The 72,089-nt window shown below is 37.1% G+C and overlaps 2 protein-coding genes, 2 long non-coding RNA genes and 1 other non-coding gene across 14 annotated transcripts in view; 2 read left to right on the forward strand and 3 right to left on the reverse strand.

Annotated features, from left to right (window-relative positions):
* Positions 1-1,927: 1,927 nt before the first annotated feature.
* Positions 1,928-2,853, reverse strand: LOC110870959. Its single transcript, XR_002553379.2, has 2 exons — positions 2,701-2,853; positions 1,928-2,205 (listed from the first exon to the last, which is right to left on the reverse strand). It is a non-coding gene; the product is annotated as an uncharacterized LOC110870959 (long non-coding RNA).
* Positions 2,854-25,047: 22,194 nt separating this feature from the next.
* TRNAD-GUC lies at positions 25,048-25,119 on the forward strand. The gene has a single exon. It is a non-coding gene; the product is annotated as a tRNA-Asp (tRNA).
* A 7,824-nt stretch (positions 25,120-32,943) lies between these two features.
* LOC118480929 lies at positions 32,944-33,897 on the reverse strand. Its single transcript, XM_035975931.1, has 2 exons — positions 33,677-33,897; positions 32,944-33,623 (listed from the first exon to the last, which is right to left on the reverse strand). The coding sequence occupies exons 1-2, from the start codon at positions 33,849-33,851 to the stop codon at positions 32,944-32,946; spliced, it is 855 nt and encodes a 284-aa protein (XP_035831824.1). The 5' UTR covers positions 33,852-33,897.
* A 4,342-nt stretch (positions 33,898-38,239) lies between these two features.
* LOC110869755 (zinc finger MYM-type protein 1-like) lies at positions 38,240-56,469 on the forward strand. The gene is made up of 4 exons (XM_035975932.1): positions 38,240-38,370; positions 53,937-54,449; positions 54,702-55,205; positions 55,293-56,469. The coding sequence occupies exons 1-4, from the start codon at positions 38,240-38,242 to the stop codon at positions 56,467-56,469; spliced, it is 2,325 nt and encodes a 774-aa protein (XP_035831825.1).
* Positions 56,470-71,706: 15,237 nt separating this feature from the next.
* LOC110872441 overlaps positions 71,707-72,089 on the reverse strand; it is a 3,979-nt gene continuing 3,596 nt past the window's right edge. For 9 of the 10 annotated variants that reach the window (XR_004864862.1, XR_004864861.1, XR_002554439.2 and 6 more), the window contains one exon: positions 71,707-72,089. This exon is cut by the window's right edge. This is a non-coding gene — a long non-coding RNA (uncharacterized LOC110872441). The other variant, XR_004864860.1, reaches the window with a different exon arrangement.

Here is a 72,089-nt window from a genome sequence, read left to right on the forward strand (position 1 = left end):
AAGCGACTGAAATGTATAATGTGTGTTAAGCATCTATTATAACGTGTGTAAAGACTTCCATAATGGATGAATAAACTCCAATAGTAACTTAATAACAATAGAGTAAACCTGATATAACGTGTGTTAAGCCTCTATTATAACATGTGTTAAGACTTCCAGAATGGATGCATAAACTTCAATAGTAACTGTAACAGTAGAGGTACAAATACGGGCGCCTCCAACAGAAAATGTGTTAAGTCTAGATCGTTTTAACATCGTGTACTAGAGAAAACAAGAAGAGTCTCACATTACATATTGCTAGTAAACAAAAATATATAGCACTAACACGTGTTACGTTGTACATTGGTTTCATGTCACATGTAACACATGCATGTCCTGAAGTTCAAACTATAACACGTGTTAGTTGTGTTGTGCTGTAACATAAACATGGTCATGATCCTTAAGCATCTGATCCACCTTTGACGAAACCAACGGTCCCGAGAATTGGATCTTGTTTCCCTTGTATCCATCACCATCCTAATAACAAAAAGATAAGATAACCGTTAAGTCGTTAACCAGGCATAACTATTAACACATTCATAGCCAGAAAATCTTTTTCTCAAACAACATCACAACTTTTTAGCTAAATTGCAATCTTTTTCTCAAATAACATCACAACACAGCCAAAAATCAGTTCATATGCAAACCAAGCATAACATTTTAACACAAAAATAAAAACCTACAAATTACATAAACATTTACCCCTTTTAGGAACCATTTTAACAAAAAAAAAGTCATGTTTCATCTCTAAAACAGCCATTACACAAAAACCTATTAACAACTAGGTTTTATGAATAATTTTTGATATTTTAAGTATAAAAAATGGAGCCATACGTTGAATATCATCTTATAAAGTCCATACCTATATCATTTTTAAATTCAATATTTTATTGGTTCAATATTTAAGTGTGAATAATAGAACTGTAAATTATAATCATCTTTCAAAAGTTCATACCTACATGCTCAAGTTATCAACTAACATAAACTCCACAAAATCAGAAAAATCCATACGAAATACCCAGAATCAAACATATATGAAAATATATGTTGCATAAAACTAAAAGAGTGTAAAAAACTCACAAATATCAAGATCTGAAACAACATATACAAATCATATTTTATATAAACTAAAAAAGTGAAAAAAAACTCACAAATACCCAGATCTGTAACAACATTATGAAACATGTAGACAAACGAGATCTAAACGGGAATGGAACAAGATCTGGAAGGGGTTTTCACGTGGATCTGACTTCATATATTAACATCTTCATCACAAAACCACGTTCTTCATCAGGGATTGATCGATCTGACATCTTGTGTTGATTCTCGTGGAATAAGTAGTGGGAGTGAAGCTCCATGGTTCTTTAATGGTGGACCTCGTACATGAAGATATTAAGAAGATGAAGAACAAATGAAAATTTTCTTTATTAGTTTATAAAAAGGTAAAAGGAATGGGGGTTGTACAAGTGATGTGAAAAGCAATAAATGATATTGGTCAATTCAAAGTAGAAAAGATCTTTTAGGATAAAATTACACATATATCCTTATATGCTATAAGAGTTAATAGGTTCTTGATGCACACGTGGATGAATCTTGGCCAAGTAATGAGTTTTCAAAGTTTTCTAAAAATAAAGGGTCTCTTGTGTAGCATTGCCCTATATATACATATATATATATATATATATATATATATATATATATATTATTTTTTAAAATTTATTTTGGATTTATTTATTAAAGTATTGTTTATATAAGTGGGTAAAAAGACAAAAGTACCCTTATGTGATTTGATTTAACTAAAAAAGTTAACTGGGTTAGGGCTAAAGGACAAAGCATGTATTATTTTAAAACCTTCAGGAAAAAACTCATCAATTTTAAAGACAAAGGACACCGCTTGAAATTGGGTATAAACATAAAGGACAAAATTTGCAATTCACTCTAAATACAATAACCAACACAAAATATACACAGACCTGATTTTTTTTCCAAATACAATAACCAACACAAAATGTATGTAACAAATTTAATTAAGCGATAATTAACACGTTGTTATCTCCAAATTCCCTTTGTAAGTGAGTTCTTGTAAATTCTCATGTGACCCGAACCTCCTAAAGAGAAAATCCGATCACATCCGTATTATCTGCTCGATATCGTGCCCATAAGTACCTGCACTTCTAAAGCTTAGAAAAATGTAATCTTTTAACCAAGTAAACACCTTCTTTTCTATTATGTGACCAGGGGCGGACCTACCTTGGCCCGTGGGTGGGCGGCCGCACCACTTGAAAAAAAAAATTTAGTGTTATTTTTCGCGAAAAATCCCGATCGCACCCCTTGGAAAATTTCGACCGCACCCCTTGGAAAATTATGACCGCACCCCTTAGAAAAAAATGTTAGGAATTTATATAAAAAAAATTGTGAACACGGATTTAAACCCGACCCAATTATGTAAACAAGTTAGCCCACTAATCTCTTTAAACAAAACTTATATTCCTATAACCTAACATCAAGCCCAATTGAATAAGTTCATTTTAATACCCAACCCAAATAACTAAATCAATTAACCAAAAAATAACTCAAATAAACCCAATCGACCATTCATCTCTCCCGCCCTCCCCTCTCTGCTGCCAGTGACCAAGAATACCAAGAAACAGAAAGATCAACCTGCAGACAGAGTGCTGACCAGGCTTGGATCAATCAGCCACAGCCACAAATCTCGCCGTAGACAGAGTGCAGACCAGGTAGCAGTCGATTTCATTCTTTGAAGAGTTTTGATCAGGTCTTCTTTTGATAAGGTTGCTGTTGTGTTGCGCAAATGGCAATTATAGGATTATTATAGATTTATAGTTTATTTTATTATTAAATATTAAAAAGTGATTGATGTTAAAGCTGTGTTCCATTATCTATTGTTGATTCCATTAAGGAATATTGTTTATTTTATTATTAAATATTATAGATAAGGTTGCTGTTGTGATTAAGAAATTAAAAATTAAGGAATATAGTTTATTTTGTATGTGATAGGCATAAGGGTGTCCGGAGTGGGGGCAGCAAACCCACCCGGCAACGATCGGCAAACCCACGGCAACCAATGCCAAGCCCTTTGCCGCATGAGTGTTTGACGAAATGGGTCACAATTGGTGAAGCATAACCGATTCGGCGTAGGGAGGGAATGGGAGAGAGGGGGGGGGGGGGAGGTGTGGTGGGGTCCATGCCATCTCAACCAATCACACCTTTTTCCTTTTTTTTTATTTAAAAAGTTTACCACTTCACCAAATCTCTAAACCATTGCCAATACTTTTCACAAAAGTTTAAACACTTTTCACTGATTGACTTGGCGCACTCTGATTGGTTGATTTTTTAGTTTGTCACTCTCAAGTGTTTAACCACTCCTAACACCCTAATGAGTAAGGATTATTACGAGTATGATTGCTTCAACGCGGTTCTAGATTTGCAAATTCAAGAATTTGGAAACCGTTTTAACGAGGTAACATCGGAACTACTTTGTATGAGTTGTTTGAGTCCGTGTGATAATTTTAGCGCGTTTGACATTCCAAATATACTAAAGTTAGCCGGAAAGTATCCATATGATTTCTATGAAGCCGAAAAACGAAGGCTTCCGGTTCAACTCGGAAACTACATTGATTTTGTGAAAAAAGATAAACAATTCGCCAACTTGGATGGTTTGTCAAGTCTTGTAAGGTTAATGGTTTCAACAAATATTCACGTAAATTTTACATTGGTATATCGTGTTTATTAAAGCTTGATGTGCGCTAAACAGACTATAAAAATTAACTAAATTAGACTCTCTAAACTAGACACTACAAAGCTTTAATTCTAGACTCGACCTAAGACCAAACAATCGGCAAGTGTACCGATCGATGTAGTATAACCTAGGAAGTCCGGATATCGAACCACAGGACTCTATGTATCACGTAAATTAGACTTTAACAGACGCTGACAAACACGACTTAACTTGTTTAATTGTTTCGGGGGGGCGGGGGTTACGGAAAATCTAGGAAATCTATATTAAACTACTAGATTAACTAAAACTAGACTAAACAAAACGAATTAAGACTGAGGACTTTCCTTATATGAGAACGAGACCACCTAGACAAGAATCCTGGATCATTTTTAGAGATTGCCGATTAAATTAACTGCACGAATTATGGAACCGGGATCATGTGATACTAAACCTATTAAGAACCAACTAAGCCACTCGACCCTTCTCAAGGAGAAACCTGTGGAACTACCTAGGCCGTTAATCCTACCAGTTATTAGACGCCTTCCCAGTTTGTCTAATTATTGTGTAAGTACCCTAATGTTGACCTACTCTTTTCCAATCATAGATCTAGGGTAATTTGGAGTAATTAATTTGACTTGATAGACTAATAAAACCGACAGGTAAACCAAGACATGACCTTTCCCAAGGACTATCTAAAGCAATTCGCCGGGTAAGACCTACCAATAGTGTAACACCACGTGTTTTCGAATGTCAAAGTCAAAGTCAAAGTCCAAGTCAACTTTGACTTTCTTTGACTGTAGATAGTCGATTTTATGTTTTAGTTGTATTATGTGGAGTAAGTGTTGTAATCAGCAAGAATCGAAGTAATCGAATGTGTTTTAACGCGAACCGATCTACGACTGTGAATGATAGGAAGTAACAATGCGATAAAGTTAACTAATCCGTAATCAAACCGATCTAACAATCAATCGAACTCGAGACTCGAATTATGCGAATTGTGGTGTTGTTATACGTGTGTGTGCCTTATGTGTTACTTGTGCGTGTTTACTTTATGTTTGGTGTGGTAATCAAGCAAATCAATCGAAAATCGAATCGAAACTCGAAAGGCAATCGAACTCAATCGAACCGACATCGAAATGTGACTTATAGAAGATTGTATGTTAGATATACTAGTTGGGACTGAAAGTAATTTGACTGGGAACCCTATCGTATTCGTATCATCGTCCATCGAAATCGAAACGTCGAAAATCGTTGCAAAATACCCAAAGTGTGTCGCGGATCGAACAGGAAGGCAACCTGATCGAACAGGCCAGCCGATCGGCTAGCATCTTGCCAGCCGATCGAGCAGCCCACTCGATCGGAGCTCCTGGCCGATCGGCTGCCACTTTCCTCTTTTGGAGCCTATAAATAGGGCTGTCATTGTCATACTTTCCAGTTTTGGAATGCTCTGACCGAACCAGCTATCTTCTTCACCTTTTCTCAGATTTCTCTCAATCCCGGTAAGTTTTCACTCTAATTCTTGTACGTTTTTTATCATTACTTGATTCTACACCTTTCTATCTTTCAAAACTTGGATTCTAACCGTGAAATCACCAAGATCTAAGTGTTCTTGGGTGATGTCATCATGGTGTTCTTGAAGAACATCATGTTTTGGCCTCATTCCACTATGATTAGCTTAGATCTAACCGATTTCCACATAAACAAGTTAAGATCTATCAAAGATCTAAACATCCACAAGTTGTGAAGGATTGAAAGAAGGAATTCCAACTTTCTTTCAACTCTTTTACACTCAATGCCTTCAAATCAATAGGAACGGAGCTTGACCCGGCTAACTAATCATTCAAATAGTTAAAAGGTTCAAGATTCGGGTTCTATGAACAAGGTTCACCGATTTCGGGTTAAACTCTATACCGACATTCCGAACCGTTCACCGGCCGGACTTGGGTGATTCCTGTTCGAGCCAAGGAAACAAGTAGGAACAGAGGTTATCATAGTTCAGCACGTTGTCAAGATACCTTGAAAGAATGACAAATAAACAAACAGCCAAGTGTTAGACGAAAGGCCGACCAAGTCAGAAATGCTGGCCGAACGGCTAGGCTGTTCGAACAGCCCAGCCGATCGGACATGCCAGCCGATCGACCGGGCCAGCCGATCGGCTAGCACATGGTCCCACACCTTCAAAATTTCATGAGGACTAGTATTGACGAAGTAGTGTTCGATCGAACATGGCACTCGATTGGTGAACATTACTGTTCGGATCATGAGATACTATGCTTCAACACTTAATCGTTTTCACAACTCGTTTGTAGTAGGGAATGCCAGCCGATCGAACCGACTGTTCGATCGAGTGACATTCAGTTGGGGACTAACCTTGAAGCTCCTAGCCGATCGAGTGAGCTAGCCGATCGAACGAACCGTTCGATCGATCGACTTGAAAGGTAGGGACACTTCAGTGTTCTCAAATACTGCAACGAAAACTTCAAAAGTTCAAATCCTCTAACACAAACACACCAGAGGAAGAAACAATCCACTCGAATGGTCCAGCCGATCGAGCCTACCGGCCGATCGAACGGAACTGTCCAATCGGATATACCAGCCGATCGAACGGGCCGTTCGATCGAACCTGCCGTTCGATCGACCAGCCCATTCGATCCACCCATACTTGTTTACGTTTTCCGCGTTACTTATCATTATGCTATCGAACTATTCAGGCTAATCTTACTCTCAGCGCTCCCTTCAATCCACAATCAATCAATGTGAGTATACTCGATCCCTTTTTGCTTTTAGCACTTTTGGGTGTTACATACGTTACCTATCAAATCATAATCAAACACAAACTATTTGAACGCTAACCGAATGCATGTGCTATTTGAATAAATTAATGCTGTTTATTATGTTTACACGTGGAGTGCTATCTACCTGCCTTAGCAACATAGTACTATAGTTTGGACTCAGCACCCGTTCACACGGGGGTTGTTAAGGACAATTACTTGCATGGATTACGGTGGTAATCATGTACTGCGAACCGTCTCGGACGGTCAACCCGCAGTCGTTGGTATCGATGGTCCCATGTCGATAATTAACATGCATCGTTTTCCTCTGTGTACGTGCCTGGTTATGCGTAAACTATTCGAACTCTATATGCTATTATCAAAATTGTGTGCTCACCTTTACATTTTATGTATTGACTTTATTTTAACATATGTGACAGGTAATTAGGATGCTTATCTGCTAGGAAAGCGTGGCTAGGATAAAGCTCTAGAGGCCAATGAATAGCTATAGGTAGTGGTATACCTAGGGGTCTCTAGAAGCAAATAAACAATTGCCATGGAGCCGTTGGAGTTGTCCGATCCGGGGTCTATGGCATTAGCTGTCTGTAGATCTTGTCCGGATAGGTCTTAATGACTTCAAGCAATACTTTTATTCATTTAGTTTGTAATAATTAAATCTGAGTTGTCGGAACGGAATTTATTTGCCTAGTTGCTTTCTATGATAACTGGTTTATTTATTTGGGATACGGTATGGGACGTATCATTTAACTGAATTTGTAATAATAGTTGTTGTGGAAACTTCTGGACAATCTGTTTCGCTCAGTACCGCGCCCCGATGATTCCGCCATCGGTTGGGGTGTGACAGATTGGTATCAGAGCCATAACTATAGGGAATTAGGCAGACACGACCTAGTCCGGGTCGCTATCTTAGAGACCTAGACTATAGTTAGGAACCATCAGACCCAATTTATGTGCCTTGTTCTACAATTCTTCACTATCCCTGCACTTAAAATTTTCAACTAAAGTCAGGCGATTCAGTCAGGAATAGGTGTGAAAACCGCAAACTCCCGACTAAATTTCCTGACTTATGGGGATTTTACTCCTCCATCTCGACATTTTTGCCAATAAACAAGGAGAATTATACCGAAACAAGCGTGGGAATGATGCAGCTTACGAGCTGACATGGGAAGAACTGAAGGCAATTATGATCGACGAATTCTGCCCTCCTCATGAACGCCAAAAGCTGGAGGATGAATTTTGGGTCATCAAGCAGAAAGACGGAGACAACGCTGCTCTCACTGCTCGCTTCAAGCAGCTCAGTATTATCTGTCCTGATCAAGTCAAGACCTCAGATCAAGCCATCAAGAAGTACATCCGAGCCCTACCCGACTGTGTAGCCGACTTTGTTCACGCCGCCAAGCCAGCAACGATCGAGGAAACCTACCTACTCGCCGCTGAGATCAACGATAAGCGAGTCAAGTATGGTTTCTGGGATAAGCAAACCAAGTATCTGCACCAAGCCACTGCAACACCCACCGACTCATCTGCTCAATCCTCTAAGTCTTCAAGAAGGAAGAAGAAGAACAACAACAACAGCTCCAGCAACAAGAGTTGTGCTGCCGCAACCACTGCTGCTCCACTCCATGCTGTACCAGCTCAATAGCAGCAGCACCAGCGCTCAGCTCCAGTGATCAATGCACCGCCAGCAAAGCGTGCATACACAGGCCCTCACCCACTCTGCCCGACATGTTCGTATCATCATCCAGTGGGTCTAGCCTGTCGTTTTTGCGCTCACTGCAATCTATACGGTCATTTCACTGCGAACTGTCGCTACGGTCCTCGTCAAGCCCAGTTCAAGCTACTGTCAACCAAGCTCTACTCCCCGCCCCTCAAGGCCAACCAGCAGCTCCAGCACCAGCAGTCAATGCTCGAGTCTGCTTTGCATGTGGTGACCCTAACCACTTTGCAAACAGGTGCCCAAACAGGGTGGTTAAGCAAGAGCCCCAACAGCAACAGCAGCCTCAACAACAGCAGCAAGCAGCCCATGCCCGAACCTTCAACATCAATGCCCGCCAGGCTCAGGCGGATAACAACGTGGTTAATGGTACGTTCCTTGTGAATGGTATTTATGCATCATGTTTGTTTGATACTGGAGCCGATAACCGCTTTGTGTCATTTGAATTCGAGAAGCTCCTTAGTCGTAAGCGTTCTTATCTGTCCTCGTCATTCGAAGTCGAAGTTGCTACAGGAAGAACTATTGCCGTTAATTCAGTACTCCATGATTGTACTCTCGAACTCAACAATCACATCTTCCCAATCGACCTTATTCCGATGCAACTCGGAAGCTTTGATGTCATAATAGGCATGGACTTTCTTCGTGAAAACCATGCTGAAGTTGTGTGCTTTGAAAAGATGATTCGATTCTCGCTCGCAAATGGTGATCTCCTATGTGTATACGGTGAAACAACGTCGAAGGGTCTCAAGCTTATCTCGTGTATTCAAGCCAGCAAATATCTCCACAAGGAATACCGAGCCTTCTTGGCCAACATTGTAGTAGCGGAGAAGGGGAAAGAAAAAGAAAGTTGAAGTCAAAGATGTTCCAGTGGTTCGTGAATTTCCTCAGGTGTTCCCTGACGATCTTCCCGGACTACCACCAAGTCGTGATATCGACTTTCGTATCGACCTCATTCCTGGAGCTAACCCCGTTGCCAAAGCCCCTTATCGACTCGCTCCATCCGAAATGAGGGAACTCTCGAACCAACTCCAGGAATTACTCGAAAAAGGCTTTAATCGCCCAAGCACCTCTCCTTGGGGCGCGCCAGTCCTTTTTGTCAAGAAGAAGGATGGATCGTTCCGGATGTGCATCGACTATCGGGAGTTAAATAAGCTAACCATTAAGAACCGATACCCCTTGCCACGAATTGACGATTTGTTTGATCAGCTACAAGGTGCAGCATGCTTCTCTAAGATCGACCTACGTTCAGGATATCATCAACTACGGATTCAAGAGGAAGACATTCCTAAAACCGCTTTTCGAACCCGTTATGGCCACTACGAATTTGTTGTTATGCCCTTTGGTCTAACCAAGGCACCCGCGGTTTTTATGGACCTCATGAATCCCGTGTGTAAGTCTTATCTTGACCGTTTCGTCATCGTATTCATCGACGATGTCTTGATTTATTCCAAATCGAAAGCCGAACACGCGCAACATCTACGTTTGGTTCTCGAGTTACTTCAGGGAAACCAACTCTATGCCAAGTTCTCCAAGTGCGAATTCTAGTTGGAGGAGGTTCAATTTCTGGGTCACATAGTGAATAGTCGAGGTATCCACGTCGATCCTGCGAAGATTGAAGCTGTCAAAAGCTGGATTACGCCTAAGAACCCGTCTGAAGTTCGTTCTTTTCTCGGACTAGCGGGCTATTATCGACGATTCATCGAAGGATTCTCAAAGATCGCTGTACCGCTTACTGCTCTTACGCATAAGGACAAGCCTTTTGTGTGGGGAAACGCACAAGAGACTGCCTTCCAAACCCTCAAACATATGCTGTGCAACGCACCGATTCTTACGCTGCCCGACGGAATCGACAACTTCATTGTCTACTGTGATGCTTCTAACCTTGGTCTCGGCTGTGTTCTCATGCAGCGAGACAAGGTTATAGCCTACGCATCTCGTCAGCTCAAAATCCACGAGAAGAACTATACAACCCATGACCTCGAGCTAGGCGCGGTTGTCTTTGCATTGAAGATTTGGTGACACTACCTGTATGGCACGAAGTGTACGATCTACACTGATCACAGAAGTTTACAACACATCTTTAATCAGAGAGAGCTTAATATGCGTCAACGCCGATGGGTAGAACTTCTCAATGATTACGACTGTGAGATTCATTATCACCCAGGCAAGGCGAATGTGGTTGTTGACGCGCTCAGCAGAAAGAGTTACGTGCTCAGTACTCGAAACATCCAAGCCCAGCACAACCTCAAAACCCTCATCCGCGAAGCTCAACATGCTTGCTTTAACGAGCGTACATTGAAGGGAGAGAGAATCTATCACGATGGAGCTCAGTTAGTAAGCAAATCAGATGGGATATTCTATTATCTGGACCGAATTTGGATCCCCAAGCGGACCGATTTACGAAAGATTATCATGAACGAAGCCCACAAATCCCGGTATTCTATTCATCCCCGCGTAGACAAGATGTACCAGGATCTTCGTTATAAGTACTGGTGGCCGGGTATGAAACGGGACATCGCTCTGTATGTTGGAAGCTGTTTAACTTGTGCAAGAGTCAAGGCTGAACATCAAAGACCTTCTGGCTTACTCGAACAACCGCCGATACCTATATGGAAATGGGAGAGCATAGCTATGGATTTCATAACGAAACTCCCACCCACGCCATCAGGTCACGACAGTATTTGGGTCATAGTTGATCGTCTCACGAAGTCAGCCCACTTTTTGGCGATACGAGAAGACTACAAGGTGGAACGACTAGCCCAAATCTACACCGACGAGATCATTCGTAATCATGGTACGCCTCGTGATATCATTTCAGATCGTGACGCTCGGTTCACTTCGCGATTGTGGGAAACGTTTCAAGCGGCCCTTGGTACGTCGCTTAATCTGAGTACTGCATTCCACCCTCAAACCGACGGACAAACTGAAAGAACGATCCGTACTCTTGAAGACATGCTCCGAGCGTGTGTCATAGACTTTGGCGGTAGTTGGAACAAACACCTGCCATTGGTCGAATTCTCGTACAATAACAGCTATCATGCCAGCATTCAAATGGCACCTTTCGAGGCTTTGTATGGTAGAAGATGTCGATCGCCTATTGTGTGGCACGAGATCGGTCACTCGCAACTAACCGGTCCCGAGATTCTACAAGAAACGACTGACAAAATCCACCAGATTCGAGACAACTTGGTAAAAGCTTGGAACAGATAGAAAAGTTACGCCGATAAAAGACGCAAGCCCCTGGAATTCGCCATTGGTGACTACGTACTCCTAAAGGTATCACCTTGGAAGGGTGCAGTTCGATTCGGCAAGAAAGGGAAACGAGCGCCTCGATATGTTGGACCTTTTAGGATTCTGGAAAGAATCAGAAAAGTCGCCTACAGACTCGAACTACCGGAGGAACTTAGTAACGTCCACCCGACTTTCCACGTCTCTAACCTCCGAAAATGCCTTGCTGATCATGATCTAATCGTACCGCTCGACGATCTTCAGGTCAACGAAACATTACACTTCGTGGAAAAGCCTGTCGAAATCATGGATCGCCAAACCAAGCAACTCAGGCGCTCTCGCATCCCGATTGTGAAGGTCCGATGGGAAGGCAAACGAGGCGCGGAGTTCACTTGGGAACTCGAAAGCGACATGAAGGCCATGTACCCGCAGCTGTTTAAATAAATAGATCTGAAGCATCAAATTGGTAAATCACGGCGTTGTGTAGCCTTCGAGCCTAATTTCAGGACGAAATTCCCTAAACAAGGGGAGGCTGTAACACCCCGTGTTTTCGAATGTCAAAGTCAAAGTCAAAGTCAAAGTCCAAGTCAACTTTGACTTTCTTTGACTGTAGATAGTCGATTTTATGTTTTAGTTGTATTATGTGGAGTAAGTGTTGTAATCAGCAAGAATCGAAGTAATCGAATGTGTTTTAACGCGAACCGATCTACGACTGTGAATGATAGGAAGTAACAATGCGATAAAGTTAACTAATCCGTAATCAAACCGATCTAACAATCAATCGAACTCGAGACTCGAATTATGCGAATTGTGGTGTTGTTATACGTGTGTGTGTGCCTTATGTGTTACTTGTGCGTGTTTACTTTATATTTGGTGTGGTAATCAAGCAAATCAATCGAAAATCGAATCGAAACTCGAAAGGCAATCGAACTCAATCGAACCGACATTGAAACGTGACTTATAGAAGATTGTATGTTAGATATAGTAGTTGGGACTGAAAGTAATTTGACTAGGAACCCTATCGTATTCGTATCATCGTCCATCGAAATCGAAACGTCGAAAATCGTCGCAAAATACCCAAAGTGTGTCGCGGATCGAATAGGAAGGCAACCTGATCGAACAGGCCAGCCGATCGGCTAGCATCTTGCCAGCCGATCGAGTAGCCCACTCGATCGGAGCTCCTGGCCGATCGACTGCCACTTTCCTCTTTTGGAGCCTATAAATAGGGCTGTCATTGTCATACTTTCCATTTTTGGAAAGCTCTGACCGAACCAGCTATCTTCTTCACCTTTTCTCAGATTTCTCTCAATCCCGGTAAGTTTTCACTCTAATTCTTGTACGTTTTTTTATCATTACTTGATTCTACACCTTTCTATCTTTCAAAACTTGGATTCTATCCGTGAAATCACCAAGATCTAAGTGTTCTTGGGTGATGTCATCATGGTGTTCTTGAAGAACATCATGTTTTGGCCTCATTCCACTATGATTAGCTTAGATCTAACCGATTTCCACATAAACAAGTTAAGATATATCAAAGATCTAAACATCCACAAGTTGTGAAGGATTGAAAGAAGGAATTCCAACTTTCTTTCAACTCTTTTACACTCAATGCCTTCAAATCAATAGGAACGGAGCTTGACCCGGCTAACTAATCATTCAAATAGTTAAAAGGTTCAAGATTCGGTGTTGGTGCATATTTGTGACAACAGCTTAGATTTGGTCTTTGGATATCTTGTAATTAGTTAAACGATAAACGGTTATCGGGTTTAGCTTTGTAATAGTTAGTTGTAATGTTTGGGCTAACTAAACCCAAAGAATTGGGTGATGGGGGGCGAATTGGGCCTGTCCAATTCGCAGCCCATGATGTTTGACCTAGCCCAGTTGTAAACCTTGTGTTATATAAACAAGGTTAGACATTAGGGTTTGAGGTTAATCAGTTAATCAGCCAAAACAGAGTTTGTGAGAATTTCGTGAGAGCATTACTAGCTTGGACGAAATTAGGGTTAGGGATCTTGATTGATTGTAATTCTTGTTTGATAGATAATCAATAAAGATCCGGTTTGAAAGTGATTGCTGTTTCTGTTTCTACACGTTTTCTGCTAATTCTGATCAAGAGGATTCCGCACTCTTGATTGGAAAGACGATTCTGTGAAGATCCATAACATCAATGGGACCTACACTTGGTATCAGAGCGTTAGGCTGTTGATTGCTCGGTTCAGAATTGTTGCTGCAGAAACAGGGAGTAAAATTTTCGATTTTTTGAAACCTGAAAATTAGGGTTTTTAAAATTTTCGAAATTTGTGTGTTTGGTTTGATAAAATTTTCGAATTTTTTGGCTGTTTGATCTTTTGGTTTGTTTGTTTGCTGATTTGCAGGTTTTCAGGATAGTTTCGGATTGACTGTTTGAAGGATTTTGGCTGAAAAGGCTTGAGAATTCGAAGATTGTTCTTCGTGTTCTTCGTTAATTTCATCAAAATTTTCATCAAAAGTTGACTGATTTGCTTGTTTGGTTTTGCAGAATTGTGTTGGAGAATCATCAGAATTTTCGAAAAGATCAAGTTTCCATATTTGCAGGCCAGCGAAATTAGCAAACCCTGCGTAATTAACCTGTCCAGCATATTTACCGGCGAAGTTAAATCCAAAGGCGACTTTGGTAACCGTGTTATTTTCCACAGCGAAATTATCACGGTTTTCGGCGAATTTACTGGTCGTCGTAATAGCGAAGTTGACCAGCGAATTTGTGAACTTGACAGCGAAATAGAGCAGCATAATTACCAGCAAATTTAAGCGACCCAGCAAATTTAACAGCATAACCTAGCGAATTTACCAGTTGACCAGCGAAATTAACATTTAACCAGCGAATTTAGCAGCAAAATTAAGAGGTGGAATTTCAGTTGGCAAGCGTCGGAAAATTTTCAGTGTTTCGCAAATAGAATTTGATCCGTAGCTCGTTTGACAGAACCGTTTGCGCCGTTAGATTCCTTGGATTTTTAGGAAAAAAAAAGACTCTGGAAAATACCGAAATCGGTTTTTGACATTATATATCATTGGATTCGTCTTTTCGAGACGATTCTAAAGGTGTAATTTGGTAACCACTATTTTCGGATATATTTTGTACGGTTTTACCAGTCTGTTACGTTTAAAATGTCGAACATGGCCAACTTGAATGCTCCTAAGATGATGAAGGTGGAGAACTATCTTACTTGGAAAAACAGCTTCAAATCCTTCATTGAATCTCAGGATGCACGCATGTGGATATGTATTGAAGATGGGTACGTAAACCCAGTACATGATTTTGAGGGCAGACTAACATGAAAGCTGATGATAAAAAGACATACGATGCTGAAAAGAGAGCTTTGGCTGCAATAAAGACGTCCTTACCTGATAGCATCAAACATACCTTTACAAAGTACACAAATTCAAAGGATATGTGGGATGCATTACAAAAGAGATATCAGGGAAATGAGAGTGTCACTCAGGCATTCATGGCAGAGATAGTGACAGTTGATGAGGCTGAAACTAGTGTGAGTGATGCTGAATCTCAAGTGGAGAATGCTGAAGCAAAAGTGGATGCTGAAGTAGAGAAAGAGAGTGAAGCTGAACAGGTTGTTGCTGATCAAACCACAGAAGTTCATGAGAGGTACAATCTAATTCTGTGTGTTTGAGGTGTTGTGAACTACAGGGTGAGGTTGACAGATTGTCAGCTCAAAATCAAAGTCTGGTGAGCGAGATGTCTAGCATAAAAGAGTCAAATTTTTTTTGCTAAAAGAAATGAATCTCTATACTTGAAAAAGATAAAAGGTTATGAAAGTGAAATCGAAGCTTTGACATGCAAATTAAACGAAAAACTTCAAGTAATAGACTTAGCTCACGAAATGATGGCTGAGAAAACAAAAGAGAATTCTGAAAAATGCAAAGAGTTGTCAGATGCACAACTCAAAATTATTGAACTTGAACAGAAATTAAGTCAATTCAGAGATTCGTCTTTTGTTATGAAACACATGATGGGTGGGTTAAAGAAGAGTAATGACAAGACCACTGTGGGCTTCCAGGGATTCAATGAAGTCCCACCTCCTCTTAGTCATGACTATTCTTTCCTCCCTGATGAAGATGAGCTAGCAGCCTATATGTCAACTGCACCAAGTAGTTTCGCATCTACATCAAGTCAAGGTGAGGGGTCTGAGAGTGGTGATGCTAAGAAGACCAATAACAGGGAATCTTTGAAAAAGAAAAATTCACCTCCTAAGAGCACAAATCAAACTTTTGTTAAAAAGATTAATTTTGTTCAAGGAAGTGACATGAAAACCGAGACAGCTGTTATTGAAAATGAATCGAACGTAGAGTTTGCTAAAAATAAAAACAAAGAAAAATCTGAAATTAAGCAAACTGAACAAAATTCTTCCAAGGCATCATCACCATCTGATAAAGGATCTACCTCAGAGACTCCTGCTAAGAAGTCTTTGAAAAGGAGATCGTGCTTCAGGTGTCACATAAAGGGACATATAGCTAGCTGCTGTCCTAACAAAAATAGTGAAGCACAAGTGAGTGAAAAACAGAAAGGGAAGTCACCAGAGAAGAGTGGTGATAAGCAGGAGAGAGAGTCAAACTCTCCAAAGAAATCTGCTCCTAAGCAACCAGAGACAGTTGCTGTTGGTGTGGATAAGGCTGAAAAAGGAACTCCACAAGTTTCTCGTTTTCAAAGAAATCAACCTAGATTTCAGCCTAGATCTCTACCAGGCAGATTTGAGAGACCTAGAAGCAGTTCACCAAGAATGAACAATCAAAATACAAATAATTTCAGGAGTCAAGGTCAATATCAAAATCGATACCAAAATTATGGTGGTCGAAATTTTTATAACAATGGCTTTAGAAATTACAACAATAATGCTTCTTGGAATCAAAATTCAAGGTTTCAAAATCAAAATTTCCAAAGGTCAAATAGTCCAAATGTATATAGGAACCCTCAGGACCAGAGACCTTATGGAAATCAAAATCAAATTCCATCAACAGGTCTGAGATCCAAGACTCCAGTTAGGAGTAATGGATATTGGATGGATGTTCCAGTGGTTGGTGAATTTGGACGACCCAAGACCATTAAGGCTTGGGTCCCCCAATCTAACTAATTTTTAAGTTAGTGTGTGCAGGAGCTGCTAAGGAGGATTATCAACTTATGTTGATAGTGGCTGCTCTAGGCACATGGCGGGGGATGTGAGATTGTTGATATGTATATATTTTAAATGATTTAATTTGAAGTTCAAAGTGCTGAGTCGACACAGAAGATAACCTGGCAGATCTTTGTACTAAAGCATTTGACAGGGCTCGCTTTGAACATTTAGTCGAACTCAACGGGATGAGGAATCCTGAATAACTGGTTTTTCATAAGAATTTTTTTTTTTTTTGTAAATAGTTTACTGTTTTTCTTAAAAATCAAAAATAAAAAAAAAATTGAAAAAATCAAAAACATAAAAAAAAATATAGAAAATCAAAAATGAGTTATCACTGTGTGAAAAAGAAGAAATGATAGTACATCAGCAAGTTAGACTGTCACACTGAAACTGAATCATAAATTGCTTAAGTGTGATAGCAGCTTCATTATATGATGTACCAGTAGGCAAAAGCATGAAATAATCAACTTACCAATGTGATATAAACTTAAATGAACTGAATATGAGTGGGGAACATATCAGTGATGTATGGTTTAATGACCTTAATTCTTGCGTTGACAGATTGCCAAAATCTGAAGTTTTGGGTCTTTATACTGTTGTTTCAACTAGGGATATCTTGGCTGTCTGTCTATTAGAACTAAAATTGTACATGACCCCAGGAAAGATAGTCACTTGGAATTAGCTCATTTCTATTTGAATGTCTGTATATTTCCCGATACACACAATTTTGATCTGATTCTGAAATCTTCTCTGAAAAAAGTCGTGTACCTCCTCTGCTGCATCCAGATATATGCTGACCTGGAGGTGCTAGGCAACGACAGCTTCTGCTGCATCCAGATACATGCTGACCTAGCTGTACGTTGTCGCGCTATAGATCTAATACACCCGAAAGAGGCCCTCAAGTGCCCAAAAGAAACCCAAGAAACCTATATCAAACTGAGAAAATCTCATTTGATCTGTATATTATACCATCTCTACTAAAGATCTATTCTGTTCTCTTCTCAACCTATTCCCAGTTAAGATTTCAGAAATCTGGATTGGACTTGTGAAATATGTGGTAGGGAAGATACTTGCATGATAGAGTGTGCTGTTTATATTTCCAGGATTTGATTTGTATTTATTTGGGTGTTCATAGTTAAGCAATCAAAACATGATAAAACAGTTTATATGCAGACCTAGACACAGTCAGGATATCTTAAAGGATGCCGTCAGTATACTCACCTACTACGATGAATCTTTATGCATACCTTGATCGCGGGGGTATATCCTGAAGTGGGACACACTAATATATCAGTAATTAAAATTACCTTAACGTATCATACGGTAATGGTACTTGAAATGTTCATGCATTTTGTTTAAGTGGACAAACATACTGGTAATCGTCTTGAACTGTTTTTCACGAAAAATTAAATAAAGAATTATATGATTGTGTGAAACAGTTTGCTTGTGCTGATATGATCTTCTTACCAGTGATTCTCACAAAAATAGAGTGTTTATTGTTTTTGTTATTTACTTGCTTTCAGAAAAATATAAAAATCCAAAAATAGTGTCTTTTTCTGTTTAAAATTCTTAACGTACGGAAAACTGTTATTCTTAGAGGAATTGTTACCGATAGGGGGAGACGGTGTTAGAAAGTGAGTTTAAAATTTTAAAATCAGGCAGGTTCTTCAGTGTTGGACAAAAAGTTTTGCGTGTTGGTGATAAGTTGAAAAAGCTTAATCTGTGATACAGTTTAACTATCTCTTGAAAAATAATAATTTATTTAACCTTGTTGAAAAATTCTTATGGTTTCTCGAGAGGTTTGTTTTATAGTATACAGATTGAAGCGGTTTGTTGCTGAGAAGTTGCCGTGAAATGTGAAGATGAGAGTTTGATTGGATGCATGGTAGAACCTCCTTTCTATATTGTAGACAAGATTGAAGAGTTTGTAGATTGCTGTGCAAATGCTAAACTGGAGTTTACTCAAGTGCTAACGTGTTGAAGATTTGGTGATTGGATGCATCAGCTTAGGGGGAGTCTGTTGCTAGTGACAGAGGCTATTGAAGCTGAAGCTATCCAAAGACCAAAGACAGTGCAAGATTACTTGAAGATTGCAAGAAGACCGAAGACAAAGTTTTGACTAAAGACAAAGTTTTTATGAAGCTATTGTCAAGGGGGAGTTTGTTGGTGCATATTTGTGACAACAGCTTAGATTTGGTCTTTGGATATCTTGTAATTAGTTAAACGATAAACGGTTAGCGGGTTTAGCTTTGTAATAGTTAGTTGTAATGTTTGGGCTAACTAAACCCAAAGAATTGGGTGATGGGGGGCGAATTGGGCCTGTCCAATTCACAGCCCATGATGTTTGACCTAGCCCAGTTGTAAACCTTGTGTTATATAAACAAGGTTAGACATTAGGGTTTGAGGTTAATCAGTTAATCAGCCAAAACAGAGTTTGTGAGAATTTCGTGAGAGCATTACTAGCTTGGACGAAATTAGGGTTAGGGATCTTGATTGATTGTAATTCTTGTTTGATAGATAATCAATAAAGATCCGGTTTGAAAGTGATTGCTGTTTCTGTTTCTACACGTTTTCTGCTAATTCTGATCAAGAGGATTCCGCACTCTTGATTGGAAAGACGATTCTGTGAAGATCCATAACATCAATGGGACCTACACTTTGAGTAAACTCCAGTTTAGCATTTGCACAGCAATCTTCAAACACTTCAATCTTGTCTGCAATATAGAAAGGAGGTTCTACCATGCATCCAATCAAACTCTCATCTTCACACTGCACAGCCACTTCTCAGCAACAAACCGCTTCAATCTGTATACTATAAAACAAACATCTCGAGAAACCATAAGAATTTTTCAACAAGGTTAAATAAATTATTATTTTTCAAGAGATAGTTAAACTGTATCACAGATTAAGCTTTTTCAACTTATCACCAACACGCAAAACTTTTTGTCCAACACTGAAGAACCTGCCTGATTTTAAAATTTTGAACTCACTTTCTAACACCGTCTCCCCCTATCGGTAACAATTCCTCCAAGAATAACAGTTTTCCGTACGTTAAGAATTTTAAACAGAAAAAGACACTATTTTTGGATTTTTATATTTTTCTGAAAGCAAGTAAATACAAAAGCAATAAACACTCTATTTTTGTGAGAATCACTGGTAAGAAGATCATATCAGCACAATCAAACTGTTTCACACAATCATATAATTCTTTATTTAATTTTTCGTGAAAAGCAGTTCAAGACGATTACCAGTATGTTTGTCCACTTAAACAAAATGCATGAACATTTCAAGTACCATTACCATATGATACGTTAAGTTAATTTTATTTACTGAAATATTAGCGTGTCCCACAACAGGATATACCCCCGCGATCAAGGTATGCACAAAGATTCATCGTAGTAGGTGAGTATACTGAAGTCATCCTTTAAGATATCCTGACTGTATCTAGGTCTGCATATAAACTGTTTTATCATGTTTTGATTGCTTAACTATGAACACCCAAATAAATACAAATCAAATCCTGGAAATATAAACAGCACACTCTATCATGCAAGTATCTTCCCTACCACATATTTCACAAGTCCAATCCAGATTTCTGAAATCTTAACTGGGAATAGGTTGAGAAGAGAACAGAATAGATCTTTAGTAGAGATGGTATAATATACAGATCAAATGAGATTTTATCAGTTTGATATAGGTTTCTTGGGTTTCTTTTGGGCACTTGAGGGCCTCTTTCGGGTGTATTAGATCTATAGTGCGACAACATACAGCTAGGTTAGCATGTATCTGGATGCAGCAGAAGCTGTCGTTGCCTAGCACCTCCAGGTCAGCATATATCTGGATGCAGCAGAGGAGGTACACGACTTTTTTCAGAGAAGATTTCAGAATCAGATCAAAATTGTGTGTATCGGGACACATACAGACATTCAAATAGAAATGAGCTAATTCCAAGTGACTTTCTTTCCTGAGGTCATGTACAATTTTAGTTCTGAACAGACAGACAGCCAAGATATCCCTAGATGAAATAACAGTATAAAGACCCAAAACTTCAGATTTTGGCAATCTATCAACGCAAGAATTAAGGTCATTAAGCCACACACCACTGGCTGGTTAATCAGTTAATCAGCCAAAACAGAGTTTGTGAGAATTTCGTGAGAGCATTACTAGCTTGGACGAAATTAGGGTTAGGGATCTTTATTGATTATATATCAAACAAGAATTACAATCAATCAAGATCCATAACCCTAATTTCGTCCAAGCTAGTAATGCTCTCACGAAATTCTCACAAACTCTGTTTTGGCTGATTAACTGATTAACCTCAAACCCTAATGTCTAACCTTGTTTATATAACACAAGGTTTACAACTGGGCTAGGTCAAACATCATGGGCTGCGAATTGGACAGGCCCAATTCGCCCCCCATCACCCAATTCTTTGGGTTTAGTTAGCCCAAACATTACAACTAACTATTACAAAGCTAAACCCGCTAACCGTTTATCGTTTAACTAATTACAAGATATCCAAAGACCAAATCTAAGCTGTTGTCACAAATATGCACCAACAAACTCCCCCTTGACAATAGCTTCATAAAAACTTTGTCTTGAGTCAAAACTTTGTCTTCGGTCTTCTTGCAATCTTCAAGTAATCTTGCACTATCTTTGGTCTTTGGATAGCTTCAGCTTCAATAGCCTCTGTCAGCAGCAACATTCGGGTTCTATGAACAAGGTTCACCGATTTCGGGTTAAACTCTAAACCGATATTCTGAACCGTTCACCGGCCGGACTTGGGTGATTCCTGTTCGAGCCAAGGAAACAAGTAGGAACGGAGGTTATCATAGTTCAGCACGTTGTCAAGATACCTTGAAAGAATGACAAATAAACAAACAGCCAAGTGTTAGACGAAAGGCCGACCAGGTCAGAAATGCTGGCCGAACGGCTAGGCTGTTCGAACAGCCCAGCCGATCGGACATGCCAGCCGTTCGACCGGGCCAGCCGATCGGCTAGCACATGGTCCCACACCTTCAAAATTTCCTGAGGAACAGTATTGACGAAGTAGTGTTCGATCGAACATGGCACTCGATTGGTGAACATTACTGTTCGGATCATGAGATACTATGCTTCAACACTTAATCGTTTTCACAACTCGTTCGTAGTAGGGAATGCCAGCCGATCGAACAGACTGTTCGACTGAGTGACATTCAGTTGTGGACTAACCTTGAAGCTCCTAGCCGATCGAGTGAGCTAGCCGATCGAGTGAGCTAGCCGATCGAACGAACCGTTCGATCGATTGACTTGAAAGGTAGGAACACTTCAGTGTTCTCAAATACTGCAACGAAAACTTCAAAAGTTCAAATCCTCTAACACAAACACACCAGAGGAAGAAACAATCCACTCGAATGGTCTAGCCGATCGAGCCTACCGGCCGATCGAACGGAACTGTCCAATCGGATATACCAGCTGATCGAACGGGCCGTTCGATCGAACCTGCCGTTCGATCGACCAGCCCATTCGATCCACCCATACTTGTTTACGTTTTCCGCGTTACTTATCGTTATGCTATCGAACTATTCAGGCTAATCTTACTCTCAGCGCTCCCTTCAATCCACAATCAATCACTGTGAGTATACTCGATCCCTTTTTGCTTTTAGCACTTTTGGGTGTTACATACGTTACCTATCAAATCACAATCAAACACAAACTATTTGAACGCTAACCGAATGCATGTGCTATTTGACTAAATGAATGCTGTTTATTATGTTTACACGTGGAGTGCTATCTACCTGCCTTAGCAACATAGTACTATAGTTTGGACTCAGCACCCGTTCACACGGGGGTTGTTAAGGACAATTACTTGCATGGATTACGGTGGTAATCATGTATTGCGAACCGTCTCGGACGGTCAACCCGCAATCGTTGGTATCGATGGTCCCATGTCGATAATTAACATGCATCGTTTTCCTCTGTGTACGTGCCTGGTTATGCGTGAACTATTCGAACTCTATATGCTATTATCAAACTTGTGTGCTCACCTTTACATTTTATGTATTGACTTTATTTTAACGTATGTGATAGGTAATTAGGATGCTTATCTGCTAGGAAAGCGTGGCTAGAATAAAGCTCTAGAGGCCAATGAATAGCTATAGGTAGTGGTATACCTAGGGGTCTCTAGAAGCAAATATACAATTGCCATGGAGCCGTTGGATTTGTCCGATCCGGGGTCTATGGCATTAGCTGTCTGTAGATCTTGTCCGGATAGGTCTTAATGACTTCAAGCAATACTTTTATTCATTTGGTTTGTAATAATTAAATCTGAGTTGTCGGAACGGAATTTATTTGCCTAGTTGCTTTCTATGATAACTGGTTTATTTATTTGGGATACGGTATGGGACGTATCATTTAACTGAATTTGTAATAATAGTTGTTGTGGAAACTTCTGGACAATCTGTTTCGCTCAGTGCCGCGCCCCGATGATTCCGCCATCGGTTGGGGTGTGACAAATAGCCCCTCACTTCCCAGGTATTAGGACTAGTAGAACACTAAGACTTAGCAAATTATTATCAGTTACTTCTAGAGATTACCGGCCGATTCTCCCTAAAGAGTTAAGGTTTTCTAACGTGATATAGACACTCACTGAAATCCTAAACCCTAATATGACTCTATGTTGTGATATAGACCGTCACTAAGAATCATATGAACCAAATAATAACAATAAACCAAATCAAAGCACACGTATACATTAAATCATTAAACCAAACCACTTACTAAACACAATTAATCCATAAAAATCATGCAATTAATAAAACCGGTAAAATCTTCAAGTAAATCCATTCATCAAGTCTAGGTGGCTTAAATGTTTAGCCAAGCATACTAAAACGTGAACACAAAGCAAAGATGTCTAAACAAGAATTCATCATAACAAGTTTCAAGAAAAGAAATCGACAAAACAAGGGATTAGAAAACCCGATATATTTTTCGATTCTTCGCCCTTGACTCGTACCAATGATTCCAAAGCCTTGAGATCTCCGATTGTGAGCCAAGAATGCTCCAAAGTTGCCCAAAGATGTCTAAAATTCGTAATTAGGGTTCTCCTTTGTTTTCTTGGAAAAAATCCTTCAAAAAACCCTAGCAGCAAACAACAGTTCCAGCGACACAAGGGCTAGGCGTGACGCGACGGGGGCTTGGCGTCACGCGGCGCCTCCCTCTCTTGAATATTTTATTATTGTATTATTTCCAGTTTTCCAATTCGCGTTCGAATCCCGTTTTCCTCCAAACTGCTCGTTTTGACTCGTTTTTCATCACTTTAAGCTACGGGACCTGAAATCAAAGCTTAACGTCAGCAGTATCGAAATTCTAACCTAAACTAGACTCAAAATAACCGAAAACTGACCAAAATATACACTATAAACATATGTACTTTGCAGTACATCAAACATCCCCACACTTACTCTTTTTTCGTCCTCGAAAAAGAATTATGCAACGGAATCATAGACAAATAATCACTCGGGTCGAAAATTATAGGTATATTTAATTAAAATCAAGGCTTGCGTTAGCCGTGATTGCGAATATGCTTGTCCCCTTAAACCCGAATCCAATCCTAAGCCCTTATCATGTGAATTTAATTTAAGTGCAGTCAGTCTACCTAGGGTCTCACACTAGAATCAACAGTCCACCTACTCCCGCCTCAAGCTTATAGGACTAAAGGAACGATCACTGGACCAATTCCCAACCGTCTTATATCAAAACCAGGAGAGTTTACAATCAGATTTTTTTTCTCCCTTTTTTTTCATTCGTGAGTCTAGACGATGCTTTCCCTAACCATGAGGCAATCCGGCTGTAGAGTCGCTATCCCCAACCACAGATTACTTAGGTTTCGGTACTTTTTTTTTCTTTGCACGGTCGATTTCACACACCCTAGCGGTAATTCGGTTGTAGAGTCGCTATCCCCAACCCAAACTACATAGGAGTGCATTACTTTCATTTAGTTTCTAGCTCACTTTTTATTCTATTTTGTTTTTCCATGATCACAAACTCTAACAGTTTTAACTTATAACGGTGCCCCTTATACTATTTTTGGCAGTTTTAATTTCCCATATCTCCCAGGCGAAAACCCACTAGCAAACCGACGATTAAGGTATATTAGCTCAAAGGAACTTAAAACCAAACCCGGGCCTATCCACATATCCCTAACTAGACGCAAATTCGATTTATTTTATTCTCTTATTATTATTATTTCAACCCGAGCAAAAATTCATCATTTCTATCATTTTCCGTTTTAATTGCAAACTTCTTTACTCGAAAAACATTTTCTGATATTTCATTTTTTTTTGGATTTTTTTCAATATTTTAATTTTTTTCAAAATTTTTTTTTGGGCGGTCGTTGTAGTATAGTGGTAAGTATTCCCGCCTGTCACGCGGGTGACCCGGGTTCGATCCCCGGCAACGGCGCCAAAAACTTGATGTGTGCTAAACAGACTATAAAAATTAACTATATTAGACTCTCTAAACTAGACACTACAAAGCTTTAATTCTAGACTCGACCTAAGACCACACAATCGGCAAGTGTACCGATCAATGTAGTATAACCTAGGAAGTCCGGATATCGAACCACAGGACTCTATGTATCACGTAAATTAGACTTTAACAGACGCTGACAGACACGACTAAACTTGTTTAATTGTTTTTTTTTTTTGGGGGGGGGGGTTACGGGAAATCTAGGAAATCTATATTAAACTACTAGATTAACTAAAACTAGACTAAAAAAAATGAATTAAGACTGAGGACTTTCCTTATATGAGAACGAGACCACCTAGACAAGAATCCTGGATCATTTTTAAGAGATTACCGATTAAATTAACTGCACGAATTATGGAACCGGGATCATGTGATACTAAACCTAATAAGAACCAACTAAGCCCCTCGACCCTTCTCAAGGAGAAACCTGTGGAACTACCTAGGCCGTTAATCCTACCGGTTATTAGACCCCTTCCCAGTTTGTCTAATTATTGTGTAAGTACCCTAATGTTGACCTACTCTTTTCCAATCATAGATCTAGGGTAGTTTGGAGTAATTAATTTGACTTGATAGACTAATAAAACCGACAGGTAAACCAAGACATGACCTTTCCCAAGGACTATCTAAAGCAATTCGCCGGGTAAGACCTACCAATAGCCCCTCACTTCCCAGGTATTAGGACTAGTAGAACAATAAGACTTAGCAAATTATTATCAATTACTTCTAGAGATTACCGGCCGATTCTCCCTAAAGAGTTAAGGTTTTCTAACGTGATATAGACACTCACTGAAATCCTAAACCCTAATATGACTCTATGTTGTGATATAGACCGTCACTAAGAATCATATGAAGCAAATAATAACAATAAACCAAATCAAAGCACGCGTATACATCAAATCATTAAACCAAACCTCTTACTAAACACAATTAATCCATAAAAATCATGCAATTAATAAAACCGGTAAAATCTTCAAGTTAATCCATTCATCAAGTCTAGGTGGCTTAAATGTTTAGCCAAGTATACTAAAACGTGAAAACAAAGCAAAGATGTCTAAACAAGAATTCATCATAACAAGTTTCAAGAAAAGAAATCGACAAAACAAGGGATTAGAAAACCCGATATATTCTTCGATTCTTCGCCCTTGACTCGTACCAATGATTCCAAAGCCTTGAGATCTCCGATTGTGCGCCAAGAATGCTCCAAAGTTGCCCAAAGATGTCTTAAATTCGTAATTAGGGTTCTCCTTTGTTTTCTTGGAAAAAATCCTTCAAAAAACCCTAGCAGCAAACAACAGTTCCAGCGACACAAGGGCTAGGCGTGACGCGAGAGGGGCTTGGCGTCACGCGGCGCCTCCCTCTCTTGAATATTTTATAATTTTATTATTTCCAGCTTTCCAATTCGCGTTCGAATCCCGTTTTTCCTCCAAACTGCTCGTTTTGACTCGTTTTTCATCACTTTAAGCTACGGGACCTGAAATCAAAGCTTAACGTCAGCAGTATCGAAATTCTAACCTAAACTAGACTCAAAATAACCGAAAACTGACCAAAATATACACTATAAACATATGTACTTTGCAGTACATCAAAGCTTGTTCTCGTATTACCCGTCGCAACCGCAACCGTTGAAAGATGTTTTTCGGCAATGAAGAATGTGAAGACCGACTTGCGTAATCGGATTTGCGATGAGAATTTAAGTGATAGTTGTATATGTTATATAGAGAAAGACTTGCTTAAGAAATTACCTCTAGATGATATTTTGGATAGATTTCAAAAAATGAAAACCCATAGAGCGACATTTTAAATATGTTTGTAACAATGTTTGACGTGTTTTTGATGATTATATAAATTTAAGTTTGATGTTCTTTTTTTACATGACCCGACCCGAACCGATTTTTTATGTATATATCTAGACGCCTAAAATTTTAAAAAAATTTCTGCACTACCATAAAAAAATTCCTGGGTCCGCCACTGTATGTGACTATTGAAAACACCAGACATGAACATTGTGTATTTATTATATAAACATAGGATTTTGGGTTGAAAACACAAAAAATGAAAGTGGTGTATTTATAGGCTGAAAAATTAATATTTGCAAAGGTTAAAATAGTATAACCTACCAAAAAGTTACAAAAAAATGAAAAAAAAATGTAAATTGCAAAGGATGCGTCTTTGCCAACACAAGCCAAAAAGACTCCGAGCCGTTTAAGCCGTCCATATAGCCGCAACCGCGCCTCCTAAAGCAATGGAGCCAGACGTAACAATCGGAAATTTGAATGGGATGCTCTGGCGGCTACTTCATCCCAACAAATATGACACACGTCAATTATATACTGAAGGACGCATTAGGAAGGTGATGCCCCGCTCCACCGACACGTGAGCTGACCATTTTGGAAAGTAATGTTGGTCAATGGCCATTTTGATAATTTTCCCATTATTTTTAATTTAATAAATGGCAACCTAAGAAATCAATGATATTAGTACTTAATCTTAGATATTTTAGTGTAATCGGGATTGATTTGGCGATCAAAGTGAATAATAATACACATCAAGCAAGTTAGGAGGTGCGGGAGTGCACGCTTGTTTGAGTTATTATAATTCGAAGTGTACGGGCGGAGCCCGTACTCTACGGGGGTTCCAAGGGGGCAACGCCCCCTTGGTGGGGGTCCGGGGGCAGCGCCCCTGGGAGCAGGGTCCAAGGGGCAGAGCCCCTGCCTGGGGTCGAGCTGTCAGGTCAGCTTAGAAAAATTTTATTTTGATTAAATTGTTTTAATAAAACTGCATTAGAAAATTTTATTTTCTGGAAATTGCCACAATTTCGAAATATAAAAAATTGGTAGTTTGGTGGCAGTTTTTTGTCTTAAAATTGAGATAATTGCCATTAGGCAGTTAATCACCTCCAACCCCAAATTTTGTAGACAGTTCTTTTATCACAATTCCCTGGTTCAGACGAATTCTCCGCACACATACCCCGTTCAATTTCTCGAAAATCAGAGTTGTATCCTATTAAATTATTCGGGTGAACCACTGAAATAATTTGATCTAAGAATGATTACACGCCTCTCTGATCATCCGGTTTTCTGAAAATTCCCCAACACTTAAAACAATATCCCACCGTATGTGTATGTACACAAAATAACTTGTACTAAATTTAACGAGATCAACTTAGAAAATCATACCAAAATTAATTTTATTTAAAAACTCCATTGGGTTCAACTAAACGAGCATGGAGGCATGTCCCTGTGTTCATAGCATAGTAGCATCAATAATGGATCTAATAATATCAATTACTCAATTAGAGTCAATAAAGTAAATTATTATCAGTAATCTTTAGTTCTTGCTTTCAAGTGCTGCTGCTGTGTCATTGATAATGATAGGCACAAACGACTTATAAATTCTTTCCAAATTTACAAGCTAAACACCATTCATTATAAACAAGTATAAAATATACACAGTATATGTAATAATCTCGTTGGGCTGTTACAGTGTAATTCTATATATCTAAACATATTAACTATTGACTTTTCTATAAACTTTCGCATACATGCTCAGTTATAATATTGTAGCGTATGTATGCGGACATATAATATTTAGACATTCTTTGGTACAACTGAGCTAGCTTATGGTTTAGGTTCAGTGGTCGAACATCCGCCAAGAGTTTGGTAATTTATATATCGGCTAGGACCAGAATTGTGATGAATTCCTTTAGGCAAGCAACCATCGACGCCTTGTCCTTGACTTGTCGCGCTTGTTTTAGGCTTGTACATAACATATTCTTCACCTTTTTCTTCCAACAGCCTCACCGCGGCAACACCATAGAATATGGTACTACCACCGTCACGTATGGTTGCCGGAGGAGATAGGAGATCTAGTAGAAGAAGCATTGCCATAATGAAGAAAGTAAATCTAGCCATTTAGTTTGTGCGTTTGAAGTTGGCAAACGACTAAGTTCTCTTAAATAGGGTGGTAAGGATACCAGCTCATAGCTTACAATGCAAAAGTGCAAAGTTTCCCTCGTGATTCTTTTTAATGTGTCCTAAGTTTCTTGGTCAACAAAACGAACTCCCCCTCTTTTCTTATCTTCATTTTATACGTAAAAATAACATTAAGACACGTAATAAACTAAAGGCAAATTAGATTTTAACAATCTAAACTATTATCTGTTGGTCGACAATGATCCATACTAACAAGCTAACCAATGACTTCTAACTTTCACTTTGGTTGCTACTTGCTAGGGTAGTCTTAGTCTAACGATAATGTAACTTTGTTTGTGTTAATGGACAATTAATTGATTTTATTCTAATCAGAATGTTGTACATTGTGTGGAACTGATATTAACTAGTGATTTTCCCCGTGCTTCGCGACTGAAATTCGGTTGGTATATGTTCGGTGCATTATGGTACCGGCACTCGTTATAGTAATCAAAAGAGAAAACCTTACATTGATTGGAACAATAAAAACAAATATCAATACTGGTACCAATGTTGTTCAGTTGTTATCGGTTAGATTGATTTGCATTCTATATTTATTTTTTTCAACATTGCCATACAAACTTTATTGAAAACGGCTATTGTGCCGCTATCGTACCGAATCAAAACCGACTAAATACCATTTGTATCGGTACCGGCATGTTGTTTTTATTGTTTTTGCTTTCGATAAACTAATCTTGTATCGCTACCATATCGTACTAACGCTCCCTATAGCGACCAAAAGAGAATACCAAAAAAAAGTTTTTATATACCCTAAAAGATATCAACATGTTTTTACATCGACAAAAACCATAAAAGCAAATATCGGTACAAGCTTCGATATTCGATGTTGGTGCCGATGTTGTTTGGTTGGAATTGGTTCGGTTAGTCATAATACTGGTACGACATTAAAAGATATCGACACACTTTTAACATCGGTAAAGACCATAAAAACAAATACCGGTACAGCTTCGATATTCGATGTCGGTGCCGATATTGTTCGGTTGCAATTGGTTTGGTTCGATACAATATCCGTACGGCACCAACACTTGCTACAACTTACGATACCTAAAAAGTAGTTCATTGGTATTAAGAAAAATTTAAATCTAGACGTAGATTAAAATAACCATATCGTAACAACACAGGAAAACAAAATATAATAAAAATATTTATATAATACAATATCATAACAATAGTATAATATAATAAATAAAATTTTGAATTTTACTATTCATGATGAGTTATAAATCATATGTATAAATATAAATTAAAGTTAGGGGTAAATGGATATTGGCTTTTAATGAAATCACAAGTTATGTTGATCACATTACAAATAAATTGTTATTAGTCAATAAATCATAGTTTTTATTATTAATTAATATCCAGTTTGTCTAAAATAAAAAAAAAATCAAAAGAGAAACATAAATGAAAGGAACCAACTTTATATCAAATTATCAAGAGTAAACAGTTAAAATGGTTCCTGAGGTTTGGTCACTTTTCCCACTTTAGTCCAAAACTTAAACATTTTGAATCTAGGTCCCTGTGCTTTCAATTTTGTTGCTATTTTCACCCAAAATCAAAATCTGGTCAGATTTTTCAGTTAGTATCTATTTTTTTTTGTTTTTTTCCTCTCTTTTAATGAAGGGAAAAATGGTCTTTTTAACGTTTTATTATAACAAATTAAATTTTTTTTTTTTGCAAATTTTGCAATTCATTAAAAGGGAGGAAAAAGACAAAAATGTTGGATATTAACTGAAAAATCTTACGAGATTTTGCTTTTGGATGAAAATGACAATAAAATTGAAACCACAGGGACCCAGATTCAAAAGGTTTAAGTTTTAGACTAAAGTGACAAAAATGACCAAACCACATATACCAATATGACAGTTTACTCAATTATCAATCAATAAAATTAACTCAAGTATATACGTTTTATAGAAAATACACATGTTGGTTTATGATTGGACAAATTTTTGGATGCTGGCTGAAGATCACTGTAGGTTTATATTCAGAATCTGCTATGGATTGGATAGTTAGTTTGGATCAAACTTTCCGGATTTTGAAAGTCAACCATGTCATCTACACAAGGACACCTGGTAAACTACGATTGGGACACGTATTTAGGTAGATTACGTTTCTTCCAACCTAAAAGGGCTGCATTTTGTTGGTGAGCTGGTGGCATTAAGAGTTTGCCACGTGTATCACTAAGGAAGATCCAATCCAACAACTAAAGGTAGTCTGCAGATAATCATAAAACGAGTTGAACTCAACCACCAGATACGCAAAACTTGTAAAATATATCGATGACTCATCTAATCCAAAAAAGTAATAATATCAGATGCAATCTAGACCCACTAATGCTAAAGAGTTAATTACTGTTTTCGTCCCTGAGGTTTGTCAAAAATAACGGTTTCAGTCCAATAGTTTAAAAATTGCGATTTCAGTCTATTAGTTTCATTTTCGTAACAATTTCAGTCCACTTTTCAAACGGCGTTTGTTCTATGCAGTTAATGGAAGCACGTGCTTGTCACGTGATGGGCAATTTGGTCATTTCCATTCCAATTCTCACAAACCCAGTTGTATTAAACACCACCTACCCCTTATTCATCCAAACCCTGACCCCCAATTCATCTCTTGACAAGAAATTCGAATCCATGATTCATCGATTGAGCATGCCAAAAATCCAATCAGTAATCTGTCCATGTGGGGCTAGCACTGAGATTTGCACATCATGGACAGATTCAAACCCAGGCAGACGGTTTCAACGTTGTACAAGAATGTAAGTGTTTGCTAGTACCCAATTGTGGTTTTGTATAAGATTGAACTTTTTAACTCCCATTTTGAAGTCAAAACTTCTTGTTGCAGGTAGGCAATTGTGGTTTTGTTTGCTGGGTTGATCCCCCAATGTGTGACAGATCCAGATCGATCATTCCAGGGCTGCTGAGATCGATTAACAACCATGAAGCTGTGGCAAGAAGAAATGCAATAAAAATTCGAAGACTGAAAGTTATAATTTTTGCTAGTTGGTTTTTCTTTGTCTTTTATTTTGTAGCTAAATGAAGAAACCCTAGTTTCATTAGTTGACTCTTGTAATGCTGATAACTTTGTTGCAATGAATCAAAGTGTTAACTGTTGTAATGAATGCACTAATATTGGTGAAGAAACCATAGTTTCATTAGTTGACTCTTATAATGCTGAAGAAACCTAGTTTCATTAGTTGGTATTTCTTTGTCTTTTATTTTGTAGCTAAATGAAGAAACCCTAGTTTCATTTCGACCAAATGCAAGACGACCAAACGATATTTTACAGTTCGGCCAAATGCAAGATGACCAAACGATATTACATTTCGACCAAATGCAAGACGACCATACGATATTTAGTTTTGAAGTGTACAATGACCGAGTGTAAGGCGACCAAACGATAGTTTACATTTCGATCAAATGCAAGACGACCAAACGATATTTTACATTTCGAACGAATGCAAGACGACCAAACAAACAAACAAACAGTAACAGTTTTATCAATTTGCTCCTGTAGAAACTGTATACACAAACAAACTGTATACACAAACAAACAGTAATAGTTTGACCAATTTAACCACAAACAATAACATAACAGTAACATTTCATAAACTAAACAACCAAAAGAAACTTCAAGCATCCAGTGTTCAAAGACACATCAAAAGACAGATAAAGTAGTTCATATTACAATTCCAAAATACTTAATAAGTTCAAAAGACAAAATCAACAGCAAATCAAAGTTGTGGTTGTGGCACCACCTCATTGCAGGACCTTCAGTTGTGACCCTTGGCATTGCACTTGTTACAGGTGACAGTGTTTCCCCTCTGGCTCATCTTACCATGTTTCACTGGCACAATCTCCTCATTAGCACTTTTCTTTCTCTTTTTGGAAGGCCTTCCAATCTGTGAGTGATGCTTAGGAGGTATTATAATTGTTGGAACTTGTGATGGTGTCCAAAGATTTACCCCATTGATTGGGTTGATTGTATTCTTATAAACCTTCTTCCAAGTGTCCATCCAGTATACCTCTGAAAACCAAGTCTCTGGAGGGCCTGGATTCATGCCATATTGAGCCATTGTCCAGTTAACTGCCACAGCATGCTTACATGGCATGCCTATCAATTCCCACCTCCTGCAAGAACAAACCCTAGCATCTACATCAACTACACACTGGTCTTGACCACCTCTCTCTCTGACTCGGTATTTGCTGGTCCCATTCCACATAACTGAGTAATTTGAAGCTTCACTTTTGATATGTTCAAAGATGATGCTAGCTTTGGGGGTCAAGTGACCTTCTGCCTTTGCAATCTGCTTGAGCACCACTACAATTCTCTTCATACAATACTCCATAATGTACTCCAGACAGGTTATAATTGGCTTGTCCCTTCCACCAATTAGCTGTCTATTGAACACCTCACATAGGTTGTTCAATAGCACATCACTTGTTGCTAATCCTAAGAATGTTGAAATATAAACAAAAATAATTGAAGGATTAATACAATCATACCACTGAAGAATGCTCTGGACCAATGTTTTGGGTTGATTTCTTTCAACCAATCATGTAAAGCAGGATTTGTGATCCTAACTATTTTCATGTTACCCTCAAACTCTGGAATTGTTGTTGAGGACGCACATTCCCACAGCAGATTCTTGTACAAGTCTCCCTTCCACTTAGCCTTCATATTTTCATGGATATTAAGCAGAATCTGTGTTCAGCCATAGGGTATACTTTCTTTAATGCAGGTATAATCCCCTGGACATATCACATAAAAGTGCCTTATAATAAGTAACATAAGTAGTAAAATAATGCAATATGATAAGTAAAATGAGAAGTAGCACCTTCTGCCTATCACTTATAAAAGTGAAGTTTGAGTTGACTTCCAGATCTAAGTCTTCACCAAGGCACTTCAAGAACCAGGTCCATGAGGATGTGTTCTCAGACTCAACCAATGCATATGCCAAAGGATAAATGCCATTATTTGAATCAATACCAACTGAAGTCAGAATCTGTCCTGGATACGAGCCCTTCATGAAGCATCCATCCAACCCCAAGATCCTCCTGCCACATGCTTTAAAACCCTCTTTCAATGGCCCTAAAAGATGTAGATCCTTTTAAACTGTCTGGTGGAACTGTTATGGTTGGGCTCTCTTTCAACTTCAATCTTCACAGATGTTCCAGGATTAGCTCTTACCAACTCACCACAGTAGTCCCCGAGCAATGCATATTGAGCTTTGTAGTCTTCTTCAATCCTTCTTGTTGCCATCTGCTTAGCCCTAAACACCTTCATCCGAGACACACTTACCTGATACTTGTGCTGGACCTGTTCTTGCAGTGCATTTAATGGAATGGTTGGATTTAGAGAGACTCCATCTTGAATTTCTTTGGATATATAAGATACCGTGCATAATTTAACTTCTCTAGTTTGAAGGCAGTTGTGAACATTATTAAATGTTTTCACCACCCAACAACATTGTTTATTGTGGTTGGAAACATGGAGAATAAAAGGACAAGTGGGGGTAGGTTTCTTTTTCCTGAGAATCTTTTTCTTGGGACCACCTTGTTTTTTCTTCCCAATACCCTTTGAACCACCAGCCTTTGAACTACTACCCTTTGAACCACCTGCATTTGACCTACTACCCTTTGAACCACCAGCCGTTGAACTATTTCCCATTGAACCACCAACATTTGAGCTACTACCCATTGAACCACTTCCCATTGACCCACCAGCCTTTGAACTACCTCCTATCAACCCACCAGCATTTGATTCTCCTATATTGCTAGAATTTATACCACGACAAAGTACACGAAACCTGACTTTATCGTTCCTAATAATTTCAAGCTGCCTTTTACTATCAACTGCAAGCTTCTTCACAAGTGTCTTATTGTCATCTCTACATGAAAATTGTTGTCCAACATAAAATGGTTCCACAACAGGATCTCTGGCTAGCCTCTTCTTCTTCCTTAACTTTTTTAAAGCCCTTTTTATAGGTGGGTCGTTCTCCTCATCACTTAGGCTATCGAAGTCATCTAGTTCAAATGGACTCTCATCTTCACTAAGGTTTTCAATTGGTTCCTCCACCACATCAGTGTCTACTGCAGCTCTGAAGTCATCCATGTCAACTTCATCTTCATCTATGATATTTTTTAAGTCTACAATGAAATCAGAGTCTTCTGAATCAGAATCTTCAGTATGTTGCTCCTCATCTTCTAAAGTATTTTGCTGTTGAACATGATGATTATTAGCAGCATGATCATCTTCAGGTCTTCTAGCTGTAACCTCTTCCATGTCTACTTCTGGGTCTTCAAAGATATTATCATTGTCTATAAATTCAGAAGAGTCTGAATCACTATGATCGGCACATGTTTCGTTAACAACAGTTGTGTCTTCACCAATTTCATTGTTTGCACCAGTTTCATTACTCGGGTGATCAACTGCATTGTTTGCACCAGTTTCAATACCCTGAGTAGCCTGGCTTAGCTGAGTAACCTGACTAACCTGAGAAAGCTGACTTTTATGTCCCCTCTTACTAGGAGATCAAACAACATCTAAAATATCTTCGAAGCTCCTTAGAATACCACTATCTACTGCTTCATTTTCATTGTTTTCCTCGTTCAAAACATCACCACTGTCTACTGTCTTTTGACCATGTTCTACATATATTTCCATCACCTTATGGTCCTCAACATATTTAAGCATACCCTCTGTATCAGCATCATTTCTTAAAGCAACTAAATCATTATCAAGATCCTTATCAGGTATCTTATAATACAGAAACAGTACATCATCATCATCATAACCTAGGGTTCCTAACATGGCATCCACCTGATTGTACCCAAACTCAAACGAATCCACCATGTCAATGTAGCTCACCTGACCCTTAATATAGCTTCTTCCAGGTGGTATCGTAAAAACTCCATTATGATTGAACATCATGCTGAACACTCCTGGATGACCCCCTATTTAATAGTCAATAAAACACAAAATTGGGTGATTTTCTTTTCTTTAACAAAAATGCAGACAATAATCACACAAAATACCCACTAAAAGATGCATTGAAAAACTAGCTAAGTTAGTAACTTACTGTATGTTGAATCTGGGTCAAAATCGTCTCCTGCCAAGCGTTCATTCCAAAGTTGAAATGCAAAATCCATTGTGAAAACGACCAACTCTTGTTACGAACCTCTTGTGGTTGATGATCTTGAATCGTCGATTAATGGATTGGGAAAAAGAGGGGTGAAAAGGTTTTTACATGGGTCAGGGTTTGGATGAATAAGGGGTAGGCGGTGTTTAATACAACTGGGTTTGTGAGAATTGGAATGAAAATGACCAAATTGCCCATCACGTGACAAGCACATGCTTCCATTAACTGCATAAAACAAACGCCGTTTGAAAAGTGGACTGAAATGGTTACGAAAATGAAACTAATGGACTGAAATCGCAATTTTTAAACTAGTGGACTGAAACCGTTATTTTTGACAAACCTCAGGGACGAAAACAGTAATTAACTCAATGCTAAATTACTAATGAACTGGAATTATCACCAAGGATTCGTTAGTTATATATACATTAGATGAAAATCAAATGTTTCTTATATGACCACGAACATGTGTGTAAAACATAGAAAATAATAACTAAGTTGATCTTTGACCTGCGTGTTGCGACAGACTTATCAAATGGGGGAAAATAGACGCGTTGCGACAGACCTGTCAAACGGGGAAAAATAGAGGAAAAAAACATTGAACCCCACACGCACGTTGCGGCGTGTTAACTCGGAAAATTTAGAACGAAACGTTAAAGGGAAAACTTGCGAAAGATGAAAAGTATAAGAGACTAAAGTTGAAAGTTAAAACGTGTTGGGGTTAAATTGCAAATGATGAAAAACTTTGGGATAAAAGTAAAGAAAATCAAAGGGGTTAAATTGTAAAAGATAGAAACTCTTGAATTATAAGTGAAAAGTCAAACTAATCAAATAAATTACCAAAGAATAAAACTTTGGGGTTAGAAAGGGAAAATCCAATTTTTTTAAAACTCCCAAAAATAATGGTACAACCATGGGCGGTGATGATGGTGTGCGGGGAGGACCACCGCACAGGGCCCGTGATTTCGCGGGGCACGTTTTTTTATAAAAAAAATCCGATATATATGTTAATTTTTTTAAATAGTATACCTATAACAACTCCAAGAATTGTCCGTTTACAAAAAAAAAGTTAAATGTCATTTTAGTCCTTGTGGTTTGAGTTATTTTGCCAGTTTAGTCCAAAGGTTTTATTTTTCGCTTGTGGGTCCAAAAAGGTTTCACCGTTGCCATTTTAGTCCACTGGGTTAACTTCATCCATTATTTTTGTTAACGGGAAAGGCAGTTCGATGATTTTATATGTAACTCTGTGAACCATAAGGGCAATTCAGTCATATAAAATGACCGAACTGCCTTTCTCCTTAACAGAAATAATAGATGAAGTTAACTGAGTGGACTAAAATGGTAACGGTGAAACCTTTTTGGACCCACAAGCGAAAAATGAAACCTTTGGACTAAACTAGCAAAATGACCCAAACCACAATGACTAAAATAACATTTAACTCAATTTTTTTATGGTTTGTAAGTTAGCCCATTGGCATTAACTTTAGTGAGCTTGATACCCATTTGATTTTAAAATTAAATAATAATAATAATAAAACATTACGAAGGACATATTTTTTCGAGCTCGAACATGATACATGAATTCTCAAAGACGCCCATAGGTACAACTACCATATTTTCTTATTTATAGTTTATAATACATTAGAATAATAAATATACTAGACTTTAAAAATATGATAAAAGTATAATTTGATATACTATATACTAGACTTTAAAAATCTGATAAATATAATTTGATATATTATATTAAAAAAATGATAAAAATGCTAAATATAATTTGATATATTATACAGTAGACTTTAAAAATCTGAAAAAAATATAATTTGATATACTATAATTTTGATCTAATTTGTCAAAGTAATGATTAATAAAGGCAACCCATCTAAGGCCATGCGGTGTGGCTTAACGTCACCCTGCCACCTGAACATTAATGGCGCCCCATGGCGCTATACACCATCCAGCCAAGTTTAAAGGGGGGCGCTATAGGTTGTCCGTCACCATGCTAACGAGCCAAATTGAAAGGATCGAGGTGAATGTTGGTCAACTATCCGTTGATCAACGGTAACTTAAAAAAAATAAGTTTAAAATTTATATATTTCCTATAAATACCTCACACCTTTTCTATATTTTTCATCTCTTCTTCCTCTACTCTTTATCCAAAATCTTTACACTTTTTGTTTCATAACCACACAATGTTTCCCAACAACCAAAATGTGTGGGATCCCAACCATCTGTTTTGGCAAAGTGCACCAAACAATCCCAACAACAAGCAAGAAGACTGTTATCGAAGAGATCCGCGAACGGGTGAGCTTGGATATTATCTGATGCCACCTAGCACCCCAACTTCTCCTCATCCAACCACGCCACCGATTCCTGGTTTTTACGGATATTATTCCCAACCGGCATTTTCCCCAAAACATACCCCAAACCCAAAACACACTCGAAACCGAATCCGTACCCGAAACCCAAACCGAACCCACTTCCTCAAAAGGTGAACGATCGAGAAGGCATCATAAGAAGGGTGATAGCGAAGCACGTGCTCCTAAGACTGTCGAAATATATGAAGTTTTTATTTTCTAGTACTTTATTTTTTAACTTTGCATTTTTTAGGACTTTGTAATGTTTTATTTTATTTTAATGAAATTATGTTTTTTTTAATATTTTGTAGTTATTAAAGTTGCCATATAAATTAAAAAAATTAAATATATAAACAAAAAGTAATAATTATGCAATGATGATGGGGTTTTAAAGTTTAAACAATTGCATGCAAATTAAAGGAAAGAGTCTATAAAGCCCCCTCTATTATGTGACGGTAAGATGATGTGATAAAGCCTCTAGAGGCTTTATACCAAACCCTGTAGCCTAACAATAAACCTATTTTGGATTCTCAGCCCATAAAATACATTGATTCTCTAGTTATTTGGCAAATATGTTTTGTTAGTAAAATGACAATGATTAATTTTTACATTTTCCTTTGTAGATGATACAAATAGCTGGTGCACTATTTCTCTCCGTCCCCTTTACCACCGCTGCCATCATTTTCTTCTTTTCTCCGCGAACACCATCGCACAAGATGCACTGATGTAGACATCCCCACGCCGTTTGAACCTCACCACCACCATTGGCGACCATTGTTTTTCCTGCCAACAATCATTTTTTTCCCGCCAACAATCATTTTTTCCCGCCAACAATCGTTTCTTCTAGCGACAAGTTTGACAAATATTGCAGATAACGTCCTTCTTGATTCTCTCACGGATCTGAATGTTGCTATTACTGCCGACAAACATCATTATAAGTGACGAGGGGAGAGGTCGAGCATAACAGATCTGTTAAAGGAGAAAGGAGAGGGGTTTCTGAGAAATGAGTGGTCAATTTTTTAAGTAATCGAATCGATACCAACTGAATATTGCTGCGAAGAGGGCCGGCTCAACCTTTGTTAAGGACTAAAGCAAACTCAAAAAATAAGGCCTTCTCAAAATTTTAATTGTTTTGAGCGAAACAATTGGCCCAAAATCTACATAAATAACATGAAAGTATTCAAAATGCAAACCATTAAAGAATGCAACTTGATTATATATATTAAGGAATCACAAAATACCTTATGTAATTTCATAATATTTTCTTTAACTTATTCCATCTATGGCTCATCATCAGTGTCATCTACCTTTATTCTCATAACTAATCAGTACACATGGAAGCACAATTAATATCAATACTCTTTCATAATTAAATAGTATATTATTCCAATTTTACTAATTAATATATGTTCATATCCCATATCGCTAGTGTGCCTCAAGCTTGTTATCCAAAGTCAAGATGTAGATTACAACAATAAGTTAAAAAATAATCTAGGGGTTCAAAATCAAAGCTTCTTTCATTCAGAGTAACTTAAGTCACAATAGACCTACAAATCAGCAAACCCATACTAAAGCACCAACACAACTTCAAAAGAATTACATAATATGAAAAACTTTTAAATCTAAATAGACCAGAGAGAAAAAAAATGCATTCTTAGGCATACAAGGGATTTGTATAACTGACTTAGTCTGAATCCAAAGCCTCTCCATGGCTCCATTTTTACAGACAAACTTTTGATTAGATTACCCAGAGGACAAGAATGGTCATGTCCCAATTCTTCAATTCTTCAAGGGCCGTTTAGTTTCTTCGCCTAATAGCCTAAACTTAACCCAGCAAATATTTTTTTTTTTAAGTGACGCCATTTAGGATTGGTGGTCCTAAGCAACCACTTTATTAGTCGGCTCTGACTGTGAAGCACGGGTAATCTCACTCGTTAAACTTTAATTTAGTACTTTTATATTCAATACATATAATTTCTTTTATAATTAAAGTAATAGAGCAATCCACCACAACTAATCCCATCTTACAAAAACTTACCTAATTAACTAATCTTTTTATCTACATATACACTTTTCTTTTAACTGGCTCCTAGCCCTTGCCCCTCTTCGACAATGAGCCAGTTCATGCCTCTTACATGTTGTATCTCTTGTTGTCGCAGGTGGGGGTGGGGTAGTGACGAATTCAGGAATTTTTTCTACTGGGTTCCTTTTAGTAATTTTTCACTAATTTTTCCAAATCATACAGTGTTCTCACTAATTTTTTCTATTTTTTTCAAACCTAATGGGTTCCTGAGAATCCACAAATATGGGCTAGATCCGCCCTTGGATGGGAGCCTGTAAAAAAATAACCGTGATTTTCTATTTGTTAGAGGGTCATAAGATGCCCTGACAAGGGGCAATGGTTTGATAATATTTTGTTCATAAAAAATTCGTATATTCCAAATCAATTGATTAGTAAAAGGTTGTATATGATTCCACAAATCAATTGATTAGTAAAAGGAAATCTGAAGGAGTAATATGATAACAACCAAGAAAATAAGTGTAAATACTCTCTCTCTCACACACAGAAATAGAGAGATGCTTATGCGGTGTATAGAATTCCTTTCAGTGATGAAAAAATAACGGATGATAGTATCTATGATCATTAGTAGGTAAAAAAAAGGGATGACAAAGTCAATAGATGTCTTTTTTAAAGTAAATTACACGTTTTGTCCTTTATGTTTACACTAATCGTCTAGTTCATCAACCCTAGGCAACCATAAAAAGTTTAGCTACTCATAGTAAATGAAAACACATAAACACTATTCAATATAACCGGATACATCATGTTTAATAATAAAAAGAACAAAATTTAGTGTTTAAATCTACCCGGGTTACGAACTAATATATTCAAAATCAAAATAAATAATAATAATAATAACCTTCTTTTTTCTTTCTTTTTCTTTTTCTTAAGTCAACTGTTTCTCCTCCTTTCTTTTGTCCACCAAGTGAAGAATAATAATAACTCCACCAAATCTTGCGCCCCTTCTTGCTTCCTGCCGTCAACAGCCTCTAGTATATATTTTTTTTATTTTCTGCCGATTACAGTCGATATCTCTATATTTGTTGCTGCCGTCAATCTTTATAATATACTAAACCTTTTTGTTTTTGATGTTGTAGCCCATTATCCATCTAATAAAATGGAGCAGCCCATTTAGTATATCATATTTAATTGCACAAGCCCAAGACTAATCCACTTTGACTTCTTTGGTTATGCATCCTGAATCTTGAGTTAATTGTCAACCTACCAAAAATAGAGATGGGCATAATAACCGGTTCCAAACCCGACCCGTTAGAACTGACCCGTAACTGGTTCCAGTCCCAACCCGGTATAAAGCATACCCGGTTCCGGGTTTAAAAACCCCGACGGTTCCTACCCGGTTCCATATTTAAAAAAAAATAAGTTCCATACCCGGTTCCTACCTGTACCCGGTTTCCATGCGTACCCGGTTCCTCCTTAATAAAACAATACCTGGTGCCACTTTATTACCGTTAGAATCGATTTGTTACCGTTGGAATCGATTCTAACGGTCAAATTCAGCATTTAATACAATTCTTACCGTTGGAACCGGTTCCGACTATAACAACTTTGCTATTTTTTCAAGATTATCACACAATTCTCCCTAATCTTCTTATTCTAACTTATTCTTCTATCTTATTCTTCTATAATGGCTACCAAAAATTCCAAAAGTTACAAACTCCACATCCGTCAACAATGGTGATCAATCCGCTCCATTTGTCGTTGGAACATTATCACACAATCGCAATATTGAGGTGTGGTGTAATTGGGACTTGGTTGAGTTGAGTGATGGTTCGCAAAAGACCCAATGCAAACATTGTGGCTCCTTGTTAAGCAAGGACTCTAACTCAACGTTAACCAAGCATGTTAAGAAGTATTGTAAGGCATTAAAGGACGCCTTCATAAACTTGCCGCAACCTTTGCATCTAGCCATCTCGTGGCTATCGGACATTAAGCATAAATTAAAGTTCTTCCAAATTGCCGGGTTCCTTTTTGTTTCCAAACCGTAACCACTTCATCGTTGCATGCCATGATATCTCTTTAGCAAGTATGAATTAGAAAGGGTGTTGGACTTGTAGAGAGGTTTTAGAGTGTGTTTTTGGTAGAGGTTAAAGTGTTTAAATAACAAAAAAACCGATTATAATATTAAAGAACCGGTTCCAACATTAATGCAGCTTTTAACATTGATTTGACTGTACACTGAAGAACCGGTTCCACACAGTAGAGATGTCAGCCTTTTTCTTCACATATACGACAGAACCGGTTCCGACCCGAACCCGGTTCTGTTGAAACCCGGTTCCACAATACCCGTAACCGGGTACAACAGGTTCCGGTTTTTTTGACAAATACCCGGGTATGACCCGGAACCGGTTCTAAGAGGAACCGGGTACGTTCAAATTTAAGGGAAACCGGGTCCAGATAGGAACCGGGTCCGGGTATTAAAAATACCCGATTATGCCTATCTCTAACCAAAAAGATGTCAACAATTCTTTTTTAGCTTTCTTTGATTCACAAAACAATAACCATCTCGTTTAACCACATTCAGTTTTCATATGTATATTTATTATTATTAATCAATATATTTTTTTTAAACGAAATACACCATTTTAGCTCGTCTCCACTTAAAATCATCAAACTTCAACTATGAACTAAATACGAGCAGAATTTAATGCAAACAACCCTAAAGCTACTTAAAAGTGTAGGAAATATTATATAAAAATACATATATTTTATAGCACATCAACAAGATTCGAGATAAGTTAATTACTTGCGTAGATAAAGTGTGATGGGTGTTGGTATGCCGTGAGGATGATGACTAGAACATTGCAAGTATGATAATAAGCAATAACACTTGGCCACTGTTATTAATTGTTTATTAGTACTACTCGGTTCTAGAATATGATCCATCATGTGAATACTAATTTCCTTGTTTCTTGATGCAAGCCATAATAAATGATGAACTTTTAAAATCATGATTTGAGAGAATTTTATTTATGGGAAATACAATGATAACTACCTCTCCGGCAAGACTGGTTATGGTGTAGTAGACTCTCCAGCTTGTCCGCGTAAGATGGGATTACCTCTCCAGCGAGACCGGGTAAGATGGGGTATATGTTATGTTTATGGAATTCCCTAAATAGTACCATGACCTGATGTCTGACCTGTTTTTGAAAATATGAATATGTTAAATACATTGAACTTATGAATGGTGTGTATATTACACTATGTGAAATATATGATTATATAGATATGTATATCTATAAGGAAATCCAAAGGCCATAATGATTGACAATTAGGAATAAATCACGAACAGGTGTGTCAATGATAATTTTAGATTTATTAGGAATCTCTCGTATACATCTATAATTCCGATAGCGAACACTATTTCGTTTGATCATCCGTCTCGTAACTCATGCGACAAGATGAACGACGGGAACCCTTTAAGTCGGGACGCCATCGAAAGTATAAGAATTCCCCTTGCGTTACCTTAGATTATTGACGCATTAGGAAACCTGTAACTAAAAGTTGTGCTAAGACACAAAACATCTAAAAAATTACGCTAGTGAGAGTAATTTTACCTTCATTAAGAACTCTTGAGAAGATAAGAGTAACCACGACTAGATGCACTTATAAAAACTCTCTTCACCTATAATCCTACTAAGATTACCAGTAATAAAGGAATTGCTACAACAATACATGGGCTGAAAGGACTAAAGTGTCCTCACCATTAGTACATACGCCAAGAAGGATGAAGTAATGTATGCTTCAAAAATTAGGCATTAAAATAGTAAGAGATAGTGTATATGGTCTCGATGATTATGAACACTAGAGGCAAGGAACTGAAAGAAAATTTCTGGTAATATCGGAATACTCCGACATTTTTCCCAGAGGATCTACTTGGACTATCACCCGATCGCGAGGAGGAACTTAGAATTCACCTGATACTAGGAACAACACCGATTGTTAAAACACATGTATCAATTGTTAAGGAGAAGGACGAACAGATACGTATGTGCATCGATTATCGGAAATTGAATAAGGTCACAATTAAGAATTGATACCCATTACCAAGAATTGAAGACTTATTCGAGGAGCTCGTTATTTGTCAATCTATGCTCAGGATACTATCAACATTTTGCACTTATCCCGGATAGCCATCCCGTTACTCAAGTCAATAAGTAAATCTGGAGACATTATTTGTATAGTAGTAAGTTCATTATAACAAAGGATAATGTAACCAAATATGATTTTGTGAGGTAGTGTGCTAATATGTTTGACAATTGAATGGACAAATGTGTAATGTAATGAACAATGAACACAAGGATTTGTACAAGGAAAAAGCCCTTGATCACAATATGATATCCGGCACAAAAAATCTCGGATAGTGACAACTATCACTATCAAATGTATTAAACAAGTAAGAGTTTACAACTTTGGAAGTTGATCAAGTGTTGTACAAAGTTTGCTAAAGCGTAAATGTGTTTGAGAGCTGATATTCGCGAGAGAGAATGTGCGTTTTCTGCTTATAGCATAATGTGTTATCTATACTTGATCAACCCCTTAAACTAGAAATAACAAACAAGTCCGAAATTCATGCAAAACCACGTCCAACCAAGTTAACGTTGAGCTAATCCCACACGTGCAGAATCTTCAACGATTCCAGTCTGATATTCTCTCGCCATGACTCAGTCCACATTGCCCATGACCTACATGCCACTTCGAAAATATACAAGGAACAACTGTTAGTTAAGTTAAGAAAATAATAAGGATCCGTGATCCTCAGACTTCCTGCATCAAATTTTAAGGATCCATGATCCAGGCGGGTCTAAGGATAAGTGATCCATAAGTATAAAAATTAACCCCTAACAATACCCATTACCAAGAATTGACGACTTATTCGAGGAGCTCGTTATTTGTCAATCTATGCTCAGGATACTATCAACATTTTACACTTATCCCGGATAGCCATCCTGTTACCCAAGTCAATAAGTAAATCTGGAGACATTATTTGTATAGTAGTAACTTCATTATAATTATCGATCATAAGAGCTTAAGTTATATTTTGGGCAAAAGGCAAAGACGATGAATTGGAATTTTAAGTGACTACGATTGTGATATATCACGAAGGTAAGACTAGTGTAGTATTTGATACTTTAAGTCGTAAGTTTCATAGGAAGCCGAAAACAAGTACGTGCTCTTAGAATTAAATTTGCAGATAGATTTAATGGAACAATTAAAGAGTACCCAAGAAACAGCAATCAAGGATGATGCTGAAGGATTAAAAAGGAATTAGAAAAAGGAACTGATGAAATTTGGAGATTCCATAAGAAAAGAATTTGGGTACCTATTCAAGGAAACCTACAAGAAAGGATTCTCGAAGAAGCTTATAAAACTAATTATATGATGCATCGTGAAAGTAATAAGAGGTATCAAGGTTTGAATAAGAATTAATGATAGATAAGAATGAAAAAGGAATAGTTCGATGCGACAAGAAAGAAAAGTTAAGTCTAAGATTTGTTAAACCATTCGGAATCATCAAATAAATTGGATCAGTAGCTTATCAGCTAAAGTTACCAGAAGAAATGACAGGAATACATGATATATTTCATGTATATAATTTAAGGAAATAACTAGCTGATGAATCTTTAGTTGTATCTCTTCAAGATATAGAGGTAAAGCTCGTTCTAATGACATATTCATCGTTTTATAAAACATCATATTTTAGAAGTTATAAGCGATAAATGAGGGAAGCAGCTGAGTTAATTATAATAATAAAATAATAATAAATATAAACATATGAATTCAATGTTATGTGGGTACGTGGAAAGGAGGCGTGGCCTCCAAGTTGAATTCCAAACTATAAATACTGAAGCAGTGGTGAGCTTTCAAACTGCTCACTTCTGTTTCTTTCTCTCTCGCCCCCTCTTTGCTCTTCTGTATACCCTATTTTCGTTAGTATTACACCCATAAATCCTACAAAGCCCTGCTCCGTTGTAAGTGTTTTAACCCCTGATCACTGATTCGATACCCTGTCCGATTGATCTTGAACCCAACAACGGATGTCAAGGCGCTGCCTGAATAAAGCTATGCTTTGCTAACTAAGTTGGGGTTCTGATCTCGTGATGTATTGATAAAGTTGAATTGGGTTATTACACTAACACGAGTGCATTATATATTTTATTAAGAGCTCAGGAGTTATACCAAACAGGGGCGAAGCATTATGGTTACCCGGGGGTGCACCCGCCCACCCCAATGTTTCAGATACAAGTGTATATGGTCTGATTTTTCGTCCGAAAATTTAAAAGTTATATAGGATCGCCCCCCCCCCCCCCCCCCGATTATTTTTTCTAAATGGTGGGTAATTTGGTAAATATATTTTAACTTTTATTTTATTTGTTTAACCCTAGATTACCCACCACACAACAAACTTAATACCAAATTATTAATTATCAAATATTATCCTTTTCCCAGCCGCCGTAGGTTTTTGTTTCTGCAATCTTGCCGCAAGACTTTTGGTTTTGACTTCTATTTCTTCAGTTCTCCGGTAAGACTTTTGGGCCAATTTCACAATTTGGGAAGTGGTGCCATCCTTATCCATTTGCAATTTAGTGATTCACGGTTCCACCAACATTTGGGTAACAATTCTTTTCTTTATTCTTTTATAGTTATTGTTAAGTGTTAATAGGATTATAGGAATGCATTATTTATTTTTATTCATGAATGAGAATTATAATTACATAAATGACAAGATCTAAAATACTTAATAGATAAAGAGGACTTGATACTTTGATGATGAATTAATTAATGTGTAGGTCCCCTTGAGTCTTATGGATCGTCACAGAATCGTCTTTCCAATCAAGAGTGCGGAATCCTCTTGATCAGAATTAGCAGAAAACGTGTAGAAACAGAAAACAGTAAATCACTTTCAAACCGGATCTTTATTGATTATCTATCAACCTGATTACAATCAATCAAGATCCCTTACAAACCCTAATTTCGTCCAAGTGCTAGCTCTCACGAAATTACTCTCTCAAATATTGTTTTGGCTGATTAACCTTAACCCTAATGTCTAACCTTGTTTATGTAACACAAGGTTCACAACTGGGCTAGGTTAAAGACTCCTGGGCTGCGAATTAGACAGGCCCAATTCGCCCCCCATCACCCAATTCTTTGGGTTTAGTTAGCCCAAACATTACAACTAACTATTACAAAGCTAAACCCGCTAACTGTTTATCGTTTAACTAATTACAAGATATCCAAAGACCAAATAGCTGGTCCACTCGTTGACTGTTGAGGTTTGTATGAAGTAATTTCAACATTAAACACAACCTCAATTTTACCAGTTTTTAGATTAAAAACCCTTTTATTCGGTGCGCCAGGTACATAACCTAGAAAGTAGTCCTCGTCAGCCACCTCACCGAATTTTTGTTTATCTTTATTTCGCACAATGGTGCAGGGTAATCCAAATGGTTCAAAGCCTTCTAAGTTTGGTTTCTTGTTAAACATTAATTCATGACAAGTTTTGTTAAAACGTTGAACAGTCAAAACTTTGTTTAGGACATAGCAAGCTGTATTCACAGCTTCTCCCCAGAAAAGAACTGGTAGCTTAGAATCTGAAAGCATTGTCCTAGCGACTTCAATCAACGTCCTGTTTTTCCTCTCAGCAACTCCATTCTGTTGAGGCGTATAAGGAGCAGAATATTGATGTTCAATTCCCTTGCGAAGACAGTAGAGATCCAGAATACGATTCTTGAACTCCGTGCCATTATCACTCCTTATCCTCTTGATCTTTGCATCATGGACGTTTTCCAATTTTGTAAAAAGATCTATCAACATCTCTGCTGTCTCATCTTTTGTACCTAAAAAGAAAACCCATGAATAACGTGAGTAATCATCAGTGACAACCAAACAATAGTACTTTCCACCTATGCTCCTCACGTTCACTGGACCGAATAGATCCATGTGAAGTAATTCGTAAGGGGCATCTATGGAATTTACTGTTTTTGATTTATGAGGTTTCTTATGTTGTTTTCCCTTTTGACATGGAAGACATTTGTCTTCCACTTGAAACCTCCGCAATGGAACCCCTTTCACTAGCTCATTTTTAACAAGATAGTTCATTTTGCGATAGTGAATATGGGCCATGCGTCTGTGCCACAACATCGATTCAGCTTCAGATGCTTTTGATAGTAAACACGCCACCACTGCAGTTGGATCCTTAGCACCCATGTCCATGACATAAGTGTCATTTCTCCTTGGCGCTCGCATCACTATCCAATCGTCCGGTATTTCCAAACCTGGTTTCAACACTAAAGCTTCATTCTTGGTAAAATGGACCGAGTGACCCTTGTCGCAGACTTGTGACACGCTCATAAGATTGTGTTTAAGTTGCTCAACATAGTTCACTTTGTCCAGTGTGATCTTCCCATTGGTCACCTTTCCTCGTCCTGTAATTCTACCACCTTTAGCACCCGCAAAATTCACATGTCCTCCATCATAATCTTCAAATTCAGTTAACAACCTCGCATCCCCCGTCATGTGCCTGGAGCAGCCACTATCAACATACCACAAGTTGATAATCCTCCTTAGCAGCTCCTGCACACACCAACCAAGAAATTAGTTAGATTGGGGGACCCAAGCCTTAATGGTCTTGGGTCGTCCAAATTCACCAACCACCGGAACATCCATCCAATATCCATTACTCCTAACTGGAGTCTTGGATCTCAGACCAGTTGGAATTTGATTTTGATTTCCACTAGGTCTTTGGTCCTGAGGGTTCCTATGTGTGTTTGGACTATTTGACCTTTGAAAATTTTGATTTTGATTCCAAGAAGCATTATTATTATAATTTCTAAAGCCATTGTTATAAAAATTTCGACCACTATTATTTTGGTATCGATTTTGATATTGACCTTGACTTCTGAAATTATTTGTATTTTGGTTGTTCATTCTTGGTGAACTGCTTCTAGGTCTCTCAAATCTGCCTGGTGGAGATCTAGGCTGAAATCTAGGTTGATTTCTTTGAAAACGAGGAACTTGTGGAGTTCCTTTTTCAGCCTTATCCACACCAACAGCAACTGTCTCTGGTTGCTTAGGAGCAGATTTCTTTGGAGAGTTTGACTCTCTCTCCTGCTTATCACCACTCTTCTCTGGTGACTTCTCTCTCTTCCTCTCATTCACTTGTGCTTCATTCTTTTTGTTAGGACAGCAGCTAGCTACATGTCCTTTGGTGTGACATTTGAAGCACGACATCCTCTTCGAAGACTTCTTATCTGAAGCCTTTGAACTAGATTCAGGCTTTGATGATGATGCTTTAGAAGAATCTGGTTCAGTTTGCTTAATTTCAGAATTTTCTTTGTTTTTATTTTTAGCAAACTCTACGTTCGATTCATTTTCAATAACAGCTGTCTCATTTTTCATGTCACTTCCTTGAACAAAATTTATCTTTTTAGCAAAAGTCGAATTTTTATTCTTAGGTTGTGAAGTGTTCTTTTTCAAAACTGGTTTGCTGTTATTATCCTTCTTAGCATCACCTCTCTCAGACTCATCACCTCGACTTGCTGTGGAACTACTTGGTGCTGCTGACATAAACTTTGTTAGCTCATCTTCATCAGGTAGGAATGAATAATCATGACTAAGAGGAGGTGGGACTTCATTATAGCCTTGGAATCCCACACTAGTCTTGTCATTACTCTTCTTTAACCCACCCATCATATGTTTCATAACAAAAGTAGAATCCCTGAATTGACCCAATTTCTTTTCAAGTTCAACAATTCTGAGTTGAGCATCTGACAACTCTTTGTTTTTATCAGAAATTTCTTTTGTTTTTTCAGCCATCATGTCATGAGCTAAGTCTATGACTTGAAGTTTTTCATTTAATTTGCAGGTTACGGCTTCAATTTCACTTTCATAACCTTTTATTTTCTTCAAGTATGACGTTTCATTTCTTTTAGCAAAAAAGTTTGATTCTTTAATGTTAGACATTTCGCTTACCAAACTTTTGTTTTGTGCAGACAACCTGTCAACCTCACCATGTAGTTCACGACATTTTAAACACACAGAATTAGATTTTACCTCTCGTGTTTGTTTGTCAAGGTTGGCCATTAGAGCTGTAAGCTGAGCTTCCAATTGTTTATACTTAGCATCCTTTTCCTCAGCTTCTTTTTCATATTCAGACTTTTGTTTTTCATCTTCAGCACCTGTTGTCTGATCAACCTTCTTTTCTTCAGCTCTATTCTCTACCTTCACCTCAGCATCCACTTTCACTTCTGCATCATCTACTTTAGCTTCACCATCATCGACTGGAGTAATCTCTGCCATGAATGCTTGAGTGACATTCGCATCATTTTCTAAGTGAATGCTCCAATCATATGAACCCTCTCTTGCAGTAGATATCAACGCCTTTGAGCTAGAGTTGCTTGATGCATTCCTGTTGTTTGAACTCTGACTCGAATTTTCTTGCTTTTGTTTCTGACACTCCCTAGCGAAATGCCCATAACTTTGACAGTAAAAGCACCTCACTTTGGCCTTGTCGAAACCAACAGACCTCCCAACAAACTTCCTCCCAGTTCTATTCATAAACCTCTTCACACGCCTAGAAATCATGGCCATTTGCCATTGCAAATCCATCTCTTCAAGATCATCAGGGTCAATCTGATCATAGTCTTCATCTAAAGTAGCAGGATCAGAAATCTTTCCCTGAATATAGTTTTCATAGGAAGCAACAAACGAAGCAAGTAGAGCCAGATGCTCCTCAGCAGACTTCACACTCATTGGCATTGACTTAGCACCAGTACTCTGCTTAGAAGCTGACGTTTTCTTTACTCCTGATGATCCTCCTGAAGCAGCAACAAAACACACATCACCATCCTGATTCACCATAACCTGCTCATTCTCACATGATAAAAACGCAGTAGCTGAGTCGCTAGAAGCGTTGTGAGATGAAGAAGATGTAAGCCCATTGTAAACAGCCGGATCTTGAACCTGATCATATCCAGTATCTTTCTTCTTCATACTGAGCTCATAAGCTCTCAACTTTCCTACTACCTCTTCAAGCTCTTTTGTTTCATAATCTGCTTCACCCTTGATCATTAGAGTGTAGATATCCCACTTAGTAGGCAAAGCATCTAGCAGCTTGTCATTCTTCTCTACGTCAGAATAGCAATCGATCTCATAATTGTCCATTTCTGACATCAGATGGTAGTAACGAGTGATGACGTCTTCAAGTGACTCATGCTTCATGTACTTGAAAACAGCAAACTGCTTCTTCAGTAGATCAATCTTGTTCTTCTTGACATCAGCATTACCAGCGTATCTTTTCTCCAAAGCATCCCACATATCCTTTGAGTTAGTGTACTTTTTGAAGGTATGTTTGATGCTATCAGGTAATGACATTTTGATTGCAGCCAAGGCTCTCTTTTCAGCCTCATACATCTTTTTATCATTATCTTGCATGTTCACATATTCTGTTCGACGTGGTCTGCCCTCAAAGTCGTGTGTAGGATTCACGTAACCATCTTCGATGCATATCCACATGCGCATATCCTGATATTCAATGAAGGACTGAAAACGATCCTTCCATGTCAGATAGTTTTCCACCTTCATCATCTTAGGTGGTTTGTTGGTAGTACCAACCTCATGCTCCATCTTCAACAGCTCGTTCAAAGTAGACATGTTTGACATTTTAACGTTAACAGACTAAGAAAACCGTACAAAAGTCGTCCGAAAACAGTGGTTACCAAATTACACCGTTAGAATCGTCTCGAAAAGACGAATCCAATGATATATAATGTCAAAAACCGAATTCGGGATTTTCCAGACTTTTTTTTTTGTTTTTTTTGTCCTAAAAATCACACGAGTTCAACGGTGTAAACGGTTCTGTCAAACGAGCTACGGATCAATTTCTATTTGCAAAACACTGAAAATTTTCCGACGCTTGCCAATGGAAATTCCACCCCTTAGATTTTCTCTTAATTTCGCTGAGTTCAAGGTTAAATTCGCTAGTTTTAATGTGCAGGTCAAATTCGCTGACAAGTCAAGTTCGCTGGTGTAGTTCGCTGACAGGTCAGGTCGGTTAATTTCGCTCCAAATTTTCGCCAAATTCGCTGGTCAATTTCGCTTGTACGACGACCAGTAAATTTGCCGAAAAACCGTGATAATTTCGCTGTGGAAAGTTTTCACGGTTACCAAAGTCGCCTTTGGATTTAATTTCGCCGGTAAGTTTGCTGGTTAATTTCGCAGATCAGTCAATTTCGCCAGAACAGCTAATTTCGCCCAGTAACTATGGAAAGTCAATCTGTTCGAAATTTTTGATGATTTTCTGGATTTTCCTAACAACTTTCTGCAAAATCAAAACAAGCAAATTATCAGTGATTTTCGAAACTCAACAAGAAACAGAACGAAGAACGCGAAGAACACGAAGAACACGAAGAACAATCTTCGAATCTTCAAGTGTTTCCAGCCAAAATCCTTCAAACAATCAACCAAAAACGGTCCTGCAAACCCTAAAACCTGCAAAACAGCAATCAAACAAACCAGAATATCAAAACAGCCAATAAAAATTCGAAAATCAGAATCAAACACCCAAAAATTTTCGAAAATTTTAAAACCCTAATTTTCAGGTTTCACCAATTTCGAAAATCCTTCTGCCAAGCACAATTCTGAACCGAGCAATCAAGAGCCTAATGCTCTGATACCAATTGTAGGTCCCCTTGAGTCTTATGGATCGTCACAGAATCGTCTTTCCAATCAAGAGTGCAGAATCCTCTTGATCAGAATTAGCAGAAAACGTGTAGAAACAGAAAACAGTAAATCACTTTCAAACCGGATCTTTATTGATTATCTATCAACCTGATTACAATCAATCAAGATCCCTTACAAACCCTAATTTCGTCCAAGTGCTAGCTCTCACGAAATTACTCTCTCAAATATTGTTTTGGCTGATTAACCTAAACCCTAGGTTAAAGACTCTTGGGCTGCGAATTGGACAGGCCCAATTCTCCCCCATCACCCAATTCTTTGGGTTTAGTTAGCCCAAACATTACAACTAACTATTACAAAGCTAAACCCGCTAACTGTTTATCGTTTAACTAATTACAAGATATCCAAAGACCAAATCTAAGCTGTTGTCACAAACATGCACCAACATAATGTATTATTAGTAGTCCATAATATTACTATAATGTTCCTATTCATTGTATCCTTTTTGTTAGTAATTCATGGGAAAGACGAAAACTATTCATTCTTTTTTTCAAAAGAAAGGATGATGAACAAGAGAGTAAACGTCAGAAAGTTTCAACTAGTGAGCCTGAAGAGCACGAAGCGCCACCACCACCACAATCAAACACAATTACAAATGAAGTTCCACCACCACAAGCAAACTCAAACGAAGCTCCACAACCACAATCAGACACTAATGAAGTGGATGTTAATCTTTTAGAAAGAGATCCCGGTAAACGAAAACCAATGTGGGAGCATCCGGTTAATTTAAGAGAACAAGTAAGATATGCTTATCTTTCTTTTGGACCTTACCAAATAGAACTTATAGAATATAAAGTTAATGGTACAAAGAAGCAAGCTCGTAGGTTCCGATATCCTTGGTTCAAACTTTACCCTAACTGGTTAGAGTATTCTCCAACAACACATTCGGCTTATTGCTTTCTATGTTATCTTTTTTGTGATAAACGAAATATGAGCCATGGTCATGATACATTTACAGTTAAAAGGTTTGATAACTGGAATAAAGTTTGTGGGAAACAATGTGCATTTATGAAGCACATTAAAACTTCACATCATAGAGACGCCCTTTTATTCAGTTAAAACTTATTGAACCAAGAAGCACACATTGATAATTCCATATCGAAGCTAAATAAGGAGATAATTATGAAGAATCGTTTACGATTAAAGACTACTATTGATGTAGTTCGTTGGTTGACATACCAAGCTTGTGCTTTATGAGGACATGATGAATATGCTAGTTCTAAAAATCGAGGTAATCTTCTGGAATTGCTAACACTTCTTGCTTCTTATAATGATGAAGTTTCAAAGGTTATATTAGAGAATGCTCCTTATAATGCAAAGTATACTTCTGGAGATATTCAAAAAGAAATTCTTAGTATTATTGCAAATAAAATTCGAAAGCATATTCGTAGTGAAGTGGGGGATTCGGTCTTTTGTGTCATGGTTGATGAGTCACGAGATGAGTCAAAGAAAGAGCAAATGGCCATAGTTGTGAGATTTGTTGATGAAGAAGGGATGATACAAGAAAGGTTCTTAGATTTGGTTCATGTTAGGGATACTTTATCAGTAACTCTAAAAACAAGTTTGTGGAAACAACTTTTGCATTATCAGTTTGATGTTAGTAAAATTCGTGGGCAAGGTTATGACATTGCTAGCAATATGAGAGGGAAATGGAACGGATTACAAGCACTTGTTCTTGAAGAATGTCCTTATGCGTATTACGTTCATTACTTTGCTCACAGGTTAGTTACTTGGTTATTTTTTTCTTTCATTTTTCAGTTTGACTAAAATACTTTTATGCTTATTACGGTTTTGCTTTTTGCTAACAGGTTACAACTTGCCTTGGTTTGTGCTTCAAGGGAAGTTATTCCAGTACACCAATTCTTTACATACTTAGTTGACATAGTTAATGTGGTTTGTGCTTCTAGTAAGCGACATGATGAATTACAAAATGCAAAGGCAAGCGAGGTTGAAAAGTTATTGGAACTGGGTGAAATCAATTCAGGGAAAGGAAAGAATCAACTTGGGACATTAAGAAGAGCTGGTGATACTCGTTGGGGGTCTCACTATAACTCCGTTTGTAGTTTGATTAAGATGTTTGATGCCACTCGTGTTGTTCTCGCAGGGATAATCGATGACGTAGCTCATACTACTTTTGCTCAACGTGGAGATGCTGAAGGAGCTTGGCGTAACATGCAATCATTTGAGTTTGTCTTTATTCTTCACTTGATAGAGAAAGTAATGGGAAAAACCGAAATACTTTCTCAAGCATTACAAAGGAAATCCCAAGATATTCTGAATGCCATGGAATTAGTTTTGGCAATAAAGATTACTCTAAATAATTACAGAAACGATGGATGGGATTCTTTAATTAAAGAAGTTACTTTGTTTTGTAACAAACATCCAATAGAAGTTCTGGATATGAATGCTCCATTTACATCTACTCGGTATCGGGCTCGTAAAAACGATCTTCAATTTACATTTGAACATTATTACCGAGTAGATCTGTTTACATCTACATTGGATAAACAGATACATGAGTTAAATAGTAGATTCAATGAGCGCACGATTGAGTTGTTATCTCTTAGTTCTAGTCTAGTTTCAAAAGTGATTAACATTGATCAGATTTGTCTTCTAGTTGAGAAGTTTTATCCTGAAGATTTTACGGACCAAGAGAGGACTGGGTTACGATGTCAGTTAGAGCTTTTTAATGTTGAATTGTCAAAGAATATCAGGCTAAGTAGTGTATCAACTCTTTCTGATCTATGCAAAACTCTTGTGAAAACTAACAAACGAGAGGAGTACACTTTGGTTGATAGAGTGGTTCGGCTAATCTTGACACTTCCAGTTTCAACTGCAACAATAGAGCGGGGATTTTCAGCAATAAAAATATTCAAGAATCGTCTTCACAATAAAATGGCAGATGAATATCTCACAAATAGCTTGGTGATTTACATAGAAAAAGATATTGCTGATAAGTTTGATTCAGAAGACATACATAATTGATGAATTCAAAAATCTTAAAGGTCGCCAGGCTGAGTTGTAATTCTTCGTCCAGGTTCCATTTATCTCGTATCATTATATATATATATATAAGTCTTTTGTTTGTTATACAACATTTAGTTTTTCTATGTGCAAGAACGGGTCCTTTGAATGAATGAATTTTTTGTTAGTTTTATTTGGAACTATTATTATTTGACCCGACTTGAATCGAATAGCCGACCTGACCCGACCCGAAACATAACGATAGGAAAAAAAATTTTCGGTCCCATCACTTTATGCCCCCTCGAAACTTTTGGTCAAGCTCCGCCACTGATACCAAATATTATACTAGGAGGCTTGTAGTTAAACCCTAAAGTTACAAAGTGAGTCATTCTCTCTTTTTATCAAATTGCTTTACAAAACCTTAATTGTTTTTTAGTTATATTTACAGTGATTAAGTCTTTGTATTCTACAATTACTGCCGGTATATGGGGTTTTGTATACACTACTATTCAAGCGTTGCTATTGGACGAAAGTTAGCCAATAGTAATATGACCACAGACATTGTAACTGTCGACATGACAAACACTGAAGGAGTTTTTGGGTAGATATAAACATTGTAATCGCTCTTGATACTGTAAAGTTATAACAATTTATTTTTGTAAAATAGAATGAACTCACCAGTATTTTTCTCTGATAAAATGTTTTCAAACGCGTTTCAGATAACTTACAATGAAAGTAATAGAAGCCGGCTATGGAGCACTGAAGGCTTAAATAAAGTGGCTATAAATACCTGAATAAATTAAGAAATTTATGTTTTATTTATTTGGGTTTATCCCTATAAAAACATTTGGAATGAAATACGGGTTTTAGCCAATTTGTTTAATATTAAACATTTGGTGTTTTACAAACTCTGAAATTATTTCCTAACTACGATCCTGATGAAAAATTTTTCCGTTGCGCATTTAATAAACACCGGTACCACTTTAGTGGTTCACGGCTCCCGCTCCCAGGGTGGGGTCGAGGGCTGTGACACATGATGACTCGCAAATGGGTGATAGGTATCGCACGCATGATGGATAATTGTGTGAATGAGAATGTAGCCGTTCAACGGCTATATTACCGTTGGGGTACCCTATTATATATATATATATATATATATATATATATATATAGGGAGGTTCATTTGAGAAAAAAATTTTATTGAGAAGAAAAAGAACAAATGGTACAATTGTAAAATATCAAGTAGTTATTCTTTCATCTCATTTATTACAATCTTTAAGTAATTAATTACTCATAAAGACTATTATTCTCTACACTAATTTTCATTTCCTACACACATAAAAAGTTATCCTACACATTTCGAAAATTATCCTACACATACGTAAATTTATCCTACACAACTCGTAATTTATCCTACACACCTAGTAATTTGTCCTACACTCTAAACTATTTTTATTTTATTTTTTGAAAAAATATATATTTTGAAAATAAGTTACAAATTTAATGTAGTTAACTGTTAAAAAGGAAGACTAGAAATTAATGATCTATGTAAGTTTACAAATATACCCTTACATTAAAATTAAATGCAAATATTAAATGATGTAAAATGAAACATTCGTATTGGTTGAAACTTATTTTTTTTTCTTACAAAAAATTTCTTCTCATTTGAAACTTCCACTATATATATATATATATATATATATATATATATATATATATATATATATATATATATATATAGAACAAAGATTCATTAGGAACCACCCTTTATTGCGAGAACCGCGAGAACCAATGTGAACACAACCAAAAATACCTAAAAATAGCTAAAAAAACACACAATTTTTTTTATTTTAATATTTTTTATAAAAAAATCGCTACTTTTGGTAGCAAAAAAAAAAAATTTTTTTTTGGCTACTAAAAGTAGCGATTTTAACATAAAAAATATTAATTTTTTTTTTTATAGATTTTTTAGGTTTTTTGGGGGTTTAGTTTTTAGCATTTTAGCTTTGGGGGGGGGGGTTGGGGTGTGTGTGGGGGGGGGGGGTTAGGTTTTTTAGGGGTTTTAGTTTTTAGCATTTAGCTTGGGGGGGGTGGAGGGGTTTAGGTTTTGGGGGGGGGGTGGGGTTAGGTTTTTTTAGCTATTTTAGGTTGTGTTCACATTGGTTCTCGCGGTTCTCGCAATAAAGGTGGTTCTCACATGAACCTTACCCTATATATATATATATATATATATATATATATATATATATAACAACATTTACCCCCAATTTATACACACTTTATTTTTATAAAATACACACTGCAACACCCAATTTTCTACCAAAAAACTCAATGGAAGGCTTAAGTAAAAAAACGTCTGCCACGAAGAAAAAATTTAGGCCGCATGTTCGTGCTAATCTAGGCTAACTGGGTAAGTTTCTTTTACAAGATGAACTGATACCCACACAACCGTTTCCCACCCAACCGTATCCAGTTTATCAACAACACTTCTCCCACCCAAACATGCTAACCCAAGTCGCAACTGGTCGTTTTACTTTATCACCTGACAACCAACCCGTTTCCAACTCACCTATGGACGACTAAATGGTCGACCGTTTCGCGTATAGCGAGCCTACCTCCCACTAACAAAACAAACTTCATCGTAACCTGGTTCGTGATCCCGATTCGAACGAAGACTAAGAAGAAGCCGATGAGGATGAAGATGAAGAACATGAGGAAGAAGAAGTACAAGTAAAGGCAAGTAGTGGAGGACGGGGAAAAGAGAAAGAAATCACCAACAAAGGGGTACCCTGGACGCAAGATGAAGAGGTTACCTTTTTGAAGGTTTTCTTACATATTTCCGAGAACAAAAATGTCGTGAATCAACAAACAAAAAACCGTTTTTGGAGACGAATTATCACACATTTTGGAAGACTACACTGTGCTACTACTTGGGGCATGGATCAAATGACGAGCAAATGTAAATATATAAATAAAAAAATAGTCGATTCAATGCGTGCTACATTCAAAAGGTATATTATTTTGTTATTGTTTTGGTTAAAAATTACCTAAGCAATTTAGTGATCAAATTTGTAACGTGTGGTAGTGTGCTGGACTTTAATTGATTAAAGTAACTGTTATAAAAATCATAATTAATCTGTTGGACAAAGATGCTAAGTGTTTTTAGCAAAAAAAAAAGTTTAAATTGCCAAAAATACTGCTCAGATTATCAAAATATGGGCCAGAATATATAGATCAAAATAGCAAGTAAATAAGAAAACACAAACGATTTCAGTGAGGAAAGCCCTTGATCAGTGTAGATCGTCGGCATAAAACCTCAAGAGATGAATCGTCTACCATAGTCAATATTAAGAATTAACGTACAACTCGGGAACTGGTGTGATCGATGATACAATAATCGTTATAGTGTAAGTGTTGGTGTGAATTCGAGTGTGTAATTCGCATAAGAGAACAAGTGAGCTTGCGAATGTGTGTGTAAGCAGTGTTCGTCAGGTTGTAATTAATAACCCAGCCCCATTACTTATAGGATAATAATTTAACTAAACATGTGATATTTCGGGGATGCTCCGGTATGTGCTTTTGTGAACGTTGGAGTCTTGGTCGTCGAGCTCAACGGTCACTTTCCTTCGACTAACTAAGCGAAGATCATGCTTAAACTCGGTCTCTCATTGATAAGCCTGCGAGACGTTAATAAAACGTGCAAAAATAGGTTTGTTCGAAAATAAGGAACATGTTCAGGATTTCAAACCTGTCAAAAATCCCGTATAGTAAGCCGTGATCCAGAATATCAGTCGAAATATTCACTAATAACAGTTATATTTTTATTTTTAAAATCTAAAATATATAACTTTATTGTTTTACTTATTATCAATTGTATATTTTTTTAATATATAATTGCTTCGCAATCAATCAACCAAGTAGAACGAATGGCGTGGATTTTATCCAAGCAGCTCTAAGCAAGTACCAAAGACTTTACTCGAAGAAAACTGAATTTATTCATTTGAAGGCCTGGGAAATCGCAAGAACTCATGATAAATGGGTACCCATTCCATTGGTTGATCTTGACGGCTTAACAGGTACTTGTGGAGGACATTCTCTAAAAAGATCGAAAAACGCCCGGGTCGGGAAATTACACAACCTCAATGGATGGGTTATCAAGCAACATTCCAGACATCAATTTAAACGACGACCAAACCGTCGACACAATACCAACTAGGACACAACGGAGAAAAAGTTTTGAATCGTCAAGCAAAGGGAAAGAAGGTTGGGTGGATTCCATGAACGAATTCAAGTCGGCAAAAATGTTGGACATAAAGGAGAATAGAGATGCAAGTTGTTGGTGGATACAAAGTTAAAAAGAGGAACAATGCATGAAACATTTGACTGAGATTGAGAAAAATAAAGATCTGGAAGTTTGAACCAACCGCACGAAAACGCCAAAGAACCGTATCTGTCGATTCTAATAGAATGCAAACGGTAAATTTGTGTAAAGTGGAATTGGCCATGTAACTTTTAGGTTGTTTTTTATTTAAATTCGGTACTTTATTATTATTATTATTATTATTATTATTATAATTATTATTATTATTACTAGGTTAGTTCCCCGTGTGTTACACGGGTTGAACAATCTAAACCATATAATAAACATTTCTTGTAAATGCAAACCAAAGATGGAGACGTTTATATACCAAATTGATATAAATGAGTTAATATAAAGATGATGTATCTTACTATTATAAAATTAATCAAAGAAACACGTAATCGTTGAAAATGATACAAAAATAAATATATTATATTACATTATATTTAATGAGAAATAAAAAGTTACAATTATAATTCGCACATTACCGAAAATAATTTGAATCCAAAAAATATTTACATAATTATTAGATTTTTAGCTTGATTTTAGTGACGTATTGCAACATTTTGTTTTATATATATATGTATATATATATATTTAAAGTTAGATAGTAATAAATTATGAAAATAATATGTTGAGTAAAGTATATGGATGATCCCTGTTATTTATCAAAATTTTGAATTTAATCTCTAATTTTTCAAAAAAAAAAAAAAAAACGAACACTATAGGTGGTTAGTAATAACAATCAACTTATATATTTAGTTATAATAATATGACAAACAAATTAAAGACCTAAGTACGAACAATTAAGTTATATATTTAATTTAATCTATAATAATATGACAAAATAAATATTGAACCTAACTATATATAAATTTCTTAAAATAAACTAACATACAATAATTAAAATCCCCATAATAAATAAATAAAATATTTGAGTGTGTTCCCTTTTTATCAAACGGATTTTAAAATTTATGGTTAGATATTTTATTAAAAAGAACGACAAGGGTGCTGGTCTTTTCTCCCACGTATTTTTATCACATGACAACTTCAGGGGTCTAGTCCTAGCTAGTCCTCAGTTATGTCTCATTGCATTATGAAAGTACTGAAAGGGATGACTTCATCTGTCCAAGTTTGAGAACCTGTCCAGTTATGTCTCATTGAATTATGAACTGTCTCGTGTGATTGACACCTTAAACCCCTTATATACTTTGAGAAAAATCCAATTTTCGAGGAATACAGGCCGTATAAGATTACACAATTTACTTTATACGGGCCTTATATATGTTGGCACAAACTTTGTCAGTTAATTTAATTCTATACGGACCGTATAACTTTATACGACCCCTATACACTATGTAAAAATAAGTTTCTTCCATGTGTTATTATTAAGACCCATTTTTTTTTCTAATCGGGATATAAAATAATAATCATACATCATATCCATGCATATTTAATTGTATCAAGATAAGACATATTTTATATCCTATTCATCATAACCGTATTATAAAAGTCACCAAAGTGTTGAATTCAAAATAATTATGATTTTTTTTTCTTGAAGAGATTAAATTAAAATTAAACTAAATAATAATTATCTATAAGAGATTAAACTAAATAATATTTAATAAGAGGGTTATCTATAATTAATTATAAGATATTAAAGTAAATAATAATTATCCATAAGATAGATGGCCTAATATGATGACAAATATCCCAAATATGGTTTCTTTTATTATATAGTACTAGCGGTAAGACCCGTGTCCAAACACGAGTCGTTTCTTAGAAAACCATGCATAACACGTATTGACAGAACATATAGATATGTGTATAGATATTTTACCAAAACGTGTTATTTATTATAGCTAAAAGACAACTATATAAGTAAATATAAAAGATTTTAACAAACTTAATAAAAGATGTCTAACAAACTTAAAGTTTAGATTGTGCAAACACGAGTGGTTTCTTAGAAAACCATGCATAACAAATATAAACGATGATTATAGTTATATTTATATAGACTTATAAATAAAATAAATAAATAAGTCAGTCAGTAAATACTTAAAGTTTAGAGTATAAAAACTTAAAGTTTAGATTCTGCTCTTGTTTCTCTTCTGTAAATGTCTGAAAAACCATTTTGATGATGTAATCTTCTTGGGCCTTGTCTTCTTTTGTTAATTCATCCATCTGCTTTTCTTTACTTCTTTGATAAAGGATGCTAGCATGTGGAGCAGTGGGTCTCCTGATTGGCAATTTTTGTTGTTTGACTAGAACCACTGCTTCTGGATAATCAGGCTTTTTAGGAGCAGTGAGATCTCTCTTCCTTAACTCTTTCAACTTTTTGTAGGTAGCAAACACCTTTTCTTCTCTCCACCTTGTAACCTGCTTTCTTGACCCATAATCTGCAGTTATCAGCTCTTCTTTCATTCTTTTCAGTTTCAAGGTCCTTTCTGGTACATTTTTCTTGTAATTGGCGCAAACCGGAGGAGTTTGCTTTATGTTGTCTTGAATCATCTCTGACTGTCTCCTCTTGCAGTTCATTGATGGTCCATTCTTTGTATTGATACTTTTCTGCCTTGTACTTCTCGTATGCTATTATGTATTCAAGATAGTAATTTCTCATGCTTTCATCATATTTTTCTGATAATTTCTGACAAAAGACTTTTGAGAACTGCTCTAAAGTTCTAATTTTACTGAGCAGATATTGATAATTTGTTTGAATCTCTTTGTCAGACTTTCCCTCTGTATCTCTTTTAGATATATCCTCTGCTTGTTGGGCCTTTATTTTAAGATATTCTTCTATATTTCTTGGCAAAGGATAACCTTGAACAGATGGGAGTTTCCTCTTTTCAGGATCATCTTTAGAGTAGAAGGATTTAATTTCCTCCCTGACTGCTGGAAGATCTAGAGGATATTGTACTCCTGCAGGGTCAATGGTAGTGTTTTGATTGAAGAGTTGAACTGAAGATAATGGAACAGGGTTTCGAATGGTGACAAGGGACAGTGGTTGTGTAGATGTTAGAGTTGGGGAAGTGTCATCTTCCATTACATTGTTTGTTATCTTTCTCCTTTTGCGCTTTGGAGAAGTTGGTGGTGTATTTATGGTTTCAGTGGCAGATTGAAGTAGTTGGTATCTGATTAACACCTGTTGAAACAACTGGTTTTCTAACCACTGTGGTCACTACAACAGTTGATGTGTCAATTGTTGTTTTCTGCTTTTTGGCAACTGGATTTTATGATGGTGATATTGTTTTTGGTATGACAATGGATTGACTGTGGGTTGATGTAGTAGTGATGGCAGTTGTTGAGATAACATCTGTTGAAACAACTGAAGTACCAACAACTGTTGATACAACATGAGTTTTAACATCTGTTGGTTTGGAGGTTTGATGACAGGAAATTTTGGGAATTTAAGGAGTTTGTTTGGTGGTTTTGGAAGGTGTGGTTTTGCGTTGACTTACTTTTCTGGTAGGCTGTCTTCTTTTAGGTTTAGAAGTACCCTGCTCTTCTTTTTCCATCAAAACTTTCTTCTCCTCCTCAAACTTTTTAGATCCTTTCATGTTTGCCTTTAATGCAGCAAATGCATTTTGAGTCTCATCAACCTTTTTGGAACCATCTGGTCTTGGGATTTCTACCACAAGTTTGGACAATCGATCTGCTGGCATGTATAAACCATCTTCTTTTCCCTTCTTCCCTTTAGTTTTCTCCCACTTTTTGACATCATCAGGATTTTCAACAAAGATGATTGAAGGAGGAGCAGTGCCAGTAGTTTGAAGCAGATGAGCTTTAATGGCTTTGATATATGCTTGAGTATCTTTGTACCTAGCTTCCATGACATTTTTGACCATTTGAAGTTGAACTTCATGCTGTTGATCTGCATATTGTCTTTGTTTATGAAACAGAGGTTGAAACAGATGCCATAGCTCAACAGCAGATGGATCAGATGTTGCGGATGGTTGATGTGCACAAAATGCAACATATAAATTACATCAATTGTGGCATAAAACTAACCCATTTTTAGTACTAATGTTGGAAAAAGTGTGCTTTTGTCTTCCTTTTGTATTTTCAGGATTAAATGAGCTCAAATAGACAAAAGAAGCAAAAAGGCAGCTAAATCTAACATAAATACAAGAAAAGGAACCAAATGTGGCATGCCCGACCTCCCGACAACATCTTCCCAAGCAAAACAATAAGACAGAAGACTGAACACGCCCCGTTCTTAGTGAGCACGGGGGCGTGCCCAAGTGTCAGCAGAAAAGACAAAGTGGTAGAAGCTTCCATCGCCCACCACGGGGCCGTGCTCAGCGGACACGGGGCCGTGGTCAACTATAAGATTCGCGGAATCGAGGCAAATCTTGATAGTACATATATGCTTCCGCACACAGGGTCGTGCTCAGCGGACATGGGGGCGTGGTCAACTAATGCAGACAAACTACATTTAATGAAGAAAGAGAGGAGGATGGACACGGGGCCGTGTCCGAGCTTCTGTTCAGCCTATAAATAGGAGTGCTTGGAGCTCTTGCAACTCATCCCTTGGCACACCACCTCTCTCAGACTTCACCCACCACCCACCACCATCACAACACCATCATCCATTGTCCATCATAGAGTGTGTGAGTCGTCTCGGGATCCAAGATTGATCGTAAGAGTTCTTGACAATCAAAGGCCATGTTTGCCTAAGTCTCTTACATCACTTGGTGAAGACAAGTGTTTAGTGTAGTACTTTTTATTTTTAATCTTTTGCACTTTTTAATTGGTTTTGTATTAATGACTTTAATTACTAGTTTCTTATGTGGAAGGTGATTCTTCCTTATCATTTGTCCGTGGTGTCTTGGCATTATTTTATTGTCTATATAAAATAAAAGATTTTCACCATTCATATCTCCACGGTCTATATGGAGGTATGTTGGCTACCTGGTCGGGGGTTAAGGGAACGGTTTGGTAAGAGTCTTGCCATTGTTCAGTGTATAGATCATGCAAAGGACCTGGGTTAAATTTAGTAGGACCTCCTTCAATACCCAACGGTATTGGATGGCGGGGGTCCAAACTCTTTGATCCCCTTATAAGTTAAACTACTATTAAAACTTTAACCCGGCTACTTAGGACTGTATCCTTGCTGACTCAGACTACTTAGCCGAGGGTAACGTCGCCTTCAAAAGAGGGGCCTACCACATTATGCATTAATAACTTAATTAATTATCTTTCAATAATCCGACCCTTTAGGATTGTATCATTGCTGACTCAAACTACTGGGTTGAGGGTAACATCGCCTTCAAAAGAGGGGCCTACTACAATAACTAAGATAATCTCTTAAACAAGTGCAAAAGTGCGAAAATAATCAAAGGTTACACTACACACGAGTCGGATCCAAGTGATTCATCTTGTCTATCTGTTTTTACTTTTATTTTATTTTCAGCATTTTAGTTAGTTTTATTTTTCTAGTTTAAAAACCTTTTTCTAACATTTTGATTTGATTAGACGTTGAGGATAAACCGGTACTAAAAGCTCTTGTGTCCTTGGACGACCTCGGTATCTTACCAACACTATACTACGTCCACGATGGGTGCACTTGCCCATATGTGTGTTTAGTGTTAGTGAATATTGTGTTTATAAATTTAAAACTTGACTAAAAAGTGTAAAAATGGCTTAAAATATACACCTAAATTATATACACACTGACACGCATCAATGGTGCAGTAGTGGGTGTAGCCTTTTGAGCTTGTAACAACTGTTGCAGCATAGTTTTGATTTCTCCAACAGATGTGTCAAGTTTATCAACCCTCTCCGTCAATTCTTTGTACTTTAAACCATCACCCAAGTTAATGGGATCATCTGATTTCCCACCAGTGGTGGTTGTATCAGTGGTTGACTTAGGAAAAATTTCCCAAAAATCATTCACTGATGCCCCTTGTTCTCCGTACTGTGGACTTCTTTCTTCAGCAGAGCTTACCATTTTAAGGTAACCCGCGTACAATGGAAACACACCAGTGGACACTATGGTTCCCAATGAAGAAATTTCCTTCAAGGGAATCTCACTAATGAAACTACTGTCCAGGTGTAAACCAGTGGGTTCAACAACAATAGTAGCTGCTCCACTTAAACTATTGACAGGAATTACTTGTAATTGCTGCAGTGTAGCTTTCTCAACTGTTGGTGGGTTAACAGAGATAGAAACACCAGACTCAGTCACTTGTTGTGGTATATTCTCATTGACAGGGGATTGAGAAGAACCGATTTTTATCTGAGGTATATCCAGTGCATCCAACAGAGGTATCATTGATTGTGGTGTCCCTGTTGATACAACCTGATCCTTTTGAGAGGATGCAGGATGAGTTTTAGGCTCAGGTTGAGATTTTTCTTCCATCTGCTGTGAGGAAGTAGCAGCAGTGGTTTCAGGTGACTTTTGTGTTGTCACAGGTGTTACCTCTGGAATCTCGTCTTCCAGAGTCACCTTTTTGGTGGGTTTGGAGGGCTTTTGGATAGTTTTCTTTTTGGTCTTTTTGGTGATTTTTTGTGTGGGTTTCACAGATGTGGTTGTGCTTCTGTGATCACCAGGAGCAGTGGGCTCAACAACAGGGGCCCGAGGAGCAGTTGTTACTGCTAAATTCTGCTTAGGTTCTGTTTGGGTTTTTAAAGGTTTTGACAGCCTTGTGAATGTTTCAGAAGTTAGACTGTTTATTTTAATAGGATTTCCTTGAATAAGCACATGTGCATTATCCTTTGAAAATTTCTTTTGAAGATAAAAACTTAAAAACCTTGGAAACAATAAAAATGATTTTTTATTAACATTCTTAACCATATCATTGAAAATTTCCTGAGAGTAGTTAAAATTTTGTTCAGCCATGATAGCATAGCCCAGGTATTGAATATTCAATGGTATTTCATTAAAAGCTGTTGTTTTATTTGACACACACATCAAGAGGGTATGGAATAAAAACCTCGGAGCAGGAGGAAAACTGCCCTTTTCTAAAGTATCCTTTTTCATTTCATCTTCATACCCTCTCTCAGAGAAATCAGTTTGGTACTCTGTTTTTGGGAAAGAGCTTTTACCTGTAAGATCATTGATTTCAAAAACCTCTGAAATGGTTTGAGGTGTAATGACCACTGGAATTCCCCTTATTGATGAAGTAATAGCTAAGGTCTTTTTGTCCTTAGTTTCAAGCTTTGCATTTTTGCAGAACTCTCATTGGGTATCCACGTAGATGGTTTCATTGCAAGTCAACAAAGTTTTGTACTTTGAAGATGAAAGTGCATCAATCACGGAATGAAAACCTGTGTTTTTACTTGTTTTTGCAAGTGTACTCACGTAGTTATGACGAATTTTGAATGGCAGATCCATGATAAATCAATGGTAGTTAAGAACGAAGGAAGAAGATGAGTGATTTGAGAGAATTTGATGAAAACTGCTTTTGAAAGGAATTTTGAATTCGACTCGACAGTAAAAACCCTGTTTGGGGTTTTGATCAGGGTTTTATAGGTGGAAAAAGTGAATGCTGACGTGGCAGCGGTTACAAAAGATCTGACGGCTAAGTACTGTCCACGTGAGAACCTCTGATAAATAATGGATGACAGTTGTTAGGAAACCACTGATGAATCAATATCAGTAGTTTACAGTGCTGAAAATGAAAACAGTAACTGACTATAACTATCAGTGGATAGACTATCAGTGAATTAAAACACTGACCTTTAACAACAGTCATTTTATAAACAGTGGTTCAACCATGTTCCTTCTCCCAAAAAACGATATTTTAACCCATCAGTCGTTTCAATCCCCTTCAACCTCCACAAAACACTATTTTAACCAAACACTAGTTTTAAACCACCATTTTAACCAAACAGCTGTTTCAACCACAGTTTTCTCAACAGTAGTTCCAAACATCTATTTTCATCCATCTGTTGAACAAAGTTAACAGATGTACCAACCACTATTTTATTTTCAAACATTTGTTTCCAATAATAGAGCTTTGATCATTTAAACATACCTTTGCCAATATTACAGTGTTGAAATGAAAACAGTAGCTGACTATAACTATCAGTGGATTAAAACACTGAGCTTTAACTACAGTCATTATATAAACAGTAATTCAAGAATCTTCCTTCTCCAAAAAAACAATATTTTAACCCATCAGTCATTTCAATCCCCTTCAACCTCCACAAAATACTATTTTAACACAACAGTGGTTTTAAACCACCATTTTAACAAAATAGCGGTTACAACCACAGTTTTCTCAACAGTAGTTACAAACATCTGTTTCATACATCTGTTGACTAAAGTCAATAGATGTATCAACCACTGTTTTATTTTCAAACATCTGTTCCCAATAACAGAACTTTGATCATTTAAACATACCTTTGCCAATATTACAAGCTTTTACACTCTCAAACCTAAATATTTATTTACTTAATTTAAATAACAAACATGGTTAATAATTTTAACAGAACTAATTATATAAAAATTACAAGTGTCAAACAACATACAAAGTTCATCCATCTGTTGACTTGGGTCAACAGTTGACTTGGGTCAACAGATGTATCAACCACTGTTTTATTTTGAAACATCAGTGGATAGTCTATCAGTGGATTCAAACACTGAACTTTAACTACAGTCATTATATAAACAGTAATTCAAGAATCTTCCTTCTCCAAAAAAACAATATTTTAACCCATCAGTCATTTTAATCCCTTTCAATCTCCACAAAACACTATTTTAACACAACAGTGGTTTTAAACCACCATTTTAACAAAATAGCGGTTTCAACCATAATTTTCTCAATAGTAGTTAGAAACATCTGTTTTCATACATCTGTTGACCAAAGTCAACAGATGTATCAACCACAGTTTTATTTTCAAACATCTGTTCCCATTAACAGAGCTTTGAACATTTAAACATACCTTTGCCAATATTACAAGCTTTTACACTCTCAAACCTAAATATTTATTTACTTAATTTAAATAACAAACATGGTTAATAATTTTAACAGAACTAATTATATAAAAACTACAAGTGTCAAACAGCATACAAAGTTCATCCATCTGTTGACCCAAGTCAACAGATGTATCAACCACTGTTTTATTTTGAAAAATCTGTTCGCAATAAAAGAGCTTTGATCATTTAAACAGACCTTTGCTAATATTACAAGCTTTTACACTCTCAAACATCAATATTCATTCAATAAAATTTTAACGCAGCAAATAACAGAGCTTTGATTAATAATTTTAACATAACTAATTATATATAAAATACAATTGTCAAAAAAGCAAATAGCATTCAATAAAATACAGGATCCTAATTCCTAATCAATTGGTGAAACAGTAGTCTCGATAAGTAAAGCTCCTTTCGGACCATTGAAGTTGTCAACATGTTGGAGGTATTTCAGAAGTTCGTTGCTGAGATCAACTTCAATCATATCCCCCCAGATGCTTGTTATCAGCCATTTGTTGTCTTCAATTATATTAGTCCTTCGGCGCCTATCTACATAATCAACTACACGTGGATTATTGAAAACAAACACCTTCATCCAGCCTTCTTCTTCATATCTGATATGTGTATAGATACTGTAATTTTTGATTTTAAGGCTTGTAGTGATTCCCATGTGTAATTTTTAGTTTAAGGCTAGTTACTGTTTTCCACAAAGAAATCAAGATAAGAATTAAAACTCATATAAGTTGCATGTGACGTAATTAAATTAACGAATGATGGTAAGTAACTGAGAGAACATGATGAAAGGAAATAGAATTAGTATCCAACCACTTGACCAAAGTCAAACCACTGTTTTTAAAAAAAGTCTGTTTGACCAAAGTCAAACCACTGTTTGCAAAACTATGATTCTTAGTGGTTCATAAGTCTATTTAACCAAAGTCTGTTTGACCAAAGTCAAACCACTATTTGCAAAAAATGCAACCACTGTTTTCTCCACAAAACACTGTTTAACCCAACAGTGGTTTCAAACATCTGTTTTCATCCATCTGTTGACCAAAGTCAACAGATGTATCAACCACTATATCAACAGATGTATCAACAACAATGGTTTTAAATTGATGAGCATTAGTTATGAACAAATAATAATAAATCATTTTGAAAAAATAATACAAAATCATATTTGGTTTCATAGTTCCTACATGAAAAGCATATAATACTTCATTTATAATCACCAAGAATTATTTTTTCGCAAAACTGTGACCGCAGTTGTTAAGTCACAGAATCTGAATTACAGAATTAAGTGTGTTAATCAGCAGAATTCAAGTCTGGCCATTCGCAAAATTCGGTTCATTTGTTGTACTCAAAGTATTGTTTAGTGCATTCGTCCGAATCTGCAGACTTGAGTTTAAGTCATTCGTTACAGGATCATTCGCTGAAAACATTCCTCTCTAAAATCGGAATATATTCGTTGGAGTAACAAAACGTCAATACACAGAATCCATTCGTTGCAAATTATTGTTCATTCGCTGAATTTCATCCGCTAAAATAAGATCAATCGTCGAGTTCTGTCCATTCGCAGACTCATACGTTCATTCATCCAAATTCAGATTCGAGCTACATCCGCTGATTAAGTATCCGTTCGTTGCAAAGCTGTTAAATCAGTTCACTCGTTGGATCGTTAGCAGCAATTCGGTTATAATTCAGTTAGCAGCGACCTCTGTTGAAACCTCTGTTTTTAAACCACTGTTTTTATAACCTCTGTTTGGCTAAAAATTCATCCACTGCTGAAAGGTATCCTCTGCTCTCATAACCTCTGTTTATCCTAACCACTGACAATAGTGGTTAGGATAAACAGAGGTTATGAGAACAGAGGATACCTTTCAGCAGTGGATGAATTTTCAGCCAAGCAGAGGTTTTAAAAACAGTAGTTTAAAAACAGAGGTTTCGTAACATAAATGAGGTTTCCAACAGAGGTTTCCTATTAGTATAAACCAAAAAACATTCAAAAAACAAATCTAAGAATTCGAAATACAGATCTAAGAATTTTCGAATCAAACCAGAATTCGATACAGACAAAGAAGTTTCTGAAGTGGATTCTGGTTTTGGATCATGGACTCTACATTTGCTTGTCTCATCCTCAATCTTCGAAGCTTTTCCTCCATTATGTTCAGTGCCTCCTGTGTTGTAGCTTGCATTTCGTACAAAGTGTAAATCTAAGGGACCATCCTTGTACTTTTGGAAACCGTCGGGGACCATCTGTGTACCTTTGGAAAGCACAGGGTCCATCCGTATACCTTACTATAAACAATACGTTTATGGAATTATAGAAGACTATACCTGCAAGAACCGTCTTTCTTTGAGCCA

Source organism: Helianthus annuus, chromosome 8, assembly GCF_002127325.2.
Source record: "Helianthus annuus cultivar XRQ/B chromosome 8, HanXRQr2.0-SUNRISE, whole genome shotgun sequence".
NCBI lineage: Eukaryota > Viridiplantae > Streptophyta > Magnoliopsida > Asterales > Asteraceae > Helianthus > Helianthus annuus.

Excerpts from the sequence above, each read along its gene's own strand:
- LOC118480929 (XM_035975931.1), bottom strand. The coding sequence starts at position 33,851 with ATGAAGGCTAAGTGGAAGGGAGACTTGTACAAGAATCTGCTGTGGGAA. Across the intron at positions 33,624-33,676 it reads GTCCAGAGCATTCTTCAGTG|GATTAGCAACAAGTGATGTG; the intron begins GTATGATTGTAT and ends CAACATTCTTAG.
- LOC110869755 (XM_035975932.1), top strand. The coding sequence starts at position 38,240 with ATGGCGCCCCATGGCGCTATACACCATCCAGCCAAGTTTAAAGGGGGG. Across the intron at positions 38,371-53,936 it reads CAACTATCCGTTGATCAACG|TAATTCATGGGAAAGACGAA; the intron begins GTAACTTAAAAA and ends CCTTTTTGTTAG. Across the intron at positions 54,450-54,701 it reads GATACATTTACAGTTAAAAG|TTCTAAAAATCGAGGTAATC; the intron begins GTTTGATAACTG and ends TGAATATGCTAG.